The sequence below is a fragment of the Oryzias latipes genome, chromosome 5 (assembly GCF_053564925.1).
Source record: "Oryzias latipes strain Hd-rR chromosome 5, Olatipes_Hd-rR_3.1".
Classification (NCBI taxonomy): Eukaryota; Metazoa; Chordata; class Actinopteri; order Beloniformes; family Adrianichthyidae; genus Oryzias; species Oryzias latipes.
The window spans coordinates 4,892,256-4,953,713 of record NC_136241.1 but is presented as its reverse complement, the minus strand read 5'-3'; the positions used below and the strand labels follow the sequence as shown (position 1 = coordinate 4,953,713).

Here is a 61,458-nt window from a genome sequence, read left to right as displayed (position 1 = left end):
CCGCCGCGAGGCTTTTTTCTTCATTGGTTTTTTCTTTTGGCACAATATGAATTTTTTGGGTTATAGTGATTTGATTTCAACAAAATGTTAGTCTCTTTTTAACCCAACTTGTTTTTTATTTTTAACTCTGGAACTAGTGTGCATTTTTGATCCAAGTGGTAACAATTATACTGTTTCTGAGTAAGGGAGCAGGAAAAAATTGATTCTGTGAAATATGGTGATTTTCTTTTGGCAATACTGATATTGATTTTAAACATTGCTGAAATAATTTTTGATTTATTATTTCAAAGCAAACTTATAGTTCAGCGTCTTACCTTTGTGTTCCACTAGCTGGCAGTGCAGCACAAGCCTCTTTCAGCAGCTCTGCACCAAAACAAGAAGATCTCAGGAGAAGCATCTCCGGTTAGATGTTCACTCATTAGTCTCACGGTTGTTGTAGTTACAGAGCTCCACGACACATTTTCACCTCCGTAATAACAGGCAGATTATTGGAGATTGTTTAGTGTTTGTTTAGTCGTTTAATCCATCTTCTAAATTCATAAACTACTAAGCAGCAGTGTTTGAAATTCAGAACATTGTATTTTCTTACTAAAACTTGAAGGACTTTATTGGTTAAACCACATTTAGACTTGTTTTTTTTTAAATATACTGAAAATTATTTGGTTGAGAAAACAAAAGTTGAGTGTTGAAAAAATATTTCAAAGTTTATCAAAAGGAAAGCACTATGAATAAAAAATGAAAAGTTGTATGTGAGATACAGTGGCAGTTCTTATTGCTCTGATCAATAAATAATTGGTCATTTAAACTATTTTTTTCATGTGGAATGTGCGTTAGTATTGAGACAAAGATTTTTTCAAAGTCATCCTCCTTTGAATTAAATTATCTTGGATAAAGTCTTGGGATATTTTAGAATAGACATCGTATTGTGAGATGTGAGTCGTGGTACGTGTCGCATGGACAGCCCTAGTTCTGACTTTTGATGATTACGCCTTTCTGTTTTTCCAATGTGCGCAAACTTTCTTTTTATGTAAAGTACAAAACTAATTTAAGTATCATGTGTTGTAAGCTGTAGAACTGATTTTGATGCTTTTTGTGTGTTTCTTTGCTGCCACTTCTCACTGGTTGTGTAGAGCAAATAAACATTGTTTTAAAACTTGTGCTCATGCTAATACACTCAATATAAATGAGTTTATATTTAAAATTCTCCTTTTTTAGGAGCTTTTCACTGAGACTCATTTGGTTTCTCTCTTAAGTGATCCAGTATTGTTCCATAAGCCAAAATAACAGGAAAAGTTTGACAAATTCCTAAAACAGGACTTGTTTCAGCAACAGGAAACGGATGTCAGCGTTAATGAATGTTGGAGCAAGTTTGAACTTTCTTAATTCAAACACCCTTTTTCCCCTGTAGAACCCAAATTATCACAAGAATTCCAATGGACTCTTGTTTGTCACGTTCAATACAAAAAACAATCAGACTTACCGACTTACCCTCTGAGATCATTACCATCACAAATAAATCAGTTATATCTCTTGGAATCAGATGAGCCGGGTAAAATTACAGTTTAGGAACAAAAGGATGTGACAAAGATGGGAAAAATGTGTTTTAATTGGTCAACTAATAAAATAAATGGCATTCCCAACTTTTAGGTGCAGAGTCACGTTTACATTGTACAATATCTGATATTGGCATAGAAAAGAGTACTTACAGATACTTTTACTCTACTTTTGTTCAGTGATATTTTCTCTGTCCTTTTCGGCAACGTCTTTGTGATTAGTACACCCTTGGTCAGCTGCTTCTGCCTGTGCAGCTTCTGGAGGCACCGGCTTCTTGCGTCGCTTGTTCAGCAGAGGATTGTTGGACGTGTCCAAGTCTTTGATCTTCACCTGGTCGTAGTCCACACGCATGGTAGCCAAAGCGCTGGTCAATTCATCCTGGGAGAACAAATGAGTCAGTACCTCTGAGCTGGTACTCTCCCCCTATGGTCACGTAAGAAAGACAGGTTATGACCTCTACCTTGACATTGTCCCACAATTCTTTGTCCTCGGTCAAAACCCGCGAGGTGTGGAGAGGGGTTGATGGGACCACCATAGATTGCTGTTAAAGAAAATAACCACACAAATCAGCCTCAGCACTTGACATAGACACAGATGTTTGCAAGTGGAAAGTACGGTGGCCCTGAAGTGCAAATCACACCAAATCATTAGAGGCAAAAACATTTTGAAGATATCCTATTCCACGTTTCATTGTTACCATTTCATTTTGATTGCTGGAAATTATATTTGTCTTCTACAAAATTCCATTTTTATTTTGTGTAATTTCTTTGGAATTGTGTTTTGGTTTCTGGAATGGAATTTCTCAAATGTAATTTTGTTTTTTATTTTTTGTTTTGCTTTTTAACGTGTTGTTATGATCTTTAAAATATTTTTGGGGTTGAGTGATTTGTTGGTGTGATTCGCCCTTCAGGGCCACCATAGGAAAGCTTTGAAAGCGTGCACATACACTGATCCAGGGGTGGTTCATGAACTGTCCAATAGTCATCCTCTCACTGGGATTTGTCTTCAGCAACTGAATGATGAGCTGCTTTGCTGCACAGAAAATGTTTACTTCAGATAAAACATATGGAAAACTATTGTATTCCCCACACTACAGGGCACACTTATGTCACATATAAGTCGCCCCTAACTGTAGGGCGTATTATGCAGTAACTCTACATACGCTACATGTTAGCCACATCAGCGTGTTTAAAATACCTGTAAGTCCCAACATGGTTAGTAACACGTAAAAAATACAGTCTGACACTCCGACACGTTGGCTACTGTAGCATATTTACAATCATACCCAACCCTGCTTTTAAAAAACCAAACTGACTTTTGAACACAGCGCGGTGTAGCTCTCAAAATCGCTTCAACATCAAAAAGAACAACCTAGACCTGAAGCTGCGTTCACGTCGAATGGGATTCGTGCGGCAGAGGCAGCCAGTTTCAAAGTGAAGTCAATAGCACAGACGAGATTTGAGGTCCTGCGGCGTGATTTAAGCAACGGGCACGGTGTGAAGGTCCTGCACCAGCACGATTTCAGCTGCTTGCCGTGGCGGGCCACAGTTGAAGAATCGTAACTCTGAAGAGGTGGCTGCGTCGTGTTAACCAATCAGAGACACAACTTTCGACACGTAACGTTTTCAGTGTTTAGATGCAGATCCAATATGGTGAATTGATCTGATGGTTCTCGCCCTGATTGGGGAGGAAGCCTTATCGGGCCTCCTGAACTTTATCATATTTTCTTATATAAAATGTAAAAGTAAGCCTCCAAACTGAGCCACAGAGAGATGGAAACACAGCACAGCGGAAGCGGCCGACTTTCAGACACAGCAGCGGAAGTGGAGGTCACTGTACCGACAGAGTCTGAATGATCTCATGAACCAGACATGGAGACACCATGACTGATGCTCTTCAAAATCAAAAAACCTGATGTCTCAACATCCTCTGTGTCTTCCATGCTTTGTAAATTAGATAAACACAGACATTTGGCTCCAGACACACAATGCTCTATGTAGCGATTAGGCTATAAACATTTGCTGGTAGCTCCTCCTGGGGTGCCAAGCTTATGTACACCTTTTCGGACAGGCGCTGACGCAAATTTGTCGCGCGAATCGCGTTCGCACAGCTTAAGGCGCACTGTGTTTTTATTTATTTTTTTTTTTTTAATAATTCAGGCTTTTAGGTGTACCTAATAATGCCAAAAATATGGTGGTTAAAATGAAAGTAAAATAGTCTGACCTTCCTCTGAAACATCAACCCACTCAGGGTTAGGAAACTCATACTGGCCCAGCCTGATCCTCTGCTTCATGCCTGGGGAGATGGCCTGGCCTGTATTTGAGTAGAAGGGAGGAAACCCACACAGTCTGGTGGAAGGAGAAGAAAATGTGTCAGTGTGTCCTTTTCAGAGTGAAAAAAACCCACACGTCCCTTTTGTCAGTGTTTTAAAGAATATTGTCACAGAAATAGTTGGAACTTACAAGATGTATGTGATCACCCCCAGAGACCACATGTCACATGACTTGTCGTATTTCTCTGGTCCAAGCACTTCTGGTGCTGAATTTCACAACGATGCCCACACAGAAAAGCAGAAAAAAGTGAGTGTCTCAACTGAACCGCCACGAACTGATGAACACAGTCAGGAGGAACAGATCTGTGAAAGCAGAAGCTCTCACCGACGTAATACGGGGTATAGCAGGGGGTTTGCAGCGACTTGTGCAGTGAGGTCTCCTTAGCAAAGCCAAAGTCTGTCAGCTTCAGAGTGGCATTGCTCTCTCTGGTGGTGTAAAGAAGGTTTTCTGGCTGTGCGATACAAAGACAAATAAATCAAAAGGAAGAATATTCCAAGGCGTGCACTCATTTTTACATTCCTACCTTAACATCTCTGTGAGCGATGTCCATGCGGTGCAGGTATTCAATAGCTGAGCCAATGTCATGCATGATCTCTGACACTTCTGATGGACAAATATGAAAACAAACATGGTGAGAAAGGAAAGGAAAACCAAGAGTGTTGTGTGTGAATGGTGGCCCACCTCTCTCTGTGAAGGCCTGATCCCCTCTGGCCTGGATGCGGCTGAACAGCTCCCCCCCCTCCATGCTGGCACAAGGTCAACAAAGAGATAAGAACTAGGACAGTGAGGGGAATCCTGGCTAACAACCCCAGTTCTCCACTGTCACGGTTTTCTAACAAAGTGAATCATTGTGCTTCAATATTTAGTGTTCTGATTAGTCCAGTTTTTAGAGCAGAACTGGAATCAGAACCAAGTGAGGACATTTAGACCAAAAAAAAAAAATCCAAAATCCAAAAGGCTTCTCTCCAAGGACATAAATGTAAATCATGAGGAAAATATCTGAGAGATAAAAATAAAATAACTTTTATGCCAGATTCAAGTTGATATTTTACACTTTCTTATAAAAATCCAAATCATTTGTTTAAGTGTACATCTAATAAAGCAATCACTCTGTCTTTGCTCTCTGACACTAACTTTATAAATTTTAAAATATTTGTTGCACCTTAATTTTTGCAAAGACAAAAAAACATTTGGCAATTTTTTTGAACATCTTAACAACTGAATAAAGCTTTATTGAATTTCTTGTATACTGCACAGTCTCTGATTCATTCATTCATTCATTCATTCATTCATTCATTCATTCATTCATTCATTCATTCATTCATTCATTCATTCATTCATTCATTCATTCATTCATTCATTCATCTTATGGGCAAAGGCAGGGGACACCCTGGACAGGACGCCAGTCTGTTGCAGGGTCACAATCACACACCCATGCACACTCACACCTAGGGACAATTTAGAGTCTCCAATTGACCTATGAAGCATGTTTTTGGATGGTGGGAAGAAGCCGGAGAAAACCCACGCATGCACGGTGAGAACATGCAAACTCCACACAGAAAGGTCCCCCATTGATGTTCTGGTTCAGGTTCCCCCCGGGACTTCAACCGGGGGGCAAGAGCGCTAACCACTGCCCCACCGTGCAGCCAGTCTGTGATTCTTCAAATAAATTAGAGTAAATGAGTAAATGAGAAAAAAAACAACGTTCTTTGCTCCTAATAATGAGGAGAATTTCTGCCTGCTGTCTGATTTCTGAGTACAAGCTGTTTGGCTGAATTTGCAAATGTATTTGGAAAGATGATCATTGTTTAAAAGGATAAACGGTTTGATTTAGGAACAATATTATTAATACAGTGCAGGTGATGCTTACCATTCCATCACAATGAGCAAACACTTCTTCCCCTGGTACATGTTCTCATACAGGCTGAGTATCTGTACAATGTGGGGTCCTCCGGACACTCGCCAGTGCAGATCAACTTCTCGTCTGGCTTTAGGAGTATCATATAGAATCTGCTTAATCAGAACAAAAACAGGTTTAAATGTACTGTAAATTATATTTACATCGGTTAGTTTACACATGGCATGAATCTGGTTACGGAGAAAAGATTTTCAACTGGTTTCTGCATCTGAGGAATGTTCCTCGTGCAGTCAAAGTTCTGCACATGTAAAAAATCCAAAGTGAGCAAAGCAAGAGGATGGGTGGAAGGGGAGACCAAGAAGGTATGACTGTCCCTCAAAAAGCACGATGCTTCCACTCATCCATGGAGCTTATTGGTGTAAAAGTTAGAAAATTTCACAACACCCGATTAAAGTTGCCTCCAAAGAATTTCCAAAGAAAACAAAGTGATGTGGCGCATTTCCTCTTAGACTTTTTGCAGGTTTACTGCAACACCGGCCAGATGTGCAGATTTCACAGCACCGTGGAGTTTTGTGGATTTCTGTTTGTTTTATTTTGAAAGGGTGACAAACATAGATTTGATCGTTTTGCTGGAATTAAAGCTGCATGATTGCGTAATAGATTGACAGAGAGGGTCATTGTCCATCATTAGGCCAGACATCACATCACTGTCTGGGTAACTCAAGGCCAGCTTTGCCTTCAGATCACTTCCTCATCGGGGATTTACTTGTTGATTTAATCAGGCATAAAATAAGAGGGAAATGAGATTTCCAGTAAATGGAAGAACTACCCAAACTAAAGACTAAAATCAATCATTGATGTCAGCTCTGTGTCCTTTTTCACAACAGCCCTGTACCTCCGCAAAGCTCACGCACCTTCAGTGCACACTTTGCCCCCGTTTTCTTGCAGTAACACTCCAGCACTTTCCCATTGATGCCCAGGCCGAGAACTTGTGATGTGATCTTGTAGTCCTCTGTCACTGCGTGTCTCCTGAACTCCAGTTTGCAGTAAGCAGATTGCTGGAGGTCGCCGAGGCCGCTGCCCACACCGCCCCCCAGGCTGGTGGAGCCGCCGCAAAGCGCTGTCCCGAGCTGAGCTGCGCTCTGCGCCGCAGGCGCCTCATCCTCCTGCGCCCCGAGCATCGCGGACCAAAACAACAACAACAACAACAACAACAACAACAACAACCTGATCTACCAGCAGCCGCCTCTGTCATCCGACGCTCTCATTTTGAATCGGAGAATTATTAGACCCAGTCCTCCCAGTGTGACAAACAACGAGAATATCCAGTAAGAGCCCCTCAGTGAGCAGAAGGGCAGAATTGGAGAGTTTCCTCTGTTGGCACAAAGAAGTTCTGCTAAGGAGAAACAGAGCTGGGGAAAAAAAGTTAAAGGCGCACGGATGGACGTCGCACCCCCATCTGCACCTCGTCACTACTCTGCGCTTCACGGAGGGATCACCGACCCCTCCAGCCCCATGACGTCAGCGCGGACAGGCTCGAATTCATGCGCATTTTAGTTTCCCTTAAAGGAACAGGCACGCGCAAAGACGCGCGATTGAGGAATGGAGGAGCGACAGCGGATCAGAGGAAACATAAATTATGATGGATTCAAAACACTTTGACATTTTTTGAAAGTCTTATTCACCCAGAAACGGTTACAGACCAGTTTAAAATCTTCTGGTCATCAAACGGTCAGTTATATAAATGATTTTTTTGAGTTATTATATATTTTTTTTTAAATTTTGTTTGGATTTACTGACAAAACAACCTATATATTATTGAAATAGAATAGAAGAAATAGAATAGAACTTTAATTGATCACATGTCTGAGAAATTGTCCATGCCATGCCTGGCATGTCCAAAGTCCGGCCCGTGGGCCAACTACAGCCTGCATTCAAATTTCCACTAGCCTGCAGGCTCCTTTCATCGAATCAATAATTTGAGGCTACCAGCATTTTCTAAAACTGTGTTTGACTTCTTGTTGGGGATTGGCTTAATAACTTTATAAGTCGTTGTAAACCTGTGACAAAACTGTCATGGGACCCGTCTGGGACACTTTTAATTGTAAATTATAATGAAAGGAACAAATGGAAATTGCTAGATTGTTTCAGTAAACTGTCAGATAAGTGTCTGCGTAGTATGCTTAGATAGTGTTTTCAAAGAGTTCATTATCCAGAGGAACCACCAGGCAAATCTAAGAGGGAATGAACGGTGTGAAAAATGGACACACTGACAGTAATTCTGGTAAAAACATATTTAGATGTATTTGTTTTCCCTGTGAGAACATGAGAAGTATGCCGATGCAATAAAATTTCATTAGTACAAACAAATGTCAGGCCACATTGTTGGCCCTTAAACAGATTCCCCTCACCAATTTTGACTTTCTTTGCTGAGTGAGGACACCCCTAGTCTGATAGTTTGCCAAATGTTCTATTTTTTAAAGTATGCATCATGCAGTGTTCCTACTTATGATTTAGTGGCAAACAAAGGCCGTGCCCAAAGTAACTATCCATTTTTCTCCACTTTGTTATCTTTGTCTGCAGCACCATTTAAAGAAAGAGCTTGTGAAAAGTAAAGACTCCAGCAGACCGTTTTCCTGATCTATCAGATGAGTCAATTCCACGCCACCACCACATGGTCACTTTACATAATTATTTTTTATAATTTTTTTATTTTATAATTATGATTATAATTATGATCCAACAAATCCAATTTAATAAACATAAAAGAAAACAGTTGGATATTTTCTGCATGAGGTCAGTTTTATTGTCAGTACAAAGAAAAATGAAACGTGTTAAAGAGAAATATCGTTTTCTTAAACTGCCTTAAGGGCAGAACAGTCAAATCTTCCAGTTACTTATAACCAATGTGACTTTCCCTTTGTTTGAGTACCATTTAACACAGTGTCACTCTGTGAAGTGATATTACTTTAACCAAAGCTGAAGCGTAAATCAGCCCTGCAGGGCACGGTCCAGCACCTGCTCGTCCTGAACAGGAAAGGGCATGGTGACCTGCAGCTGCTTGTTCTCCTTCATGGTTCGCTGAATTGTTTCAAATGCATTCAGGTTTCCGGACCAGCATCGTCGAGCCACCTGGAAGATACAGAAACCCAGAGATCACTGTAAGCAGTTTTCTAGTCTGAGCAACGTGAAAAAACAACTCAAGGTATCAAACAGCTTCTTTTTTCACCCCATTGGACACGTCCCAGCTGAGCATCAGACTGGCACGATTTGCTGCATCCTCAGAGCCGTCAAGCACCAAACCGAAACCTCCGTTGATCACCTCGCCCCTGCAGTCATAACAACACAGACTTCAGCAAAGAAAAATCGACAAAATTCTGAGGTTTTAAAGCACAACCAGCCAACTTTACCATCCAACCCCTCCTCCATTATGCAGAGAGACCCATGTAGCACCTCTGAATGCATCACCAACAAAGTTCTGGACGGCCATGTCTGCAGAGGAGACGGTTTGTGACTTGCTCTGTTTACATGGAGGGGTTCTTCTAACAAAGGAGTTTTATGCAAATTCAAACACAATCCCTGTTATTTTCAAATTACTCCATGATCTACAGTTTTTATTTATATGACTTATTTATATGATTTATATTAACAGCTGAACTCTCCACAGCCCAGCTGGTTCTGCGCAGCTGCAGCCGAGCACACAGCTGCAGCCGAGCACACACCTGCACAGAAAGCAGAGCCGTCGTAAACGTTGGATGTTTCCCGGAAGGGGCTGTCAGTGCCGCTAACGTCGTGATGGTCTCTGCTTATAACCACAGGTGCCTGGAAAAGCAAAATTATAAAATATGTTACAAACTCCGACTCCACGAGAGGAATGATAAGATTCAGGAAAAAAAAACATATTTGAGTTCTGTCATACTGAAACTTTTCCATCTGCAATGGCCTGGTTGATGGCCAAAGCAATAGAGATTCTCCCTCTCTGGTCAGAATAGAGAATTCTGGCTTGAGATCCAACAACCTAAACAAAGGAGATAAACAGATAAGTTCAGTTTTGGGTGAATGTTCTTTCAGCATCATAGTGATTAGTTCAGAGAGACTGTAGAATTGTAACCATTTGGTGTTTTCCAGCTTCTCTGATCCAGCGAATGTTGTCATTGTACTGTTGTCTGATACGATCTGACACGTTCGCACAGATTTTCTCCAGAACAGAAGCAGCAAGGTCATCAGTCACAGCTAGATCCTTGGGATCTCCAGACGTGCACACCCAGCGAAACGGTCCAAACCCCAAAGAAAAGATGTCCCTGCAGGAAAACAGACTGACTGTTTAGCTCTCAATAGCTGTTCCACAACTATTTTACTTGTTGATAAGTTAAAATACAGTCTATAGGAGAAGAATAAACTAAATCTACTAGATCTAAATCAGGGCTGCTCATCCTAGTCTGAAAGATCTACCACCCTGCCTTTTCTTCAGCTCTCCCTGCACTTCTTGCCAATCTTGCAGCCTGAGCTGCTCCCAGAAAACCCATTAAAGATAGTTTTTATAGTCATGATTTTTGCCACCTAAAACTGACTCCAGCCCCTGAAATATATCTGAACCATGGAGCAATGACCTTTTTTACCTTCTACCCCTACGGTTAGGTAAATATGTGACGCATTATATTTCATAGATGCTGTTTTCTTTTGGTTTCTTGTCAACTGTTACACTGCAACGAGGACATTTCCCCCCCTGAGGGACCAACAAAGGTCATCTTATCTTATTATCTGGATCAGATGTGCTCAGTCTATAATAACATTGAAACAACTGAGTCAGCGAAGGAGAACGGGAACACTGGAAAACAGGCAGGATAGTAGATTCTAATGACCAGGGTTGAGCAGCCCTAATCTGGATTAAATAAGGAAGAAATGGTCTCACCCCATGATGTGCTGAACATAAGAAGGGTAACGGAACTCAGTTGCTCCTCCATCCCCCTTTTCAACCTCTGCACCTATAAAAACACACTCTTCTTCATCATCCTAACCTGATTGACCCAGATGTTCTGTGTGTTTGCTTTGTCCATTACCCACCAGCTCTTTTAGCCTCCAGGAGGAATGCGTTGCCATAGTCCCAGAAGAACATACCCGCATCAGCCAGTTTGTTTATTGCCCTTATTTGTCTTCTGAGGCTGTGGAGGCATCAAAACGTGTGTTTTTGTGTGTGAAGTAGTTAGCTAACTATTACAAATTAACTGCTGCTTTAGATGACAAACTCTCAACAAGCTCACCTTTCCTTCACAGAGCTGCGGAATCGAGCGGGGTCACTGGACATGAGCTGGTTGGCCTGATGGAAGCTGAGTGGGACGGGGTAGTACCCCCCATTGAAGGGGTTATGCAGCGAGGTCTGGTCTGAACCCAGGTCTACCAGAAGCTCCCCTGTTCTTTCAAACTCTAGAAGGAGTCTCTCCCTGTCAGAAGACAAAAACACATTTCAACCCCTTCTGCCCCTGCCACCATGATCAGAGCTGCATGGGATAAATTCATGAAGAAAACACTATTTTCTCAAACTCAAACTTTAATTATTTCTATAGCGCCTTTCATTTCAGTTAAAAACACAAGGCGCTTAACATGAAAGCAGATATAATAATCGTTAAAAATGAAAATTATTATTATTAAAAGCAGAAAACACAGGACAATCACACACAGATAGGACCCCTCCCTCACCAGATTACTCCCTCCACCCACCCAGTTCCCCCAGTAGAACCCTGAACAAACAAGAACTGCAGCTTAAATAAAAAAGGTCTGGTTTGGTTCTGCTGTGAGGAAAAGGTATCATGGAGATCCATTCACTCCAAGGCCCAGCCCGACCACAGGGGTCATTACCACAGCACCCGCCCAACACAGAGCAGCCTAGGGCCCACTCCATGGCTATTAGACCATAGAGCGGGACCCCAGCTAGCCCAATGAGAACGAGCACAGCAGCAACAGCACCCCCTACAGGTGAAGCCGGTAGTGCACCAAAACAATGGATCCCAAGAGGAAACACTGAAGTAAAAAACATCAGAATAAAATGATTATAAAATAACAACAAGAAAAATAAAATAAGATATAATAATATTAGTAATATATAAACAAAATACGTAAAATGATTAAAACATAACCGAAATACCATAAGTAAAATAACAAAAAAGAATAGCATTTTAAATACATAAAGATAATTATAATGACCTTAAAAAAGAAAAAAAATTAGATAAATTAATAAATAGATAAATAATAAAAGACATAAACAATTACCAAAGTCATGTAAAAGTCAGACTAAAAAGGTGGGTCTTGAGCTTCTTCTTAAAAACCTCTACAGACTCTGCAGCCCTGAGGCTCTCTGGCAGGCTGTTCCACAGGCGAGGACTGTAATGGCAGAACGAAGCCTTACCATAAGTTTTGGTCCTCACCTTAGGAACAACTAAGATATGGAAGCGATTCTGTAGCATCATAAAAATAAAAGTCAATACTAGAAATGCTTTTTCATTTTCAAAATGAAGCTGCATTTTTTGACTCAAAATTAAAATGAAATATCAATACTTCAAAATGCTTTTTCATTTTCTTCTTCAACACTTCTTATTCTGTCACTTAGTTAAAATGATAATGAAAATAGTATTTGACATTTCATTTTCAAAAAGTTCTCTGGTAAATGTGTAGCAAAATTCATTTAGAAATGTCTAATTTGACAATTAAAATGGATGAACAGAAATGTTTTTTTAATTTTCAAAATAAAACTGCATCAAATGACTCAAAATTAAAATGAAATATCAATACTTCAAAATCCTTTTTCATTTCTATTTAAAAACAGCTTATTCTGTGTCATAATTAAAACGAAAATGCAAAGAGGGGATTGCATTTTCATTTTCACATCCACCCTGTGAACATTGTCGCATTATTCAATTCAAATAAGCATTTCCTGCGGGGAGGCGGGACGATGATGTCACTGCTTTCTCCGTGTGTCCGGCTGCTAACAGACACATGCTAGGAGCAGTGGAGCTTTGTGTTAGCGGCAGAGAAGAGGGCTTTGTGGTGGTTGTGAACTTCTGATGATTTTACACAGCTTCTCTGTACTACGTAGCAGCATTTTCACCTTCCGCGGTCCTCCTTCGGACGCACCGCAGTTCGTCGAAACTTTCCCCGGGACTAGTAGCTTTGTCTTCAGACTGGCAGCCGCCTTCGCATAGCGGTGCGCGAAGGAGCCCCGCGATCCGAAGCTCCAGATCGCCGAAGGCGGAAGTGCTGCTACGCAGATTTGAGAAAGTCTAAACCATCATATGAATTTGTGTTTCCAGCAGTGGCGGCTACTAGTCTGTCAGAGAGGGGAAGCTCATTTTCGGCCTACATCATAAAATTGTCTATTTATTTAAAAGTAAAAAATCAAGCAATTTCGCCAAGCAAATATCAAAGAAATAGGTTGCAGCAGTTTTTATTTCGACTGAACTTGAGAAATCCGCTATGGGACTGAGCGCGAATGGCTTCAGTGATTCCTTATAGAACAGAATCGCTGTCAGTCAAAAGGAGATGCAGTCTTTCGACAGACCCTCCAATCATCATGCAGAAGCTTGGAGTCCAGGCCAGCCCACTCCCCATTCACCCCCAGAGACGCTGAGCATCTGTGGGCGGGACATAATCGCAGCGTTTATCCAATGACGTCTAGTTTCGAAGCCCTGAAAAAAAACGATCAAAGCAGCCCCATTGAAGTCAATGGATGCTGGGCTTCAACAGGGAAATGCACTGTGACGCTGCGGGAATGAATGAGAAGGAAATGGAGTCAGCCGACCTGCTACATGTAACTGATTCTGAACGAAATCGTCTTTGAGATGACCTTTTTCTAACGCATTTTTAGTTCACATGTTTGACCATTAATTTTGTGACATTATGAGGGAAGCCGAGCTTCCCTTGCAGTCTTAAAGAAATCGCCACTGGTTTCCAGTGGTGTCCAGAACAAAATAAAGGATGATGTAATTCCCACATATTTACATCCAAGATGCTCATTGCCCGCACAGAGTTTTAAGTACCTCCACGGCTAATGTTTTTAGCACATATTAGCATAATTCTAACCCGTCTTTCGGGTCATTGCAGCGAAGAAAAAAGCATTGACCGCACGGATTTAAAAAAAATATGATCGAGCAGGCCATTAATAATAATCATAACAGTAATAAAGCACATTTAGAAGAGAGTCTCCTGCAGCTTCACGTTGAGTGCGTGTTGGTCCATCCTGCAAACGTTTAGCATGGTAAAATCTGCTATAGCAGTTGATGGGACTCCAGCTGTCCTTGAAAAGCAAAACCAGCGCAAAGCTGCAGGAGACTCTTCTAAATGTGCTTTCAGGGGAGGGGGGGTCGTTTACCATGCCCAAAATTTGCCCAAAGTGTGTGGCGGGGGGGAATTTTCGCTCAAACGTTCAGTAGAAAAGAGTGTGCCTGCGGGACAGAAGGATTTCCCACATGTGCAAAAAGAAAAAGTGCAAATAGTTTGAGGACAGAACTTTCTGTCGCCAGAACTAGATTGAGATTTCCTGCCTGTTTGATTAAGTCAGTTTTTGGATATGAAAGGAAAAGGAGTAAAAGAAAGGGATGAAGTTTATTACTGGCACTTACCACAAGTCTACAATGTTGCCATGGTATCCCAGGCTGAGGGGGGTCTTGGAGCTCCTCACTTCTCTGTAAGACGTATTTAACGTAACGTAGTTAATGGACATGAGAGCAGAACTCAAGCAGAGCTTCTGGTGCTGTTCTTCGTTTGGAGGCCTGTGTTTGCTTGTTGAACATATTGCTCTCCTCTGGAGCCTCCAGAGATGATTTTTCAAACTGTGATAAACTTTTACTACATTTATCACCTGTACTGATTAAAATTGCGCCTCAATTTTAATATTTTGCTTTTAAATGAAACAGGATAATTGTTCTCGACTGCAATGTAAGCAAAAGATCTCTGAAATGCAAAAGTGAGCTGATGAATATGGAGACCTATACTGTTCATAATTAAATAAATAAATATTTAATTCAATAAATAAATATGACCCCATGCAAATACACAATCAACCAATAAATCTCTCATAAATATATAAAAAGATCATGAAATTGTGAAAAACCAGCACACTGATTTTAAATTAGCCATTGTATTATTCAATATATTTCATTTTGCTTTAAAAACATGTTCATTATTTTAAAACAGCATTTTAAAATATTCTTTTTTAATCATGTTGAATTTTACAATAATTCTGTCTTTTTTCAGAAGCTGATATTTCAAAAACGAATATTTTTCCAAAGTAGCTTTGTTTTTATTTCATGTTGCTGTTTTTCACAATGGCGTATTTATTTCATGAAGAGCTTTTTCAGCAGAATGAGTCTATCTGTCAATCAGTGAAAGTGGGCGGGATCTAAACGCTCATTGGCTGATCCATGGAAATCGACTCATATTCCTCGATACCCGCTCAGCGGTGTGCCAGTCAGAGAGATGACATATTTCAGCGATATCCGCGAGGCTTTGCTGACATTAGAGATCAAATAGAGACAAACTATCTGTCTGCTGCAGAAGATGCAAACATCCACAACTCTGTTTTTGTAGTTTGAGGGTTTGTGTGGACCAAACCACAAAAGGAGCTCCGGTCGTCAACATCTTCACACTCCTCATTCTTACGCCATTCACTCACAGCTCACATCGTGACATATGTCGGCTCGCAGGAGGATCGACAGAGTGAGACCAGGCAGCTGTGCAAAGCGGGACAAGCCTGCTCGGGCCTCCTGAACCTTATGATATTTTTCTATTTTCAATGAGACAATGATTATAATCAGGTCCTCTGGTTTTATTTTTCCCTCTCAAGAAAAATGTTGAACCTTTCCTGCGATGACGTTTCTGACATCTTAACACTCTCCATGTTCATTGTGCATCCATGCATTGTTACTGAGATAAGCACAAGCAACCGCTCCATGTGGCTATAAGGCTAAAAACATTAGCTTGTTGCCCCTCCCACACGCGGCATGGTGCGTTCATGGAAACTCCAGTTCATAGAAGCTTAGTGGAACTCCAACAACCACCCAGCCTAACTTAGACCACTACTATACGTTCATGAGAAGATAAAAATTGCCAAACCGACCACAAAATCACCTGAAGTATGCACACTCGCCCAAAGCCACTTTTATCCGCAAATTTAGAACCAAAACTGCCCAATTTCTTGTAACACTGTGGATGTGTTGAGGTGCATACTCCCCCTAGTGTTGAGGAGTGTGCATTGCGCCATCACGTTTGCCGAAGCATCTTCGATCGATATAGTCAGGGGAGTTAGGGTGCTGCTGCTCATGTCTGGGTAAAGGAATAGCCAATCACAAAAGTGTCTCCGCCTTGTCTAGTTTGATTGACAGACAGACCCATTCTCCTGAAAAAGCTCTTCATGAAATAAATCAGCCATTGTGAAAAACAGCAACATTAAATAAAAACAAAGCTACTTTGGAAAATATTGATTTTGAAATCCGAGGTTCTGAAAAAAGACGTAAAATTATAATATATTCCACATGATTAAAATGAATATTTTTAAAATGCTGTTTTAAAATAATGAACATGTTTTTAAAGCAAAATGAAATATATTGAATAATACAATGGTTAATTTAAAATCAGTGTGCAGGTTTTTCACAATTTCATGATCTTTTTATATATTTATGAGAGATTTATTGGTTGATTGTGTATTTGCATGGGGTCATATTTATTTATTGAATTAAATATTTATTTATTTTTATTTATGAACAGTATAGGACTCCATAGATGAACCCTAATACAATAATATATTCCTACCAAATTCAAGCTAGCCGAAGTGTGCACTTTACCTGATGCGTTTGATGCACTGGTCCAGGCTGCTGGTCACCTCCATAAGCCAGCCCTGCTTGTGGCGTTTTATCAGCGGAGCTTCATCCACCTATGAACAAACGCCTTAAATCACCAAAACAGTAGGTCTGTTGAGACCCGTCAGCAACAGCAGATGATTGGAAAGTTACCAACCTCAGCAATCACACCAACACAGCCGGCAATCACAGCAGCTTTAGCCTGAGCTCCGCTCATGCCCCCTAAGCCGGAGGTCACAAAGACACGGCCTCGCAGGTCGTCAGTCCCCAGGTACCTCCTGCCTGCATTCAGTACGGTCAGCTACTCGGAGAGCCACCAACAAACAGAGCGTGAATTAAAAGCCCTTTTTAAAAAATCCAATTAGACTTTATGTGCAAGTCTGTTTATTTCTCTTTACAAACCATTGTCCCGTGAACAATTCCTTGAGGACCAATGTAGCAATAACTGCCTGCTGTCATTTGACCATACCTGTGTGCAGACAGCACAAGTTACACCACAGCTCCCCTGTCTTTGCTTGCAACAACTCCACAGGGAGAAACTCACATTGATACGCCAAGAGCAAACATCTTCTCATACTGATCTCTGGAGGAATAATTTGGAATGACCTGGAAACGAAAAAGCAGTGAGTGTTTTGAGTATCTTTGCGTTGCTTTACTGCACCGGTGGTGCTGCTGTTACCATGCCGTTGGTGATGATGGCTCGAGGTGAGGATGGCAGACTGGGGAACAAACCCATCGGGTGTCCGCTGTACATCACCAGAGTCTGCTGCTCCGTCATCTGGCTCAGGTAGTGCATCACCAGACTGAACTGCACCCATGAAAAGGCAGAACTTTACCTGCCGAATAAAGTGTCAAAAACACATGAAAATGCAAGAGTAAGTCATACCTGGGCCCAGTTACTGAACACCTGCCCATTCCCTCCATATGTGACCAGCTCCTGAGGAAACTGCAGGTTGAGGAAACATTCAGTTGGTATAGACCAGAACAGCTCTGCCTTTCCTTCCCCAACAACATGAGGAGAAGTTTCACCTGAGCGACTGCTGGATCCAGATTGTTCATGATCATCAGCATGATAGCAGCGGCTTGTCTCGTGCGGCAGGGATACTGGTCTATGGGATAGGCTCTGAAGAAAAAGGGACGTATCCTTTAAATCAAAACCTGCTGTTGAGTTTTTCCCCCTCTGGTATTAATGGCAGGAAAGGAAATGTTGACCAAAAAAACAGAATTTCATCAAAGTGTTCCTCATGAGAACTTTAAAACTAGATATACAGTGGAGGAAATAAGTATTGGATTCTTTGATGTCTGTCATCCTAATGGTAGGTTCATTTGAACAGGTAAAATGAACACTGTTCAAATGAACTTCTTAAGCAAGGGACCCTGCAGACCCAGGCCGAAAGACACCATCAAAAGAAAAACTCACAGTTAAAACAATAAATTAGAAATAAAATACAATTAAAATGAACAGAACCACAATAATAAAAAGGTTAAATCATGAGTTATACAGTCAGGTCAAGAGTGACACGTGCATATTTCTTTTAAAAGTTAAAAAAGTATTGCTTTAATTCAATTCAGGGGAAAAAATGGACGCAGAGAGTTTTGAATATTATTGCAGGAAAGTGGAGCAGCAATAGAAAAGGTGAGTAAGTAAATAGTAAGTCAATTTTATTTGTATAGCACCTTTCACAGACAGAAGTCACAAGGTGCTTCACAGGCTAATATGTATAAACATGACAGATAAAAAGCATATACCATGTAAAACAATCATCTCAAGCCCAAATAAAAACAGTTAAAACAGTTTCAGTTAAAATGCTTTGCAAAAATAAAAAGTAAAAAAAAAAAAGGCTGTTTTTCTCAGTTCTGTGAGATATCTGGCAACGGAGAAAAGCACTCCGAATGAAGAGGGAGAATTATGTATGCCGGTAGCAGCATAAAATCTCCCCAATGTTTTTTTCTGTGAGATCATCAACCAACTCCTCCTGTTGTTTTTATTTCTCTCTGTTCTCTGGATCATGTTAACCCCACCAGGTCAAATCTGGTTTGGAGCCCCAGACCTAACGGTGGATCGATGATCCTTGTTCTTGTATTGTGGCATCAACAGGTGTTCTCTTAACCTCCAGCTTCTTGGTTTTGTCGTCCATTCTGGTCTCGTGCAGGTCTACAATCTTCTCCCTTAAATCCACTGAAAGCTCTTTAGTCTTTTCCATGATTCTGTGGACAGGTGTCTTTTTTCTACAGGTAGCAGGTTCTAAGAGGTGTCTTCAGTTAAGGTGAAAACTTTAGGAGAGTTTTAGGAGAGTTGGGCTGGTCTGTGTGAACCTCCCAATGGTTACTAGGGGATCAAATACTTATTTCCCTTCAATGAAATGCAAATACATGTCTATAAATTCTTTAAAGTGGATTTTGTGATTTTCTTTCTCTCACTGGTCAAATGAACAGACCATTAACATGACAGACTGTCAGTTTCTTTTAAAGTGGGCAAACCTACAAAATCAGCAATGGATCAAATACTTGTTTCCTAATGTAACTGATAGAAGCCCATTTTGGAGTCATGGTAAAAATGTAATCATAAAAGAGGATTTTTCCACCATCAGAGTTCCTCACCTCAAGGGAAATGAGGGGCAGAAGCGGTACATGTAAATGTGGCCGTACTGCTGCAGCTCTTGAGCAAATTCAGGTGCCAGCGTTGCATGGTGGGAGGGAGGAAAATAGCGCAGGGCGTTTCTCAGTGCCAACTAGGAGACAAAGTAAAAGAAAATCACTGGAGAAAAACTATCTGACAGACTGAGTAAATCCTTTACTCTCTTTACTTATGCAATGGGCAAAACGCTTTTAGTCCATCTCTTAATTATTGACCAGCTTGATGTGAGTTTGGACAGTCGCTTTGAACCTCTGAGAATAATCAGCTTTTGGGTAAACCAACTGTGGTGATGCAACAAGACAAAGTACACAAAAATAGGCGATGGCACAAAGTCAAATGTGTTCACAGTGTGGATGCATTTATGGTAAATGAATGGATAGAAAAAAAAACAGAATACATTTAGAGAAAGGCTTTGTGATGACCGTTTTCCCTCAGATAGCACGCTTTACTGCAGTTCTGCTTTTCCCAGTGCTATGGCGGGACTTTCTGTCTCACAGTAATTACACCACAAACAGCATTTGGATGTCAGAGCAATAAAGATGAGAATAATTAAAAATTGCATTGTCTGCTGTTAGAATTAGGCGATTATCAAAGTTAGTGTTTTGAAACAAAAGCCTAAAATAAAATTAAATAAACCACAGTTGTGTTACATATGAAAACACAAAGTTTCTTAAAACATTTGAAATGGTGAATAATCCTCACGACATCTACTCACTCGCTCCTCCTCAGCTGTGAGGTTGGGGGTCCGAATGGGTGCATGAGGCACACTGGGATCTCTTCCACGGTTGGGTGGTAGGGGGTTCAACGGTAGGCCGTTGCATATCTCCTTTAAAGAAGCCATACTGCTGTTTCACACACTTGTTCTGGATGTGGACACAAAGATCTGGTTGGACTCTGAAGGCAGCTCCAACCCTGACTCTGGAGGAAAGGCTGTGTTCTTGTGGACAGTTTGGGCTGATTACTACACCGTCCTGCCTCATTGGCTTTTTGACCGTCGTTGCCCTTAAGAATCGACCAATGGCACGCCACCGCCAGACTAGGGAGTTTGGTAATTATTGATCCCTGGCAGAGGTTAAAGTGGCACATGTTTCTGTGGACAAACACTGACACCAGCCTCCGTCCCAAGATGCTTCATCTCACAGCTAAATATTAAATTAGAGTGTCACAGAACCTGATCATGAGTGGAATTGTAATCATTTTATTCATCTGTTCTGTTTCTTTTAAGCCAAATTCAGTTTTCATGTGAATGCTTAGGTTGTCTTTTTTACCATAAATGAATACAATTTCAAATTAAAGCTGCAAGTGTTGTTGTTTGGCCTGAGGGTGCTACCTGCCCTCGCAGCCCCCTACTGACCTGCCCAGGGGCGGTTGCTACACGCCCCCTCTGCCCCTGCCACCCCGGTCAGAGCTGGACAAGACAAACACATGAAAAAAAACCAAGACTTTTTTTTCAATTGGTTGGTTTTATCTCCAAAGCAAAGATTTAATTTTTTTGGTCGTCTAGGGATGACGGACGTGTCTGCGTAATTTTTAGAAGAATTGGCAAAAGTAAATTTTGGGGTTTCCTTGGCAACAAAGGTTTTCTGCTAACCACGCCCACATTTGTAATATAGTTATGTCATTTCGTTTTATTCAGCTTTAGCCAACGATTCTAGTGTTACATTTTCACAATATTTTGGTGAGAAAACATGCTTTTGAACGCTAACGCCGTTCAAAATCAACAAACTTCACTTCCATATTTTTTTCCGAAATAGTTTCCAAACGATGGTGGAGTCAGGACGCAAGAGTTTAAATTTGGAGAAGGTTAAAGTGATTGTTTTGGAAAATTCAAGCTGGCGGCCTCTTCCTGAGCTAAAAGTTCAACGAAACTTTGTAGACTTAAGCAAGTGGCATGCGTGTAAAATTTTGTGAAAATTGCTCGAACAAAACTTCTCTCTCCCCATATTGTGTAAAAAATGGAAAATTTCACACTTTACTGCAAAATGGCCAAACCCGAAGTCCTGTGGCCATCCCATAATCATTTCCAAACTTCATTTGGATATCCGCAGCACATGTGTTTCAGTTTCATCAGTGGATTTTGAAATATGTAATTAGGCCCTAAAATGATTTTGTCAACGTTCATTTTTTTGACGATTTCTCCCGCTGTGATGTCATCGTTTTGGGAGAAGGGGTCCGTTCACTACATACAAAATTCTTTTGCACTGGATCATTAGTATGTGCAAATTGAGGTGAGTTTGTGGCGGGGGGCATATTTTTACTAAAAAGGCGCAGTAAGAAAGAAGAATTACGAAAAAAAGAAATCCCTGGTACTTGCGGTCCAGGACGGCTTTAGGACAGAATCATAGATGAAGGTTGCTGGTTTAAATCCCACTGTCCTATAGTCTGGCTGCATTGCTTCATCATTATTTTAAGGAAAAATGGTTAAAAAAATCTTCCATCTCCATCTCAAGTCATGATAAATATCATGAACCAGTTCAGTTTTGTTTTCTGCTGTGTTTTTGCTCACAACTGTCTCCTCTGACTGAGGGAGCTTGAGGGGCAGAACTGAGGCACAGCAGGGGGGCAGGGGCATCTGCGCTGACTTTTTCCTTTCTCTCTTGGAGCACAGACCCTTGACTTCACAACCTGTCTTTCTGGCATCTCTTGTGTTGCTGAAACAGATGACTGAGTGCTGCCCTGCAGATCTTCCCCTTCTCAACTCCTCCGTCACAAGTTAGTCTGTTATTCTATTTTCTAAGACAACTTTTTATGAACTGAGACTAAACGTTGGACTATACTTGGAATAAAATAACCAAAAGTAAACTTTAATCTGATGTAATCTGTGTTGACATACAGTCATTAGCCAGGCGTTGGAATCTTGATTCAACCATTTAACTTTTGTCTTTGAGCAAGCAGGAGATGTCCTCTCAGCGCCCCACCCGCCAATTTTAACTGCACCTTAGACATTTAGGGCCCCTTGGTGGGAGGGTGTTTGGACATCACTGTGAGTAATCAGATGTCCTCTCAGTGCCCTACCCGCCAATTTTAGCTGCACCCTTTATTACACACACCCCTTTCGCCTCAAAATATACACTCCAACACAACACAAGCAAACAACACATACTTTACACAAGGAAGGTGGGACCACTGATCTTCTGCCCCCTACCCCATCCCTGGTGGGGGGAACCACGCCCTCAGCAACAGGGGCCGGCTTTCCGGGCTGGGCGGCCCTTTCTCCACGTGGGGAGAGGGATCCCTGAGTTCTCGGGTGGACCACGAACCGGGGATCATAGTACATCTGAGCAGGGGGTGTCCGTGTCCCTGTGGTGCGGGTTTAGGTCTTTAATCTCGAGTGTTGGCCCCCTCCAAAAAAAGAGCCTGGTCGGGCTATGTTAATTACTCTCTTCAGGGACCTCCACTTCTCTTGGGTGTCCTCCTCATGAGCGCAGGTGGGCGGCCCTTGCCTTACTCTCTCCCGACCTCCTGGGTGGGGGGGTGGCTGCCTGGAGCGTGGGGCGGGTCTCCCGCGGGGGCCCTGGCTTGAGGAGGGGGGATGCCCGGAACTCCAGGTGGTGGTGGGCAGTTTGACTGGGGCTGGGGGCGCTGTCCGGGGATGGGGTCAAGTGCTGGGGCGGAGGATTGTCCCCCTGGCCGGGACGGGGCCAGCACCTTCCGTGCTCCTGCATATGTGTGTGTGAACTGTAGTTGAGTACATGTTAATGTGATTGTACATGAATATTTTTGGAGCCAACAGGAAGGTTTTTGACACTTGAGAATGTGTGTGGACAGGCCACGCCCCTTTTGACTAACATTTACACCAGACAGTAATGATGATCCTCCAGCATCTTGTTGCGTTAAGACTGTACCCCCCTCTGTAATCCTCCTCCTAACCGTCTTAGCTCCCCGTTTCCCCCTCTCTTCTGTGCCCTTACCTCCTGTCTCCAACATCCCTCCCTTCTTTCCTTTTTCTCTTTTCCGTCCGGTCCAACGAAAAAAGGATACAAATGTAATCAATATTAAAAATTTAAAAAAAAGGTTTAGCCTGAATTACAAAAGGTTTTTTTTTAAATACACACCTAGTGTGTCAGAAGATCCAGAACCCCCTGTTGGCCTTCAGCTCCTATCTGCGTGCTCAGCTGTTAAATTAAAAAAAACTTTTTTGTCTTTGGATAAAAAACAGGCGCTACAAAAGTTTTATGTAAAAGAGGATAAAAAGTATTTTTTGGAACAACTTTTGCTCACTTTTCAAGAAACACATAAATGCAATGAAATTGACAGAAGACGAGCCGAACGTGAGGGAATTCTACAGACTGGAATCTATATGAAATCCTCCAGACTGAAGGGGCTTAAAGTCAACTATCCTAACGTACCGTTAGTGAATCCTAAAGATGAGGACAGATCAGCATTAGAAGGTCAGGATGAAACGCACGCATGAACTGAAAAAGGGTAGCGACACGCCTCATTAGAAAACTTTCACAAGTATTTTTTATTCCCCCTCTTGCTGCACACAAACGACTCAGTCGAATTCTGTTCCAGAGAAAGCTTGAAGGTCAGTAAGGTCAGGTCCAGCTCCACAGAGCAACGGCTGAACACAGAGGAGTTCACACCAACGCGCTGCAGAATCTACAGACTGACGACTTCAGACACTTCAGCATCAGATTCATAAAAAATTCAAGTGTAACGGAAGGAAACGTAACGGGACAAAAACCTCAAACATGGAAATGGACAGAATTACAATTAACAGAAAATATATTCAACCAATTTTACTTTGAAGTTTCCAGCTTCTCTGGGGGAAAACAATTCTGATAAATACATAAGCCGTCTGCTAGTACATCAGGCTTGGTCATTTCTGCTCAGAACATTTAAGAACTTGGGATTTCAAACTTCCATTTGAAGTTTTTCCTTCACAACTCGGTCTATAAGTCTGAAGTTCCATAAAGATATGAAGAGCCTGAAAAAGTAAACCAAACTCTAACTTATCGGTACTTATAACTTTTTTGGTTTTATTTCCAGATTTCTTTTGTTTTCTTGGAGAGTTTTTTTTAGCCAACCAAATAAGTTATATATCTTTCCAATGATTTCTACATCATTCATACCCAAACACCTCATCAGGAGCTCTGGTAACTTTAAAAAACAAAACAAAACCGGTTTACATTTGATCCATACAGTATTACCTGCAACTGAAAGGTGGACATTGAGCTTTGTGGCTCACACACACACACACACACACACACACACATACTGGACTTCTATTAGCTCCCCGGTGAGCTTTCTGTGTTGGGATCTGAGGTATCAGAGTCCTGCTCTGGAGCAGGGCTTGAGTTGGCGGCCGAAGGCCCTTCAGCAGCAGAGTCTTTGGAGCTCTGTTTGGGTGAGGCTTCATCTTCTTGAGGGTACAGCTCTGGGTAGAGCTGCAGGCACTGCTGCATGGCTGTGAACTGCTCCATGCAGTCTGAACCCTTGATTTCCTCCTTGCTGTAGTGGAAGCAAGAGAAGGCATCCTTGAACTCTGTCCCGCAGGGACCGCTGGCCATCCCACCCAGACAGGGGCAGTTCCAGTTTATGTCACCGCTAGGAAGGATGAGACCTGCGGTGGAAGCAGCAGCGTTAAACCAAACTGTACTTTTTAAAGGTGAGATGCAAGCGTTCAGTTTTAGGTGGGTTTTCCCATACCCTGCTCCTCATAGGGGTCATTGGGATCTTCTTCTACAAGCTCAGCATTGCTGGGAGCTTCATGATCTTCTTTGGTGACAAAGATAATTTTGTCTTTTCCTGTTGAGGAAAAGATGTGTCAAAAAATATCTGAAGAAGAAGAATGACAAAAGCAGAGTTGCAGACATGTCTGGATCCCATTATACTGATAATGATTCCATGTTGATAATTAGTTGAATGGACAACACTGTCTTTGATGGTGTAGAACAGGAACATTTACATTTTAAAGAATTTTATGCACAGGGCCCCCGGTAATCAGAATAAACTAAACTCAAATTAAAACCCATAATGTCCTCGTGTTTCAAGAGGTTAAAGGCTGGATTTCTGGGGGATAAAAAAATCTGCATTTTTACCTTTAAAAATGGGAAATGAGTTTTACACCTTCATGAAATGTAGACATCACAGCTCAGTTAAGAAGAGACTCCAAATACATTCAAGTCCATGATTCAATTTACATGAATAATTCAATCAAACGTTCCGTCATTTATCACATTTCTAGGTTTAAAACAAACTGCTTACACGTATATGTTCAAATAAACTGAGAAAGACACAACCTTCACTTATAGAATCAAGATTTATCAAACCAAAATGTTGTGTTAGAATAACAAACACATTAGATAATAGAAAGGGGATAATACATGTAGAGTTTGGATTAACCAGCACTGCATTTTGTTAGTTGATGACCATAATAAATATCTGAGTTCAGGTCAATCAATGAAGCTGCAGCTCACAACAGGATGATCTGATGGACAGTTCAAGGACCTGGAAGTCACTGTTTTACAGCATGCTGCCTGACAAAAAGCGATGTGACTCACCAGACCAGTGAAAACAAGAAGAGTTACTTATCCTAAAAGTTTGATTAATTCGGCGGAGGACAACGCAGATAAAACTGAGTTAAATCTCAAGAATAGTCTACACATAAACACGCTAAAGATGTTAGGTGAGGTTACTTAAATCAACCTTCTTTACAGTTACTTTAACTACTGAAATATTAAAGGTTTTAACTCAAATGAATGACTGTTTTCATTAAGTTCGTCGTCAGTCTTTTAAACAAAGTTGACCGGCTAGCTTCCTTACCTTCTTGTCTAACCGAGCTCATTTCTTCAAGCCGGAACAGATCAGACACCTCTTTAGAATTCACTACGATAACTTAGAGTTCATCAAGGATTTCTACTCTACCGATACGAACAGAAAACGCCGCTCAAGCTCATTAATCTACGCATAGATCCTTCATCGCGTTTCACAACTATCCTTGCTGCTGCAGGACAAACTCTTCTTCTCTGTTTCTGTTTCCGGTGTTTCTAATGCTGCGGCGCGCACGCTTTCGCCCCCTACAGTAAAAGAGCGGCATAACAGGCTTTACCATGCGAATCCCAATGATTTCAGCCAAGCTCCCGGGAAGCAGTTCAGACAGCTGTGTGTTTCTGGATTGCAGCGTTCATACTGAGAATTTATTAATATATGTGTAGAGACTAAAAGCTCCAACAGCACTCAAGGAACGAATAAGCATATTTGGTATAAAAAAAAAGCACAGCACAGGACCATCTTTAACATCTAAATGTCTCAGTGTGTAAAACATTTGCCTTTAGGCGTTAAAAAAAGATAAATATTCAAGTCAACTACAAATAATTTAACTATGAACAGACATGAAATCAGAAAATGATCATATTATATTTAACTCTGTGGTTCTTAAAGAAAGAACCAAGATACTCATAACAATTTCAATGTATAAATCAATTTTGTAAAAATGTACAAAATATTATTTTATCTTGTTTTTTAAGTTATGATTAAAAGAAAACTTATCAAAGGCCAGGCAGCAATTTGATCCCTAAAAAAGTTCTAAAACCATAAAAAGTTTTAAATCTCCTTTACATTGTATTATGCTGCAATGTTTTAAGAGTAGTTCAAATAAAGAAACTTTGACTAAAACAAAGATGGAATCATAAAAGACTTGACCAGATGCCGTGTCTTCCAAAAGAAAATCTCAGCTGTTCACTTAGACACAAGGAAACATCATGAAATCTGCTTTAATCTGGATTTCTACCGGTACTGTGTGTTAAATTTAAGACCTTTTGAAAACCAAAGAATTTGAACAATTAAGACCAATATTTCAGCCTTTTTCACAGCCCTACTGACAAAGAAAAAATAAAATACTTGAATTTCAGAACAATAGTTTATTAAACAAACAAAACCATTGTACGTCAGAATGTGAAGTAAAATTAAACAATAAGTTAAAAAGTAACAACTAAAAACATAATTTACAGACAAAGTCAACTACTTAGCTCTACACTCTTGGCAGTAATCTCTTCATCTACTGGAAAAACTTCTCCTTATGGCGTCTTCTCTTGATGTTGGGTCTTCCCTTCAGCCTCCTCTGCCAGCCTCTCTGCATCCCTGACCAGAACCTCAGATACCTTTATAATCTTCTTTTCAGCCTTTTCCTGTCCCTCCATTTCAAGCTGGTCCTCCTTTCTCGTCCTGTTAGGAGCCTGAGCTTCTGCCTGCATCTTCTAAGTCCAAATGGACCCAATATCTGCTTACCAGTAGCTGTTTTAGCGCCTTGGACAAAGAGAATCAGAATCAGTAACAAAGTCCAAAAAAAATAAAAAAATCCACAAAGTTGGTCAACAGTATTATTGTAGTGTAGCCACCAGCCAGCAAGGCCAAGTGGGCCCCATGTGGTTTAAAAGTGGGCAGAAAATGTGGGCCCCACCTGTGTTTGCCCACATTGGCTTTAGTGGGCATTCAGCGCTTTCCACCAGGCAGCTGGCGAGCACGGCGAGTCAGCCCACTGAGTGTCCACTTAAGCCAATGTGGGCTAAGTCGAAGAAAGTCTAAGGGGCCATTCGATTGGCTGAAAGCGAGCACGCCTGCTTTGCTGATGAGTTTGATTGACAGATGGATTAGCCAATGGTGACATTAGTTGACCTGCAGCGTGAAGGGAGTCTCAATATTCACCATAGAGTAATCTCTTACAAATGTGTCGAGATTCACAAATGAGAGCGGGTTTGTGAATGCACATTCTAACATTTGCACGATCTGTGAATTCATATTACTAGTGTAGCTAAAAATGATGTTTGTGAAGCATCTATTGTGCATTTATGAAAATTTATTGGGAATTTCTGGAAAAATGTATTGTGTTTTTGTGAAACACAGCGTGCATATTTGTGAGAAACACTTAATGTACATGTGTCAAAAATTTCGTGTGCATTTGTGAAACACAATGTGTGTGTTTGTGAAACCCCACGTGTGCATTTCCAAATGTATATTGCACTTTTGCATAAAATTACAGTTGTGAATTAGAGCGTGTGTATTTGTAAAACCGGTTGTGTGCATTTGTGATTATCCCTTGTGCCATCCTAGGCACTTTAACATTGGGAGTTGGGTCATCTAGACCCACTAGACAGTGCTCTGAACCTTTTTTCTTCAATGATTTGTGATCTTCACTGGTGTCCATGGATTACATGAAATCTTTCCACCTTTATCCACCTTTGTCATGGTAGGGAGAACACGAAAATGTAAGGGTGGGGTCATCTAAGATAGCACAAGGGTTAATGAGACTGAATTAACTCCATACACCCCCTCACCCCCACCCCCCCAACACAAAATCCCCCAGCGGCCGTGTCGCAAATGAATACCGGTACAAGTAATAATTACAACGCACTATTCTTTATTAACAAATAACAGTAACAACTAACTATCTAACTAATGAACTAACTAAATAGGTGTTGTAGAATGAGTATGTGTGTGTGTCAGCGTGCGGTTTAAGCACATACACATCCTCGTTTTACAACACATGTTTCAATTTGGGCACATGCTGTTTATAGATAGATGCGGCTTATGTATGTACAAAATAGTTTATCCTTTAAAAATGTAATTAGGTGCACTCTATAGACATGTGTGAACTTGATTGTGGTGCAATGATCAAAGCTCTTGTAATTACAACCAATCAGTATTAATTTGCAATGTGCAATAATGATTACTAAAATGTTTGAATTACAATCAAAAGCTTTTGATTTTCTTTACTTGATCAGCAATGTTTAGCAATAATTACTGGTTTAATGTGATAATGTGTTCGAATAATCAATAATTACATAACAGTTACAGTTTAGTGAAATCATGAATGAATGTTTTCTGAAGATAATCAATCTTTACTAAACACTGGATTTTGTTACTTGAAAAGAATCTATTGGATCAGAAGTGGATGACAAAAACTATGTAAAACTATAAAATGAACTCAGTGGGGTGGGATTATTTTTAAGCAATAAATCAAGCTCTACTTAACTTCAGTTAATGATCACTGTATTTAATTAATCAAATGTGCTTTAAGTGTCTGTGTTGTTTTTTTATTTTCTGTCTTTTTAAACTATGCATTTCAACATTTTTGTAATGAGTTTGATAAATGTGTAAATTATTTATGGCTTTGAATACAATGCTTGAAATAAATCAACAAATCAAATCAAGCTTTAAGCCAGAATTAATCATCACCTTACTGCAGTGGTGGCACTACAATATTTTAGATGTCACAGTCCCATTCACCCATTCACACACTGACAGCGGCATTTTGTGAGAGAGCCGGAGCCAGCATTTTATGACAGGGGCGAAGCCATCTTTTTTGTAGAGGAAGGTGGAGCCACGATTTTCTAAAAGAAGGCAGAGCCAGCCTTTCACGATGGGAGGCGGAGCCAGCACTTTGTGAAGGCGGAGCTAGCATTTTTGTGAAGGAAGGCGAGGCCAGCCTTTTGTAGCAAAGGTGGAGAAACTGCTTTACTCTTATCCAATATTACCTTGATTCAAAAAAATAAAATAAAAAACAAAATGTGTTTACAATATAAGACTGCCAACAATCAGCTCAAAACATTATAAAATAAAAAAAATGGATACGTGGGTGAATATTCCCAAAAAAAATAGACTTAATTGAGAAAACATGGAGAACCACTTTCTCCATTAAAAATGTTTTAAACAAGTTTGTTCTGAAATGTGTTTATTAGAACAAGTTCTTTTTTTACACTTCGTACAAATTCAAAAGTTACTGGACGCCCGACATTTGAGCTGAAACTTAAAAAAAGAACGTCTAACAAATGTTCAGCTGACACTTTTGAAACTTAAAATATATAGTTTGGGGGTAACAAGTGAAAGGGATCAGAATATTAATACTGTAAATTCCTGGGAATGATGCACATTATGACATGGATGACACCCTGGGAAACAGCTCGGACTTTTCATCTTAAAGCTGGAGCCCAATATGAGCCCCTACTGAGACCCAGCCCACTTAATGCAGTGTCACAGGTGAGGATTACACACAGATCTGAGTCAGCATCTGGTCCACGTCCTCACCTGCAAGGCAGGAACTAGAGTACAGCTGGCAGTAAGACAGAAGAGACTAAGACAGGCAAACATACAGCAAGCAGTTGACTGGTATACAAATCAGGTACGCCTGCATACTGAAGCCCTCAGTCAATCTGAGAAGGTCCCACAGAAGCCTTTAGATTTCACAGGAAATTGGTCTTGAGATCTGGACTCGCATATAAAAGTTGCAGAACTGTTTTAAAGTATAGTTGTTTTTTTTGGAAAAGGATTGGAGGGATCAAGTTCCAGCAACTTTCCAAACCCCACTTAAACCAAGCTTTCTGAAGTTTTCCCAAATGTCCTAAAACTGCAGAGTCAGAGAGGCGGGGGGCTCTCAGCTTTATGAAATACGTTTGTATAAAAGTTAGCCGTGGCCGGGATGACGTCTAGAAGAACATCCCCCCTAAGCTGCCCATTTCACTCTGCTCTTTGACAAAGATTTCAAAGTATTGGTAGATGATGGTGACAGCCAGCAGGATCCCGGTGCCGGAGCCGATGGCTCCGAGGAAGTCTGCCATCACCGACAGACCACCGATGCACAGCCCACCAAAGGCAGCCGCGGTGGGGATGTACCTGCAATCACAACAAACAGTGTGGTCTTTAGCCATCATGAAAAACAAATGCTATACCCCAAATCATTAAAGCTGATGGGGAAGAAGATTCAGAGGTGAATTTTTAATGAACTCCTGCAAAACTAGGTCCCAGAAAACAACACAGGCTTTTGATTTGGGCTAAAAAAGCCACAATCAAACCTAAAAGACCACTTTAAAAATAGATAGAAGATGATCGGAGTGAGACTGAACGTAGACTAGAACAAGTATAAGCATAATACTGGATAATAATAAAATAATTGATATTTTATTTATGACTAGTTTGTAAATTGAGCATAAACCTGATAACAGCAGGTGCATGCCAGTTGTTTTTCATGTTACCTGTTGAGTTCATGAATCATTGAGGTTTCTCTGTGCCCCCTCATCACCATCTGCTGCTCCTTCAGCTGCTTTGCCACCTGGAACAGAGGAAAGAACAGCTTTAGGAGAAGGAGCAAAGAAGAGAAAGAAACAGAACCAAACCACCTGGTGGCAAAAGACTTTGACGTACATCTTTGGCCGACGATCCCGAGACTTCAATCCAAGTCTTGGAGAAGAAGGCACAGGAGCCGAGCATGAAGAAAATGTAGATGACTGCATGGATGGGGTCTTCCAGAACGGAGCCAAAAGACTCAGGGGGGGAGAAGTAGTAACAAAGCCCCCCAATGGGATAGGCACGGGCCGGGCCGCCTGATGTGGAGTCCTTCAGTCAAGAAAAGAGCAAGAAAACAAAAGTTACATTAAGTCAAAAAAATCAAAAAAGTGATTCAAGAAAATCTGTAGCAATACATGTATGTAAAAAAATAGATCACATTTTTCACTTTGCTTTTTAAAGGACATAACGGTATAAAACCAGTCATGACGCCAACAACACCTTACCAGAAGCACAGAGTCACACCTGTGTAATGTTACTCTGCACTTTGCAGCTACTGGTAGCAAGAAAGGCAGAACCCAACCAGTGTGAGAAGGTGAAAGGTCAGAGCCAGGCTAACTATCCAGATCTACCATCATCTAGTGTCATAAACTCAACATGTGACTAATGTTTTTCCAACGCTACATGATCTTGGTTCTAGTGTTTCTGCCCTAAAAGAAAAAAAAACAAAAGTATTGCGTTTTTTTAAAAATACCTTTTGATCAAGACAATTACAGAATTTCTCCCTTTTGTTAAAGATGCAGAAACTCCTGCATTCCAAAATCTAAATCTCTATGAGGACAAGCTTATTCCAAACACAATAACAGTATTAACCACCATGAGGTTTTTTTTTAAACATTATGACACTGAATTGGAAACATTTTTGACATGAGACCATACAAATCAGACGCAGACACATTTGTTTCCCCTAAAAACAACAAAAAAGGACAGTTTGTGTACTTACAGACCATGTTCCAAGAAGATTCACCAGAAAATTGCCACTGAAGCGTGTCGAAAGCATCTGAGAGATAACGTACAAGTTTGAAACCAAGGCAGACTGCAGGATGATGGGGATGTTGGAAGTGTAAAACAGCTTGATGGGGTAGGTGTTGTATTGGCCACGGTAGCGAGCCGACTTGATGGGCAAATCCACTCTGAATCCCTGTAAGGAGAACATTTTTCAGACAGTTAGCAATGCAAAGCAGAAATCTCAGACAATAGAAGATGAAGTCCGCCAATCTGCAGGGCAGCAACAGACCTGAAAGTATATCACTACGGCAAAGACAAAGATGGTGGCGATGAGGTTCATGAGGTTGGGCAGGTTCTGTCTGTAGAAGGCTTCCCTCAGAGCCCGCACTTTGTCGGACCTCGTGGCCAGCAAGTGGAAAAGAGCGATAATGGCTCCTTCAAACTCGGTGCCTGAAACATACAAAGCCACAAAATCATGAATCAGAACCTGGGGGGTGGGGGGATACACATTCATTAAAACACAGATCCAGTCTGTGGGCCCTCACCTCTTCCAGTATTGACTGTGGTCGGACTAAAAGCCTTCCAGACGATGGTTTCACAAATATTGGTGGCGATAAACAGCGAGATCCCTGATCCAAGCCCATAGCCCTTTTGGAGCAACTCATCCAGCAGCAGCACAATGAGCCCTGCCACAAAGAGCTACAGCAGAACACATGAAATGCTGGGTTACAGCAAATATTTAAGCTTTGCAAGAGTGTAAAGCCCCAAAATATCATTTAAAAAGCTTTATTGGTTAAAACAAACAGTATGGTGTAATTCCCTATTCAAAGTAGGAGTAATAGTTCATGGGAGTGAGAATTCTTTTGTATCCAAATTTTGAGAGTCCACACAAATCCCTCATAGAACGTTGCTGTCACCTGAATGATGATGAGCAGGCAGATCCCTGCACCCATCTCTGATGGATCTCCATACATGCCGGTCATCACATACACAATAGCCTGGCCAATGGTGATGATCATTCCGAACACTGAAAACATACAAGATTTGAGACCCAAACGTCTTACACCACTTGATGCTCCATGTGACCAGAACACGCTTACATTTTTGAGCTCCATTGAAGAGAGCCCGGTCTTTTGGGGTGTCTCCCACTTCAATGAGTTTAGCTCCAGCGAGCAGCTGCATTATCAGGCCAGAGGTCACAATCGGTGAGATACCCAGCTCCATCAGAGTTCCTGGGAGATAATGTTCTCATCAGTCCACATCAGCAAGGCAACCAAAGTGTTTTTAATCATCTATTCAAAGCTTGAGTGACCAATACCTCTGTTTGAGGCCAGGATGACTCTCATCCAGTAAAACGGATCTGCAGAATCTGAAGACATTATACCGAAGAGGGGAATCTGGAAGAACAGAATACAGGAGAGAAATTATTCCTCTGACTAATTTGGAAAAAGTAAATCTAGAAGCCGACTTCTTGGTACCGAAACAACTTCTCAGATATAAAAATTCAAAAAACAGTTGACATAAGTTCTGTACCGACATAAACAAAGTTTTGTTAGAGGCGAACAAACACTGAACCACAAACCTCAACTCTAAACATTTAACTATGGGAATTAAAAAATAACCAAAACTAAATTGTTTAAAATTTAAACCAAATTCTAACATCTACACACACAAATATTATTTACAGTGGTAAATAATAAAAAATAAAAATACATTTTTTTTAAAACAATAAATAGATGAAAGAGTGTCTAAAGGTTAAAAATGTCTGTTGCCTCGGCCAAATTATGTCTTCCTAAAAAAACGGCACTTTTTTGTGTTGCTGATTGTTTTTACATAATAATTTAAGTAATTCATCTTTGTCATGTGCTTTATTGATACTTAATGATTCTTAATTCTGTCTGATAAAAGTTAGGAACCGGATAATGATAAATCATGTAATAAAATGGTTACAGTATAACGGGGTGGGATTATATAAATTCCCTTCCTTCCACTCCCTTTCAAGCAATATTTATTAATATGTCTAATTATCCTAAGTTTGATGTATGAATGTATAACTGATGACTGTATTGTTGTTGTTGTGTATTATTCTTATTTGATTGCTTGAAATAAACCATTTCAAATAAAAAAAACACACACCAACACTTACCTGACAGCACACTAAGAAGATGAAGAGAGTTATTGCAGTCCATAATACTTTTTCTCTGAACTGGATCTGTTGGCGAAACGCATGTTAAACAGTTTTATTAGAGGCAGATAAATGTCTGTAAATATCATCTTATTTAAAAATACTTCACATTTCTACAATAAAATTAAAGATTAAGATGATAGATAAATTAAATAAATAAATATATAAATGATGAACCTTTCTCTCCGGCTTTTGGATCTCTGGCAGGATTGCACAGAACGGCTTGATCACTTCCAAGAATTTAACTGAAAACAAACAGAGGAGGGTTTTTCACTGGACTGTCCTTCATTCATCAGGACGTGGCAGTGATTGTGTGTGCGGTGGTGGTGGGGGGTACACGGAACTAGCAAATTTCCGTGTAAAATATGTATTTAATCTAATCAGCGCATTGAAAACCGCCGCATTTGGGGTTTTATTTAACGTAAAACATGCCTGTGTGCTCGGATATTTGCCGAGAACGCTGTAGCATCAAAGCAGCCCGTGCTAACGGCGGATGGGTTATGCGTCGTCATCACTACTGTCGGTGTCTTTGAATGAGAGGCTAACGACTACTTTTCAACAGGTCACGGTACGCAACTTTTACGTACCTTTTCCACATATACGTGATTTAAAAAGTACAACAAATCGAATACTTTAACAAGAAAAAAAAAGTAATTTACCATTTACCGCTCAAGTTACAGAAACCTAGCAACTTCCTCTGGGTTAGCATTGCTGTACTAGTGAGCTAACCAAGTTCTTAAAAACAAATTTAAAGCTCGATTGAAGTTTGTTCTCATAAAACACTGGTGGAGGCATAGAAAGGATCGAGTGAAAGAGTAATACTTACTGCCCATGATGGCCCAGCTCCGGTAGATATGCTTCTTTACGGTGTAAATGAAACCTCGGTAAATCTTACGGACTGGCAACGGAAGAGGAAACCAGACCGTGGAGACACGTCACAACTACGTCACTGGGAGGGATTTAAAGAGACAGCGTCCCTTTTACTCTTACGCACACGTGCATTTCCGCATTACTGTTTTTTTTTATGCAGGTCTACTTCCAGCGACATTTTAAGGGGTTAAGACTTATGACTATTTATGAGCCAGGAAAGTTCTGGATTCATGTAAGGAGATCTGATGGATGGATTTTTCTAAAATAGAACAGAATAAAATATAATTTAATTTTGTTGTCATTGCACATGTCTCAAATACACAGCCACAAAATGCAATTTGCATCTGTCCAGATTGCTTTAGCCATGTAAATATATATACAAATGTACAGTACATTATAGGATAAATAGTAATGGCAGGTAGCAACAAGTATTTACAGTGTGCATATACTGACGGTTTAAAATTTGACAGTGAAGGTGGTATAAGAGCTGATTCAGTACATGTGTTATCTTTGTGTGTGTGAGAATACAGTCCTTTATCGATGTTGACAGTGGTTTGTGTATTCTGTCCAGGGGTAATGTGGCGTTCAGGTGTCAGGAGGCAGAGTTCAGAAGTTGGACAGCTGTGGAGAAGAAGCTGTTTTGAAACCCTGGTGGTTTTGAGAGTCTGTGTGCTGGGTGATCTCACCAGGGAGGAAGTGGGTTTAGAGCAGTGCTTCTCAAATAGAGGGGCGCTCCCCCCCCCTGGCAGTGGTTTTAGGCACAGGTAATAGGGCCAATTGCCCGGGGCGCAAATGTAACCGAGGGGGGGTGATAGTGGCTCAGTGCTTGGAAAAATATCTGTGTCACCATCGCAAGCCATTTTAACATTTAAAATTAAGTCTGACTATCCGGAATTAACATTTTAGATATTACCAATAGTTATCTCAAATTTCAGATATCTCTAATCAAATTTCATTTGAAGATATCTGTAACTTCATTATAGATATCTACAGTTAAATTATGACTATCCCTAGCTCCAGTTTGAGTATATCTACAATGCCATTTTGACTAGTCAAAACTTCACTTAAGATATCTGAAAAGGAACATGTAGTTTTGACTAGTCAGAATTAAATTGTAGATATCTGAAACTGGAATTACAGATATCTACAATTCAGAACAGATATCCGTAATTCATAAAGTGGATATCTGCAACTGAATAGTAGATATCTGTAATTATAAACCCCATACAAATGAATGGTGAAATTGATGTCATTTGTCCTAGGAATAATATCTTTGAGGATATCTGAAATTACAATTATGGATAGGAAGAATGTAGTTGTGGATATCTGAAATGTTCTTTTTGACTAGGCAAAACTGAAATACAGATATCTGCAACACACATCCAGTCTAGCTTTTAAATGTTAAAATGGCTTTCCATACAACACCAGGATCATTGAGCTCCTTTAGATGACTCAGCTCATGCTAACAATGTCATTCTTTATGAACTAATGTAGACATTTTGATGACGTGTCTTTGTTTTCCATAAATGTAGTCTTTGTCTGCCTGTCGTTTAGTTGGTGTCAGTATTTGACATACAGACAGCATGTAATGCAGGAAAACTGCTGCACTTTATGAGATCATAAATAAACAATCCATCATTTAGAAAAACAATCAGAACAATGTTTTTATCTATTTCTTCAGACTAAAATCGTTAAATCTATTGGTGCTGCTGTGTTAAGGTTTCAGATCAATTTACATGTAATATTGTTTATTGATTAAATTATTTTTCTCAGCATCAAATGGTTCAGTTGGTCAAAATGTTTCCAGTTTAAATGAGGACCAACAGATTTTTTATTTCAGGCACTTGAAGCTTCTTTTCTGTTTTAGACTATAACAGGGTTTCTGTGGCAAAATAAAGTCAATATTTGTTGAAAGTGGATTTATATTGCTGTTTTCTTTTGGTAATGTTAGAAGATACAATATCAGGTATACTTTCACATTTTTTATAGATAGTAACCTATATATACTATATTCATGTATATTCATGGCTGGTATTCATACTGTCAATTTAATTTTAATTTGGTAAATTGCATAGAAGAAGTCTACTTTTCTCTCTCCGCATATTTAGCATAAATGTAATGTGTTTAAATGGGAAGAAAGTCCCAAATAAAGTATTTGAATTATGGGTGATTTGACAGGAAAAATATACATTTTTAACCCATTTTGAGCGTTGGGTTCATACCTGTTGGCCATGCCTGATTCTTTACAATCTGATTGTAGTTAAAAACGACAAACAAAATGAAAAAAACTAATGTGGTTTTGTCCATATTAAAAATGACGCTAAGGTGCAAATGAATAAAACTGCTTTAACGTTAAATGTACAAGCATATCGTAAACGTCATGAGGACATTTTAGACAAGAATTCTGGTATTATTTGCTTTTCTTCCATCAGTGTTCCTCCACTGGGGAGCAGCAGTGACCAGCTATTGTTGGTCAGAGGTAAGAACAGTGAATCAAGCAGACTCTCACCCTCTCTAAACCCATTCAAATATCCATGTCAATCTAGACCAAGTTAATATTTTAAGATGACATGACAAAGACAGCTAAATAATCAACTGAAAGCTAGAATACAAAGGACGGGTTAGCCATCTGTGTATCAGCAGCATTTAACCTTGACGGCAGAGCATCAGTCAGCATGATTTTGGCTGAAGCCATTCTCACACAGCTGGAAGAAGAGAAAAACACACACAAACTTTCAGGGAACATTCAGGTTTCTGAGAACTTCCTGGCTATTTGGTGGTGGGAAATACAGCAAAAGTGTCAAAACAGACCTGAATCTTTAAGAACTGAAAATACATTCACAGCCACTGAAACAATCCCATCATTCTTGAACAATTACATTAAACTAATATTCAAAACTTTGAAAAAATAGATTTCTGTTAGGTTAAAAAATCAAACATTGACAGCAAAGTAATACAAAAAAGACTGTTTTTGTTTTTTTTACATTCACGCACATTTTGTTTTTAGCCAACTATCCTTGATTGAAGACGTGCGGTGCTTTATTAATATTTTGTGCTCAAGTTAAAGTAGCCCTATAGTTTCTGTGTTGCTCATTTTAACTCCTAAGTCATATTTAAAAATGTTTATACCATGCACATGTGGAGTTATTTTGTGCCAAATCTTTTAAGCAGAATGGAATAATAACTCAACCGGCACATTGGGTTTCTCAGCAGTTTTCAGTCACTAAGAGCACTGTGATTTATTAGTCATCAATTCTTACAATAAAACTGATTGGCTTTCTTTTCTACACTTAAAACGCTTGAGTTATTTCTTCAATCCAATTCTAGGGTTATTCATGTTGGGATATATTTTTTGGAGTATAGTGATTTTGTTTTAACCCCTTTTTCCCTGAGGTTTCCCTGAGGTTTCCCTGAGGCTGATTTGTTTAACTATTTATGTTTTCATATTCCTAAATGTCTCGTAACCCTTGTGCTATCCTAGGCACTTTAACATTGGGAGTTGGGTCATCTAGACCCACTAGACAGTGCTCTGAACCTTTTTTCTTCAATGATTTGTGATCTTCACTGGTGTCCATGGATTACATGAAATCCTCTCCATCTTTATCCACCTTTGTCATGGTAGGGAGAAATTGTCAATGTAAGGGTGGGGTCATCTAAGATAGCACAAGGGTTAAACGTTTTTATGTGATATTTCACATAGCTGAGGGATTTTTTGCTGCTTTGGGAGTTTTGAGAGAGAAAGATATAGTTAGCAAGTCCAAAAAGGGAGAAGCCATTCTCCAGTCTTGTTTCTGTAGCACTCATATCTAGTAATGCATTTGGCATTAAACTGTTGCAAATATAAAAAAATTAGTTAAAAGTGAAAGAAAAAAAAACATGTAACAAGCTAAATTATATTTCTTTTCTATTTTTCTATTTCTTAAAAGTTAGATATTGGGAAAAAAAAGCTTCTTTATGTTCGATAACAAAAAGACAAAATGAGCAGAAACAAAACAGACGACACTGCAGTTTACGGGATTTGAGCAACTGTGTCAGAGGGCAATCCAGGCAGGGGTGCCTTTGAGCACAGAACACCTGTTTTTCCTTCACAGAGCAGGAGGAAGAGCAAAAACAAGATTACTTTTAGCTGTTTTTTGTTCCAATCCCTGATCTCTCCTAAAGAGGTGTGCTGTGACAAGGTGTACATTACCTACTGTATAAAAACAATTGCTTCCTTATACACAGGCCCTATTGCCTCAAATGAAACTTAATTTAAAAAAACATGAACATTTGTGTTGAAATATCGGATGTTAGCCTTATATTTAAGGCTATATATATATATATATATATATATATATATATATACTGCAAGACTGCAAGTCACGACACACCAACCTGTGCACAGACTGGATTGATTACAAGAAGGCCTATGACTCAATGCCACACATGTGCATCACTGAATGCTTGGAGCAGTACAACATAAACAGGACTCTAAGAGCCTTCATATGATTTAAAGAAGCTGTGGAAAACCATCCTTGAAGCCAATGGCAAGCCACTTACACAAGTGCCCATCAAATGTGGGATATACCAAGGTGATGCTCTGTCCCCACTGCTGAATATAAGAAAAATTTCATAAGATTTATGATACCTAGGTTTGCTGCTTTGCCATACGATTCACAGGACAAAGCTCCTGTGCTAGCTCCGCTGCGGAGCTCTTTTGCTTGTCATGCCGGCATTTGGGCAGCTGGCTGGCCGGTAGACAGACAGCCAGCTGATATTGTAGTTTAGGGTCGAATATAGGAATAATAAAATTCAGGACTTGTCTTTTATTAACATACTCTTTAGCAGTGGCTTTACATTCGAAGGCTAGCAGGCTACATGCTAACTAACTAGCCGATCATTTATCCGGTTATTCACGCCATAGATTTACAGCTGATACCTTCACATTTCTGTCTGTGCGTGTCTCATTAAATTGCATTGAAGACGCGGAGGATGTTTTGAGATCAGATTTATTTATTTTAAAAAGCACAAAAGCATCGATCTGTAATCACGTTCATTCCCATCATCCTCTGGTACGCTCTCCGTCCATCTCGCTGTAAAAGCCGCTTTCTGCCGCTACTTCTGTGTCTCTGTGAGCATTCAATAGGGGTAAAAGTAAAAGCAAGAATGATCGATCTATTATTGTCTCGATGAAAATCTGAAAAATATAATAAGATTAGGATGGCTGCTTCGCCTACTGAAGAGCATATCCGTGTTTATGAATGAGTTATCACGTGAATAATTATTGCGTTTGAACGAATTTATTATTGCGTTCGCACGAATTAATCATTTCGAGGGAACAAAATAGTATTTCGAGGGAACGGAATAGTATCTTGTGGGAACTGAATAGTATTTCGTGCGAACAAGATATTAATCTGTGGGAACGAGATATATTTTATTTTTTTAATGTCAGGACACGGGCTCTGTGGAAAACTGCCAATAGAGTCAGAAAAATGGTCTTGCCATTTTTTTGAAGAAAAAATGGTCGTTACTTAGACAGGATTTCTCAAACTAAGAATATTTTACATTGAAAAACGTTTTTAATAAGATTATTTTTCTTGGAAGACAGAAAATCATACTTTTTTTTAAATCAAGGGACTTTTTACTTTCTTTAGATTCAGGTTTTGCAGTGTAGTGCTTAAGTCTTTACAGTCAGGACTATTCCTCCATTAGTGGTGGTCAAATAGCCTCCATTCTCTGATTAAAGCTGTTTCTTTGTTTTTAAGTTTCTTTATGTTTGTAGTTTGCTGACGATCAAACTATTCAAACACACAGATTGAAGTCTTGGGGTGAGAAATCCTGAGCAATCGGTTATTGGGGCTTTCTAAAGGCCACTTTTCCCATGTTTACACTCCCACCATTAAGCTATGTTTTCTCACATCCTGCTCTCCTTTAGTTGGACATGAGGTTCTGGAAAGGGTGAGCGTGAGAGTGGAAGTGCATAACTATGTGTCGGCGAGAGCAAAGAGTCACACTATCAGCATGAGGAGTTGCAGGGCAAGAGTATCTCCTGTCCCATTTTTATCGCTGTCTCAGAATAGCCGTGCCGTATGATGGTCAGGTTATTTGAGGCCAGTCTTTGTCTGAGCCTCCACTGCTTTCTAAAATGGTCCACAGGTCTTTTTTAAAACTGTGTACATGAGGCTTCGGCTGAGTTTCCATCACATCTCAGAAACAACTATGCTGGTCACATGAGTTTTTAGCGTGAAATGTAGTTGTCTCTGTAAAGGCACCAGAAGAACAGCTTGTTCTGAACTCAAAGCCTCAAGTAACATATGCATCAATAGATCAAGGAGGCAGACTGTTTTTCATACAGCATTAGAGGGTTTATGAATGATCAATTCAACTTTAGGGCATGATCAATGATTAGGTTTAACGTGCTGGCTGTGTCAGTTTGGATTCATGGATATGTTTTCCTGTAGATTGTATGGAATATGGAGTAAAATTTTAAGGCTATGTACTGCTTTTACTTTCATTTTTAACACCAGTCTCTTTGAGTACCAGGCTTCCCTTGTTTGATTTCTAAACAAATGAAGGTATTTAGAAATTCAAAACCAGCAGCAGCAGCAGCAAGTCCTGCCAGCAGCTCCATACTGAACACACAGTGGTGCTTTGACTTGAATTTCAAAGCTCTGAAATTGTTGGTTTTGTTTGTCACATTAAAGTCAAGTGGAAAACCTCAATATGATCAATTCTTAGAACAATGCTTTTCAATTTTTTTGAGAATTTGCTGTCAGATGTTGGGACTTAAGCCTAATGAACTATTGAACAACTGAAGCCATTGAAAGCTGAATGCTTTGGAGGTGAACGTGGAAGAAGAGAGGCAGAATTTTTCATGTCTTAAAGCTTTGTGAATAACACCACCTTTAAAACTCAGAGCAGGAAGGGACTTGGTTGCCCTGTTAATCTCTTTGTAACGGCTGTGGTAAGTTCAGCCTCGGTGTCTTATGTAACCCGAGCCAAGGTTACCTGATTCCTCAGGTTCTAACATAAACATCAGGCTAAGCTGCAATCTGAACCTAGTGAAGACATGGGGTTTCTTTTTCTGAATAAAAAAAAAAAAAGAGTCAAAAACTGTTCAAAAGGGGAGGCTGTTTAGATATTGGAAAATGCTTCTGAGCCGATGCATAAACTGTTTTACAAACACTCTCACAAAATAGTGACTTAAAGGAGGAACGTTAGACTAACACTGGAGGAGGGTCGACATCATAAACCATTTTCTGAATTAATGGTGTGTGTTGGTCAGTGACGGTCAGCTCTGTTGCCTCACAGCAAGAAGGCTCTGGTTCAAACCCCAGCTGGATTCTTTTCTGTGTGGAGTTTGCATGTTCTCTTTGTGCATTTGTGGGTTTTCTCTATCTTCCTTCTCCTGTCCAAGATGTGTTCATAGGTTTGAAAATGGTTTCTTAGAAGTGAGTGTGTGTCTGCGTGTGGCCCTGTGATGGCCTGGTGGACTGTCAGGATTTACTCCGCCTCTGCCCTGATGAAGCTGGGACAGGCTCCAGCAACATCCCTGGCCCTATGCTGGGTAAAATGATGCAAGGCTGTTCTGAATTACGGTCATTAAAAGTGACATCATTGTGACCAAAAGTGCATATTGATGCGAGCTAATGACTGTAATCTAAGAATCAGCCCTCTATTAAGTGTAGACAGAGAAAAACTGATGTTCAAGCAGGTAGGAAATAATCTGTGATTAATGCAGGGTCAAGTCTTACACACCCACTCCAAGGAAAATGGTGCTTTCAGTGCTTTAATGTGTTTTCTGATGGTGGAGGACATATATGAAGAAAATTAAGATAAACATTTCTGAGTTTTTATTTATTCAAATCATTGTGAATCAGGAGGTGATGAAAAATGCCATTTGAAAAAGCTTGTAGCTGTGACGTAGGTGCTACAGCCTGCAGGCCGTAAGCTCCCTGCTCCGCTCCATTCTGATGCATCCACTTGCAGACAAACAGATCCATGAACGTCTTTGTTGTACTCGTCCGATCTGGAATCTTCAGCTCAAACCTGTGGGCTGGATAGCTTTTTTTATCGTTGCACCGGTGATGTTCGGTTTAGGGCGTGGGCAGTGACGTGCGGTGAGGTTAATGGCTGGTGAGGCACTGACGTCATCAGTCAGATTTACAAACATATGAACCATACTGAGTAACTTATTCACTATTTAATTGACAACAGTTAACGTGTTTTGTTTAAAATATCATTTCAACATGTTTTTTTTCATATACAAACTGCAGCATAGAATAAAGCACAAACCTTATTATCATCTTTTCTTTACTTGTAAATAAAGTCCATACGCCGCTCCTTCTGAAGAAAATGACTTGCCGCTTGCTATCACTTATTCTATTGTTTTTCAGCGTCATAATCTCAGGGCTCACCGGCGCCCCCTAACATGAGGCACGAGAATGTCTGGCCTCACCCAGCGGCTTTTTTGCCGGCGTTTAGCGCTCAGCACAAGAAACACGTCCCTCACATACAGTTATCTATAAAAACAAACACTGTACATCATATATATCTGCTAAATTATGCAAACTCAGCTCATATAGTACAAGTGATTGAACCGACATACAGAGAGACAGCAGTACCGTCTGACTGCATAGGTATTGCGCAATCCAAGGTGAGGCTCAGCGGGCTGGTGCCTCATTGCACGTCACTTTTTAGTATCTGAACGGCAAATGCGGAAATTCGGCGATTTTGAAAAGAAAAAAACACCCCAAAATGGTACATTTAAATGGAAAATGACTGCAAAGCACAAATTACAGATTAAATATAATAATTGAATTTATTGTTTCTCTTTTCTTCCCATAATGACAGGTGAGGCACAGCCTCACCTGCCTCTCCTGACTGCACGTCACTGGGTGTGAGGGGCTGTAAGCTAGTGGAGAATGTGTAAACAGATTGGTGATGGAAAGTAGGGCCGGGCTAATTCCAAGCCAACAGTCTCACCCACAATTTAGAGATCAAATTCTAATGAACTCCTGCCATCCTGCAGAAACTATGTTGTGGAAAACAACACAATATTTTGATTTCGGCTAAAAACAGCACAATCCTAATTAAAAGACCATTCAGATCGCTTTGAAAATAGATCAAGGGATGATTGGAGAGGGACAACAATTATTTTTACAGAGGAACGTTGAGAACCAGTATGTAATCAGAACCGTCTTAACTGCAGTCATCAAGCATAATCCAGATTAGTCTAGACAAGTCACTGTGCACTAGTTACTTTCCTTGCCTCTTTTAGCCTGTCTGGGTTATTTTTGGATCCTAAAGACCTTCTTTTGGGGGTTGTTTTGGCTAAAGGTAAAGTTGGTGCACTTGTGCCATTGTCTTTGTTACCAACGGCTGTACCTGAGAAGAAATGCTCATGTTGCAACACATTCACTCCATTCTGCATAACGAATACAGACATTTATACAGTAGCTGTCATCATATTCAAAGGATCGGCCTTGAAGGTATTTAGAACAGACAGACTTACAGTATCTCTTATGTGATCTAAGAAGAGTCCCTATTTATGGAGGTAATATCATTACATTTATATGTGTGTACGTGTTTAAAAAGATCACTTCAACCTTTGAAATGAAACTGGAAGAAAAGAAAAAGATCCTTTAGATAGGCTTCACAGAAGAGGGTTTCAGTGTTGCTAGGTCCAGTATTTGCATGTTCATTTAAAGTTTTACAGTTGTCCATTCATCGTTAGCTGGAAGTGCACAGAAACTACAAGAGGCTCTCAGTGACACCACGGTTGTGTCCGAATTCCTTCCTATATAGTTTTTTAGTAGTTATGGAGTAGGGTGGAAAATAGCACACAGCCCACTACGCAGTCACACAACACCAATCAAACTTCCATCCATTCTTAAAATGATTATGTAGTTTTGAATTTTGTCATTGAAAGGTTTTTTAACAAAAAAACTTCTATCCATCTTTCTTTTTTCTGGGACTTTGTGAGGAAGTCAGAGAAAACACACTGAGAAAGGACCCAGTTAGATTTGAACCAGGACCTTCTCACCGAGAGGCAATAGTGCTAACCACTACAACACTGTATTATTTTCATTCTTATCAGGCTTAACATGATTAACAATCAGATAGTTTTAGGCTAACCAGCAGAGATAAAGCTGTCAGATAGCAGTGTACTCTAAGATAGCAAACATGTTAAATTACGGACAATGTTGTTCCTCTTGCAGGGTGATTTACCTCTCAGGTGTTCGTGCATGGTTGTATAATAGTCTGTGACGTCATGACACCTGCATGCATGGAAATGATTTGACTCGCTCGTCTGTCACACCTTCTATCTTTCAGTGAAAAACATAAAGGTGATAAGATAACACCTTTATGGTCCCACAGAGAGGACATTTGGAAACTATATGACACTAACTATTACTAACAGGGAAGCTATTTCTTTTCATTCCAAAGTTAAACTTTGAACCATCACACTCTCTAGAAATTCTTACCTTCTTACCAGGTTGTTAGCAGGTTGAATTGGACCTCACTGACCATGTAACACGACAATGGGTGTCCAATCCACATCCTTACTATGATTACTCTTTATATATTTGACTGATTCCATCCTGAAAAAAAGAGACTTGGGCTATTTTTAGTGGGATATGTAACATCAGCGGTGTCCACAAATGGTTCCACGTTGCTGTTTTATCTTGTTCATGTGCAAGTTTTCATTTGTAAAAGTTATTGAAACCTTTAAATCACCTTTTAGAAAAATTCAAATTTTTAAGAATTGATTTTTGCTTTGCTTGACAGAGAAGTCAAATAACCTGAGAACAGGTGGGTTGAAACAAATAATGAAAAAGAAGTAAAACTGAGAGTGTAAACAGGGAACGGAAAGCAAACATAGACAGAAAAAGATAAAGAGAAAAAGACTAAACACCAGGAGGAAACATGAATGAAACAAGGATGTGAGGATGTAAAGCCAAAGAAAAAAAAAAGTAATTAAATTTTCTTTTTAAAAAAGGCCCTCATTTTAGTAAACCTTTTAGCGATGTTCCTTCTTGGGTTGGGTTAATGTTTTGGATGGGAACCGTAACCTCTCATAGTTTGCGGTTCAAACATGTTAAAAATATCAGGCATATTGCCATAGCAATGTACTGCTGTTGCAAAAGCAGGCTCAGTCATTAACTAGATGTGGGCTCTAAACACTAACGTGAGTGATAGAAAACGTCAAACCAAAATCTCTGGCAACAAACTCGACACAAAACCCCCCAACCAGCTGCTGCTGTGTCCTTCTGTTGGGATTTTTCAATTGAAGGAAACCCTTTGTGTTCTTTTTACTCGTTTTGCATCTTGAACGTCACAAAGTTGGAACTTTTCCCCACTTCGTGGCTTTCAAAGGTTTTTCTTCTGCTTCAAATCCCTCCACCCTCCATTTTGGAAACAGGTGTGCAAGTGGACTGGAAAGAGTTGGAAACGTTTAACTCAGCAGCCTTTCTGTAAAGTGAGCGTTTGTCTGAACACCAAAACATTTCTGACAGACAACAGTTTCAACAACATCAAGTTTAGGTTTTTGTACCTGCATGTAAACCTACGTTTTTAACAATTTCTGTTTATTTAAAGTCTCAGGATTCGTGAGACCTTCTAAAACTTCCTGCTTAACACTTTGGAACTACGAAGGATTTTCCAGTTCCAATCTGAAACTGTACTCTGCTCTAATCCAGATCAGTCACCGATGTCACAGCTGAACAGGAACTGAGCCAAAGCTCCCATTAAACCCCTTAATATTGAACTTTGTAACCATGCTGACGCGTGGTACAGGGTGAGGTTTCCACTTTGTCTCTCTTCAGTAGACTTGTGAAAGCACAGAGAAAGCCTTTTGGAGTGGATTTGGTGTTTCTTGTGCTGCAGAAGTTTGCATTCAGGGGTGGTCCGCCGATTGATTTGCTAAGTCATAATTGCAAATGAGAATTTGTTCTCAACTCCTCGTTCTGGTAAAATAAAGGTTAAAAAAATATCAATCTGTGACCCGTACAGTGTGTAGCAGGTGTCTTGTGTCATGGCCCTGGTCCATATTTTCCATCCTGAATGCTGGTCTGTGTGTTTTACCTGCTGAATTTATCTCTGGGTTGTGACATCCACCTTAACAGAGGATGGTGTGAAACAGGGCAGCTCCAGTTTATCACACCCTTTCTTTAAGGTTTTGCTGTGTAAATATGACCCAATCAGAACAAAGTAGTCCTAAAGCTGCAGCAGCCTTCTTTGTCTTTGTTTCGAATATGGCTTTTCTTTGTCTTGAATACGAAATTTCCCCTGTTAACACTAAAATACATTACGGGGTAACAGAAATACATCCAGTCCCGAAACAAACTAAAAATATGCAAATTGAAGTCTTTTTTTAATTAAAACAAAATGAAAAAGACATTTTTTGAATGTTATTGATCCCATAACTATCTTGATGGCCATAGCTCTGTTAAAAATAGAATAAAATAGATCGTAATACCGCGATCGTTGGTGCCGGGCGACAGCAGCTGATCGTGTAAATAATGCACCAGCGAATTGTTTCAGACCCAGAAGTGATGAAAAACCGCCCAGAAAGCCATGGCAGACATCTCATTCGTTAAATGTAAAAAAAACAAACAAAAAACAAAGATAAAACAAAAACAGCTAAGCTAACTCTGAGCTAAAGTAGGCAAACGGGCAGCCGACCGTTGCTGCGGTAAAGAAAAGAATACCCGTCTTTCTTTTTAAATATCGCTACAGTTAGCTACCGGTTAGCCTACTTTAGCTCAGTTACTTTAGCTCAGTTTCCATCCATTTTCTTAATCCACTATTCCGCTCGGTGTCAGGGTACTGCCAGAGCCAGTCACCGGCTTCCGTTTGGCGAAAGCGGGGTACATCTGGAGCGAGCACGACCGCGTGCCTGTCCCGGGTAAAAAAAAAAACTGGCTAGTGAAGCAGAGTTGCCCTGCCTGGGCAACAGCAGAGCTACGGTATCAAGGTAATTTCCCTTTTAGGGGATCATTAACATTAAGTCAAATTCAGTTTTAGTTGAATAAATGAGGCTGAAATGCGCATGCTCACTCGGTTGAATCAATGGGACTCGGTTCGTGCCCGTGACCCCGTTACGTATTTTTGACGGCGAGTTGAGAGGGGAAATTTCATGTTCAAGACAAGCAAGAGTCGTATTCAAAACAGACACGTACAACGTAAAACTAAATGTTTTCACATTTTTACTTTAAGTTGTGCACAAAGTATTAATTTGTGCACCCGTTTCTTATTGACAGTTATCTTACCCCATCTCTATTGCTTTGGTTTGTGTTAGTGGTGTAATGATTCATCAATGAATCTGTTTATATTCCTACGATCCAACCAGATCCATCTTTCTGAGGAAATCAAATCGAATCTAATGAAATAAATTAATGTAATGCATAAAAAAAATACAACTTGGATTGAGGCACAACAGGTTTATTTTTACTAAAACGTAAAAATGGCCAAGGGCATCACAGCGGAAAACACACTTTACAAACACAGATATTTTAAGTAGTTTAAAAGTTTCCCCTTATTACAGGGATACTTCCACTATGGTAGCCAAAAAAATGTGTAAAAGTAGGCCAGACCAGATTATCAGATAATCTGCTGGAAAATGGCTGCATGTGAGCTTTCTCACTGTTGCTTTATCACTTCACTTCTACTATGCCTAGAGAAAAAAGACATTAAGATTAAAAAAAACAAGTAGGAGTTTTTATGATAGATATTAGCTTAATCAAAAAACTGCTGCAATTTTGAATTAATAAATTCCAAAACTCCTATGACTCATAAATAAGCAAAAGAAAAACAACTATTTAAACCACAGACTGCTTTCACTTTTTCTGTGGTTTCAATACAAAAGAAGTGAAAGCATTTTGCAAGAAAACCCTCAGAGCATTTGGTTCTCATCTCAGCTGCGTAAAATGTTACTGCAAATTAAAAATGAACACAGGAAATGCGCTTTATCACAATCAATGTCTTTATTTCAAGACACCAATAACAAACAGCAATAAAGAAAAGCTTTGTAAAAACAAAACAGGACAAAACATTTTTAAGTGGTAAAATGGAATGTGCTTGTTCTGATTTCCGAACAGTCCTCTTCAATAAATACGTCTTTGCTACTAGTGTTCTTAACTATTCAATTTTCTAAGTCAATTTTCTGGAATGGAGAAAAATCAGATAATAAAAAGTGACTAAATAAAAAAAGAAACGAAGAAAGAATCCTTTGTAATTCCAAATCCATTTTATATTTGAGAAGAACAGGTGGAAATAAAACAATAAAAGTCGAATCCCTTCTTCTGAAATGACATCATTTTCTTCCCCCACTTCAAATCTAAGTGCTTGGTGTTTAGGAAGACAATAACCGATGAAAGACACAACACGAACAAAAAACCAACTGTACTTATGCTGCTGAAAGGCTGCTGACCCAGCCAGCCAAGGTCGTCTTGTTCAGCCCCCAGTAATTGTTCTGTGCTGATGGACACAGGCAGCCCAGAGTTCTTCAGAAACACATCACAGGTAAAGAAAGCACCACCACAACCTGCCGGCCCGTTTCCTCCGCCGCTCCCTTTTCTCTCTCAGAGAGAACGTGGCAAAAAAAAGATAATAGTCTGTTGCAAAGGGGAGCAGGGGAAAGGAGGGTGGCGCCACACCAGTCCCTGTCTTTACCAAGAGACGCCCGTCTCATGCAACATTTCCTCCAGTCTCCTTTCACGAATATCATAGAAATGTCCTGATTTCACAAAGAGAAAAGTGCAAGGGAGTGCACAAGCAGCCGTCTCTTCTATCAGGCGAGTCGGAGTGCAGAACCAACTGCACCCTCTGCCCAAACCAAGAGGGGTTCGGCCAAGCAACCTCTTTTTTCAGGCTCAAGGCCCTAAAGAGGGTATGGCAGATCAAGGAGCTCCTCCTTTGCTCTAAAGTTAAACTACGGCGGCTCCTCCGCAGCCTCAGTCGGTGCTGTGATCCTCCAGCTGGGAAATGATTGTGATCAGGTTCTGAAGGCCGAAGATGAAGCCGCTGTCCTGGCCTTCGTGCACCACGCTGTCCTCCCCATAATGCCGGCAGGTGGTGTGGGCAAAGTCAATCATGCGCACGTCCACCTCAGGGGCGCTGGGCTCTCCGGCACCGTGGGATGTACGGCTGCCGCCAAAAGCCCCTTCTTCCTCTTCTTCATCAGACGGTTCATCTTCGTCGCCATCTTCGCCCCCTCGGTGTCTCGGTCTGGCAGGAGTTCTGGGGGGGTTTCCATCGTAGATGATGAGCAGGGAGCTGGAGTAGAAGCGGTAGGACTCGCAGGCCTCCAGAGCAGCTTGCATTTCCCGGAGACTGCGCAGGACCGGAGACAGGAGCTCGTGGCGCAGGCGGCGCCCGTTGTGGAAGAACTGATACAGTGCCTCCTTGAAGCCGGCAAGGGCTAGCTTACGGCCATGGTACTTGTTCATGAACATCAGCTGGCCAGTGTCTGACTGGTAAACCTGCAGGTAACGCACAGCAGCATGGGGGTTTAGCTCCACAGACTCAAAAACCCCTGATGACTCTTAATGATGAGCGGTTGGAGCTAGACTCACCTGCATGCCGCAGAGTCGCACTCCAATCGACGCAGATGTGCTCTGTTGACACTTGCGTATCTGGTTGGCCTTCTTCTCTTCTGATGCGTCGTCACCATGTTGGCGTGTTCCCATCTTCAAGTCTAACACACATGGTACGGTGTAACGCCACGTCAGGTTTTCCAACAGAATAAATTCTGTGAAAGGAGGGGGTCAAGGACCAAACACCGGAGGAAACGCATCTGCACAGATTCATGAGTAACCATTGGTGTGAATGGGGCTCGATGGCAGTGAAAGGATACTGTATTGGTTCCGGTGCTTAGCATTCTCCTTCATCCTCTGCAACTGCTGTTGGTGGCATTTCAGGCTCCAGGGGTTGTGTTTGATCTGTGACACCACGTTGCCTTTCTCCAAGCTGAAGTACACGACCTCAGCCTGCTGCTGAGACACCTCGTCGCGGTTGTAACTGCAACAGCACAGACAAACATGAGCTCTGGCTTATCGTGGCCTCTCCTCTCCTTCGAGAAGTGTCGAGGCGCTAAGGAGGCATCCTCACCTCATGATCTTCTCCTCTTTTCGGCCGTGCCGCGCTCGCTCTTTGCTGTACTTGTCATTCTCCAGGAGCAAAGGGGACTGCTTTTTGTTGGTCCACTTCACCATCTTGCTCTTGGGTTCGCAGTCTGTTGACGGGTCCTTGTTTTCAAGATCCCCCGATTCGCTGTGGAGGGGGTAGGCGATGAGACACAGGTTCCCCTCCTCGTCCTCTTCAAAACTCACGGACACAACACCTGAGGACACAAAACCATCACATGCATTTATTTACAATAGTTGAATCATGTTCTTGTCAAACACGACTTGACACATGGACACATCAGAAACACAGGAAAAAAACAATAGTGAACAACATGAATAACTCCAGTTCTGGTCAGGTCAATAACGGTTCTATATAGGGATGGAAAGATTCACTTTCCTCACAATTCAGTTTAACCTTCATTATTTGGGTCACGGTTTTGTTCCGATTTAATATATGATTTGTGTATTACCAAAACTACAACATAACAGTTCCGAAAACCCCTTTTTTATATTTGCTAATAAGCTTGTCTATATGAATACATTTGGCACAATTGTTTAAACTTTCAATTTAAACATACTGGAACACAGTATGAATGTAACAATTCACTTTCCCCGCAATTCAGTTTAATGGTTGTACATTCGGTTTAGATTCAAACAAAGAATTATAGCATTTAAACATACCAAACACTTGACATCATTAAAAACTATTCATGACAAAGAGACTGAAGATTTAAACCACTTGACCGTATTGAGCTTCACTTTGACTGGTTTTCTGGATCTAAATCACGTGCTTTCAGTGGTTGAAACGCTCAATTCCAAGAGTGTGGAGCTACAAATGTGTGACGCTGCCAGCAAACAAGAGCCAAAGCAGCCCTCCACCTCACCATCCCCTAATAAAACTCCCTACAAGGACTTGTGTACTGCAGGCCCCAATGCCGAGCGAAGGAGGTGCACTGAGAATCAACAGACCAGCTGCAGCGGTGAACCCTGATGAAGGTGTTTACACCCAAAAGGGGAGGCAGCTCTGAAGGAAAACGCTGCATGTTTTTGTCTTCAAAGCTGCGCTTCAGAATGGACGATTCACATTTCTTCTTCTGTAATGAGGCAAACAGCTAACGTCATGTGCACTGACGTCATGGTGATCTTCCTGCAGGACACTCCCCCTTTCTTGCTGGGCTCGTCCTGCCTCAGCGTCACCCCTCTCACCCCCACCACCACACAGTGTGGGAACTACTGACTCATTCTTGGGTCATCTGATAAAGTGCTTCACATGTTGGTTGAATGAAGGAAAGGTTTTTCTGAATCCCGTGGAAAAGGAGGTTTGGGACAATGGGCTGAGTCCCGAAGGACCTTGACACCAATATTCAGTTTTCCAAGTCCTCCCCTTTTCTTCACACAATAAATGTTCCCAAAAAGGGAGGATGTTCTGAGCCTTAAAGTTCTGTGGGATCAACGGTGCAAACAACAAAGTTCTGTTGAGGGAATAAACCCCCCACCTCATCGGGGATCTTTTAATAGTTCCAAACCGCATAACTGGGTGTCAGATGACGTCCATGAGTCTGAGTCCAGTTCAACAGCCTTCAGCAGGACAGGCCTGAAGAAGAGGGACATTCACAGTGTGTTGTTTGTGTGCGTTCGCCTGATGAGGAGAAGAAACCAGACCTGAAGCCTGCTGAGAAGATTTGTGAGCTATGCCACACTTTAGGTGATGTGCTCCAGTTATTTCTGAGCCTGAAACCCGAACGCGGCTGGGAGTGGGAGCCATCCCTCTCCACTGCCAGCATCCCCCCCCCCCCCCCCTGCAGCCACATAACACCGGAATGTCAACGTGCACGCCATGTTCTCTGCAGGGCCTCATTAAAAATCTCCTTTTTCCCCCCTGATCATCATCAGGCCATCAGGACCACACCTGTTCAGGTCTCACCTTTGTACTGCGGGGTGAACTTCCTCATCTCCGGGGGCAGGTTCTTGTAGAACTGGTGCTCTCTGGGGATGAGCGGCTTGCAGATGGTCTGTTCCCCAAAGCGGAGCACGCAGGAGTGGCCTCCCACCTGGTGCACGAAGGGCTCAAGCATCACCCCTTTCCCCGCGTAAGGTGTCCCGTCCGCCTGCATGAGGGCTTCCAGAGCGGGACTCATCCTCACTCCGCATCGGACAGCTGGGCTGAGGGGACCCACGTCGCGACGGAGGCGGACTGCTCGAAGGCTCGCTGGGCTCCCTATCCTCTTTCCTACAGGGGGCGATATTGCTCTCCGGCTCGGTTGGACCAAAGAGAAACAAAGAGAGCTGGATGGCAGGAAGGAAGGAAGGCTGAAAAAAATATCCGCGATCCGTTCGCTTCTCGTCTCCGCTCGAAAAATCGGATTGTCCGATCGGGTTAGTGATCTTCAACAAAATGTCCCGAATTCAGCCACGAAGCTGAAACACCGAGTTCCGCCCGCGGAGAACAGCGTCCAACCGCCCGTCGTCTGACTGCTACCGAGACTGACGACAGCGCTCCCTTCCCAGCAGAAAATGCAGGAAGCAGCAGCAAATCTCCTCCCACTTTGGCATCGACCAATCACAGAGCAGGAGCTGTCGCTGGGAGGAGTCAAGGAGAGGATCAAGCAGACAAAAGGCGAAGAACCGAAACGGAGGCTGGGGGAGGGGGGAACAGGAAAAACCTAGTCATGTTGGGTCACAGAAAACCACTAAAACAAAAGCTATTCCTGAAACGTTTCCAGTATTTCTATCTGCATCCTCCATAAAATTACTGAAAGTAAATTGATTTTTTTGTGTTGGGGTTAGTAACCAGGAAAATAAATGCTAAAAATGACAAAAGGTCATATGTTTATACTTTTGTTTATAACCCTCATCTCTCAGCCTGACCTGCAAACAAATACTTCCTCAAAACCAGTGCTTCTCATTTTTTTGCCAGGCCCCCCCTAGAAAAAAGACAATGTTTCTTGCCCCCCTAACCCCCCCCCCCCCCCCCATAACCCCCCATACTCACTCACGTGGTGATAATATATTAGGTAAGTATCTATAGAAATTGTATAATTATACTTAAAATTTTATCTTTTAGTATTAACAAAAGAAAAAAAGCAATATAAATCCACTTTCAACAAAAATTACATTTATTTTGCCACAGAATAGTTTAAAACAGAAAAGAAGCTTAAAGTGCCTAAAATAAAAAAAATCTGTCATTCCTTATTTAAACTAGAAACGTTTTGACCAACTGAACCATTTGATGCTGAGAAAAATAATTCAATAATAATAAATAATATTAAATGTAAATTGATCTGAAACATTAACAGCAGCACCAATAGATTTAACGATTTTAGTCTGAAAAAATAGATAAAAACATTGTCCTGATTTTTTTTCTAAATGATGGATTGTTTATTTATGATCTCAAAAAAATCGGAATTGGGTCGTTTTAGCCTGCAGTGTGAACGTAGCCTAAAACGCGAGTTCTTGTACGTTTAGCCCTCATCTCTGAGGAAACATGGGCAGCCATATGAAGGAATCCAGTCATTTATTGTATTTTCAGTCACTATTGATGAAAGCACCAACATCAAAGATATGTACAGCTGAGCATATTTATTAGAGGTGATGAAGAGACGTCACAGTGGAGTTTCTTGAATTAATGGACACAACAACAACTGATGAGCTCAGCTCTCTAGTTACTGTGCTAGACGATGTTGAATTGAACTGGTCACATGAAGTAATTTTGGTCACTGATGGCGCGCCATCAAAGGTCAGGAAGAAGGCAGGTGTTGCCACAAAATTCAGGTAGAAACCAGGAAAAGATTCTTATAATAATGAATGATAATAATAATGGACATTTCATTGTGTTTTGCACACTTGAATGACAGTAAATGTGTTTCTGCACAGGATTTGAATCCTGATATTGATGGTCTTGTGAAGATTCAGGAGAGAAAGGAAGTTAACTCCAAACTCTTATGTTCACAAATGTTTGCAGGTTTAATTTAGTGTAATTTTGTCATCGTTTGGACGTTTACATTTTAGGAAGATGTTTCATTTTTTTCCGTAGCCCCTCTTGAATTTGTTATCAGGACTGCTTCAGTGTCAGATTTAAAATATTCAGCTGTATAAAATTGAATAAACCAATATTTTTTAAAGTGAAATTAATTTTATTTAAGATCCATTGGCCTCTGTGAATGTGTAATAAGAAATGATTAGGCTACCATGTTGGTTGAGGCATGTTTTCCAATTGGGTAAAAAAACAAGAATAAAGCTGTTGTTTTGCCTTTACTCTACTGGTCCGGCCCAGTTGAGATCAGACGGGTTGAATGTGGCCCCCGAACGCAAATGAGTTCGACACCCCTGGTTTAGCCCATGGTGTTCAGTTCACACTGGGCAAGCAGGGATGGGCCTCTTCTTCTTTGTCCAGATCTAAATTGCTTTCCTACCCCTCTGGCTCCTCCTTATTTCTCCAATTGTGGGGGCATTTGAAGCTGTAGTGGTATCCAAAAGTGTTTTTTTAAAAGGGAACTTTAGCGACTTAGGGCTGGCTATCCCTCAGCCATCGTGCTATAGATGACGAAACACACGTGAGTGGGCTTTGAAGCACAGAAGTTTATACTTAAATGAAAACATTGACTTTTTGTTTAGCATGACCTTTTTAGAGTTATAAAACCAATGTTGCTATGTATATTCCTAACACTGGCAGCCACGCGCTAATGTAAATGATTATTGATGATGTCATCAAGCAGTAGTAACGTCCTATTTGGAGACACCAGTTTTCCATATCTCTCCACTTGGATGGATAAATGAAGAGGTACGGAGAAGCCGAAAGGAGTAAGGAATCAATTCAGATTCTGCCTGTGTCTTTTTCTATTGTTTACTAGCACGTCTGCCACCTCTAGTCCGAAGTGGCTTGTTGTGAAATGTTGATGTGGTGCAAATCTTTTCTTTTGCAGCTCTATTCTATGAGGTCAGAACAGTCTCATAATTCAGAATTGCACACACTCCGAGTAGCAAATGCACACACTTCGATTCACAAATGTCATTTTATGCAAACGTTCTAAATAAATTTGGAAATGCACACAATGTGTTTCACAAATGCACACCCTGTGTTTCACAAACACACACATTGTGTTTCACACATGCACACTGAATGTTTTACAAATATATTTTTCACGTTTGCATAAAATGACATTTGTGAATCGGAGCGTGTGCATTTGTAAAACAGGTTGTGTGCATTTCTGATTATTGAGACTGAATTAACTCCATACTATTCTGACTTATGAAAAACTTGGTGTCATATAATTCTGCCCTGCTACAAATCGCCTTCTAAAGTTTTTTCCTTCATTATCATTTTTCAAATAGGTGGCCCTTCTGTGAATTAAAAGGGACACCATCCATTCATCACTACTAAATCTGAGTCCCTGCTAAATTTGACCTGGTTTAAACTGCAACGAGTGTTCAAGGGCCACGTGTTTTGTCCAAAGAGCCAGAAAACGATCGCATTCATTTGTGAAGCTACACATGAACGCAAGCAGGAAGCCCGATAGACTTTTCAATGGAAATGCCCGCTTGAACGTGCGTTGCCGATGGCGATGTGCATGTAGCTCTATAAGTGTTCCTGGGCCAGTTATCTCACTGTTGGTCACCACAGCCAATTTGTACATTTTTCACAAATTTTTGCTATTCACATTGATTCTAACCCCTACATGAAGCCACTTTAAGAGTAAATGCAGTGCTTTCTTAATGCAGAGCTAGAACACCCCATCAGTCGAAGAAAAACACAGTATTTGTTTTGCTGACTGAACACCAAAAGCATTTTTTTTTAGCATGGTTCAGTGCACATGCGCTTAACAGCTTTATCCCTTAGCTGCACATGTAGCAATAAAATAGAGGTGCTGTGAAATCTTAACATTATTCTTGAGAGTCTCTTTGAAAGCTTAGAAAATGAAACCATTTTCAGTTCTGTTTTGAGACGAAACCTCTTGTGTTGGTGCCCAAAGACGTTTAGTATGGTCTAAGCAAACGCAAACTGTAAAGTTAATTTACATTTTTTTATTGTATTAAAAACGATCAAATTAAAGTGTCTTTATAGAAGGTAATTTTAGGCTTGAATTCTTTTGAAATACCAGCAACATCTTCTGACAGTGTCCTAACTGCTGTCTTAAAACAGACCAAGCTGAGATAGTTCAAGCACGGTCAAAGAGTGGTTGTAACCTAATTATGCACTAATCTCTGATGTTCCAGTTCTACACTAGGATTACACTTGGGGAAAAAACATCCCAGTTTCAGGCTGGGAAGGGATTAAAAAGATCAGCACATGAAGTGAGCTTTCTTAGTCTCAGAGGTATGAGAACTCCCTGGTGGTCTGGTTTAATCAGGAAGAAGGCACCCAAGAAGAATGTCACTATACATTTACCTTCCCATGCTTTTTTTTTTTTTTTAACTATGGAACATTACAGAAAAGGACAGTTTTGATCATGCTTTAGTAATGTTATGGCATGTCTTCACACCATGCATTTAGTTACATAAACGGTGGTGTGAAGAGTGGACTTCAGTTCTGGAGAACATTCTCAGCACATTGCTGCCAAACCGTTGATAGTGAGAGCTGAAACTGATGTATTACAATGGGATCCCAAGCAGGCTTAGACTTGGTACTGAACACACCAAAATGAGGAGACAATGACAGATCCTGTTTGAAAATGTATTTTTAAAACATATCTCAGGTTCAGACATTATCACTGGCCTAATCTCAGTTGTACAACACAGGAGGGAAATTTGTTCTTAGTGGAAAATAGGAACCTGGAAAAAATGTTTGGTTCCAAGTTTAAATGAGTAATAAACCTCATAGAAAGAACTAACAAAATGAATAAAGCAAATAGTTTGACCTTATCAATGAAAAAAACTAATTTATTCCAGCACAACAGTATAAACGTACTCAAACGGGACAATATGATCACTATTTGTTTATTGATTGATGTGAAGTAGAAAAAGTAGATTTGCTAGCTTAGCACCACGGTTTGCAAACTGGGCCCAGAGTTCTGCACCATTTAACAAAAACTGTTTATCTCAGCTGCTGTTACTTTATCTCACTGATGTCTATCTTGTCCTGCAGACACATTTGGGTTTCAGCAGCAATGCATCTATTTGTCTGTCTTTCTTTCAGCCACATTTCTTTGTGAAAATCACAAACATGTTATTTTACATTTTACTTTTACCCCAATAGACCCAAAAAAAATTCGGTGTCATGGTTTTTTAGCCTTAATTCAATTCAATTTCAATATATTTATTTAGCCCAATAGTACAACAATAGTCGTCTGAATGGGCTTCATGCTGGTAACTGTATAGTAAACATGAAATCATAAAGAACATGAAGTCATAGAATTGAAAAGGTAATGGCTAAACTAAACTGAACTAAAGTAAACCGAATTAAACTAAACTAAAGTAAACCGAATTAAACTAAACTAAACTAAACTAAACTAAACTAAACTAAACTAAACTAAACTAAACTAAACTAAACTAAACTAAACTAAACTAAACTAAACTAAACAGACTAAGCTAAACTGGGCATTCCTGCCCTTACTTAAAGTTTTTTCTTATTATTTTATGGTAGTATCCAAAATAATGACTAAATGATTGTTTTAACTGTGTGTTTGATCTGTTACCCCTCAGTTTGAGGAGCTTCTGTCCAACAGAAGCTCCATTTGTCTGGCAGCAGATGCCTTCCTCGCTCCTCATTAAAGGCAACTGGATCCAAAACAAAATTATAGATAGATTAAGAAAATCCTGCAGCAATTAGATGACTTTAATAGTTAAAATCCATTAAAATGGGACATCCACTGACTTTACGTAATAAGAGACACAGGATTAAAATCCTGAGCATTTCTGGACGCTCCATGAAAAGGTTGCCCCGCTGGAATGATCACAGCGTGTCTGAAATTCTGCCTGATTTGTCTGAAAAATCCTTCTCAGTCGTCGTTTGTTACAAACTTTACAGACGTACGGTTTTTGAGCGGAGCACGAGATCTGTTCTGGCTTTACCAGAAATACCTTGAAGTGCTGCGACGAGGAATTCCCAACAGTGTTTTTTCTTTTTCCAACTTGGCTGGATAGCAACTTTAAATGATACCCCCCCCCCCCCAACCCCACCCCCCACGCCACCCCAAACACGTGAGCCGTATAACGTGTGGATACGAGAGATTTCCACAAGATAAGCTTTCATCTCATTCCATTTAGGTTTTGGCTGATCTAGAGACTATATTATGATGAGTGCAGCAGTTGCCCAGCGGAAATTCAAGGACAGCCTTGTTTACTGCAACGCTCCCCTGACTCCTGACAAACACTTAACGCCCTTCCCCGTCTCTGGTGGCAAAAAGGCAGATCACGAGACTCCAGCTGCTGCTAGAGAAAATGCGGTCAGCACATCTGTTTATTATCTCCTTCACATCTGCCCTCGTCATGAAACCCAATAATTCACTTTAATACATTCAACTGAAAGTCAATCAAACATTTTTTTCACTTAATTCTGAATCCCTAGTTTCTAGATTATCTTTATTAGTTAATTAAACAAAATTTATTGAAACTACCAAACTACCGGAAATTAGTTATTTTAAATTTTTACTTTGGGTAGTAAAAACCCCCCAAAAAACTACAAACGTTTTTCTACTGGGGCTTGGAATTTCCTTGACTGCTTATGTACACCGTGATGTGACAATGAATTCTTGTAGCTAAAATGATAGAAATGTAGGCACAAGTCCAGCTGTGCCACTGCTTTCACAAGCAAAGCAGTAAAAACAAACGGAAACGTAGAAACTTTGGCTTAATTCTAGTCCCTCTGGAACTTATTAGGGAAATAACTTTATTTTAAAAAAGCATCTGCTGCCCGAAATTCTCAGAGAGGGTCCAAATCTTTTTAGTTAAAAAGCTGCATTAGTTTTTAGCAAAAACACAAAAACCGAACAACAACAAAGGAAACAAAGCAGCTTCTGTCATCAGAGTTCTTCGATGACGTGGAAACATTCTTCGAGTGCATTCCTAAAGCTGCTCAGTCTCGGTCACATAGCAAAGGTATATGCGGCAGAGCTACGGCCAGAAAAAAAACAAGCAACATCTATTGACTAGCCTGGGCCTACAAAGCAAATCCTAATTACAGCCTGCAGCAGAATGGGGACTGCTTTTGTGAGTTATTCAGAATGCACGCAGAAAAATGGTCTGGAAAACCTTGGGACTGTTCTACAATGGGAGTCTAATACCTAAAGGGTTTTCCTGCAGAAAAACATTCTGTCCTGTTGGAACGGAGTACAGGTTGTTGAAAGTGGGAGGTCATGTCAAACTGCCACCATGAGCTGCGTTAGCGGCGCTGAGCGGTGTCCGAAAGGGTTTTTTTAAGTTATGGAAATCAAAGCAAGGTTGGCTGGAAATTATTACACCAGGCTGCAGCTACAGTTTCAACAGTAGCTATGAAGCTGCTGCTGCTACAGATTCAGTTACATTATCAGCAGGACAGTTATAGCCTGGGAGTTCATAAACGGCTTGAACCTGACCCTGTCAGTAGAAAACACGCGACTGCTTCCTGTGTGTCTTGGGTAGGTTTGGTGTGATGCCTGACCGAGCTGCAGGGAGACTCGTGTAAACAAACACGCCACACTGCAACACAAGGCAGAGAGAATGAATGAAGAGAGCTGACTGGGTGGGAGGACAAACACATCACCAGGAGTGTTGGAGGTTTGTTTCTGCCCATTCTGTTAGCTGTCAGACTAAAAAAAGAGTCAGGTTTAACTGCCTTGGAGCTGTGGCCCAGTTTACATTAGATCAATGTGATGTCTGCGCATATCACATCTCAATGGGAACAGATTGGAGAGGACAGTCTGTGTGCAAATACTACTGAAGCAGGTTACAAGATGAATTTTAAAAGTAATTGTTACTTTTGTGGAAGCGTTACAAATCTAACATTGCATGTCTAATTCTAATATGATCTAAACAAATGACAGTTCCTGCCATGCAGCTATTGAGACTTCTGTTCCATGATCCTATTCTGCTTTGATGAAAGTGCCAAACTGGATTTGCCTGATGTATAACAGGAAACTC

General features: G+C 40.6%; 5 protein-coding genes across 5 annotated transcripts in view; all 5 read right to left on the bottom strand.

Annotated features, from left to right (window-relative positions):
• Positions 1-1,588: 1,588 nt before the first annotated feature.
• LOC101156158 (MAP kinase-activated protein kinase 2) lies at positions 1,589-7,263 on the bottom strand. Its single transcript, XM_023954730.2, has 10 exons — positions 6,660-7,263; positions 5,758-5,897; positions 4,569-4,633; positions 4,411-4,490; positions 4,212-4,338; positions 4,017-4,092; positions 3,778-3,902; positions 2,501-2,586; positions 2,015-2,095; positions 1,589-1,932 (listed from the first exon to the last, which is right to left on the bottom strand). Exons 1-10 carry the CDS (start codon positions 6,924-6,926, stop codon positions 1,720-1,722), a joined length of 1,260 nt encoding a protein of 419 aa, XP_023810498.1. The 5' UTR covers positions 6,927-7,263; the 3' UTR covers positions 1,589-1,719.
• Positions 7,264-8,526: 1,263 nt separating this feature from the next.
• On the bottom strand, positions 8,527-20,203 carry uroc1 (urocanate hydratase 1). The gene is made up of 19 exons (XM_004068486.4): positions 19,946-20,203; positions 19,194-19,324; positions 17,622-17,715; positions 17,479-17,538; positions 17,272-17,400; positions 17,137-17,198; positions 16,995-17,061; positions 16,750-16,893; positions 16,578-16,666; positions 14,358-14,420; positions 11,007-11,186; positions 10,810-10,907; positions 10,658-10,730; positions 9,857-10,046; positions 9,665-9,763; positions 9,468-9,567; positions 9,156-9,237; positions 8,975-9,074; positions 8,527-8,877 (listed from the first exon to the last, which is right to left on the bottom strand). Exons 1-19 carry the CDS (start codon positions 20,069-20,071, stop codon positions 8,737-8,739), a joined length of 2,028 nt encoding a protein of 675 aa, XP_004068534.1. The 5' UTR covers positions 20,072-20,203; the 3' UTR covers positions 8,527-8,736.
• A 3,468-nt stretch (positions 20,204-23,671) lies between these two features.
• On the bottom strand, positions 23,672-26,225 carry chchd4b (coiled-coil-helix-coiled-coil-helix domain containing 4b). The gene is made up of 3 exons (XM_023954729.2): positions 25,999-26,225; positions 24,883-24,981; positions 23,672-24,796 (listed from the first exon to the last, which is right to left on the bottom strand). The coding sequence occupies exons 1-3, from the start codon at positions 26,018-26,020 to the stop codon at positions 24,462-24,464; spliced, it is 456 nt and encodes a 151-aa protein (XP_023810497.1). The 5' UTR covers positions 26,021-26,225; the 3' UTR covers positions 23,672-24,461.
• Positions 26,226-29,888: 3,663 nt separating this feature from the next.
• On the bottom strand, positions 29,889-35,392 carry sec61a1a (SEC61 translocon subunit alpha 1a). Its single transcript, XM_004068490.3, has 12 exons — positions 35,253-35,392; positions 34,604-34,671; positions 34,388-34,453; positions 33,560-33,638; positions 33,342-33,473; positions 33,159-33,268; positions 32,787-32,940; positions 32,531-32,691; positions 32,237-32,434; positions 31,372-31,563; positions 31,203-31,279; positions 29,889-30,843 (listed from the first exon to the last, which is right to left on the bottom strand). Exons 1-12 carry the CDS (start codon positions 35,257-35,259, stop codon positions 30,657-30,659), a joined length of 1,431 nt encoding a protein of 476 aa, XP_004068538.1. The 5' UTR covers positions 35,260-35,392; the 3' UTR covers positions 29,889-30,656.
• A 13,852-nt stretch (positions 35,393-49,244) lies between these two features.
• ip6k2b (inositol hexakisphosphate kinase 2b) overlaps positions 49,245-61,458 on the bottom strand; it is a 23,506-nt gene continuing 11,292 nt past the window's right edge. The window contains exons 3-7 of the mRNA XM_004068495.5: positions 53,330-54,042; positions 51,389-51,620; positions 51,135-51,298; positions 50,854-51,029; positions 49,245-50,760 (exon numbers count right to left, since the gene is read on the bottom strand). Of these exons, the coding sequence (XP_004068543.1) occupies positions 50,233-50,760; positions 50,854-51,029; positions 51,135-51,298; positions 51,389-51,620; positions 53,330-53,543 (1,314 nt within the window). The 5' untranslated portion in view covers positions 53,544-54,042 and the 3' untranslated portion in view covers positions 49,245-50,232. The remainder of the gene's footprint in view (positions 50,761-50,853; positions 51,030-51,134; positions 51,299-51,388; positions 51,621-53,329; positions 54,043-61,458) is intronic.

Excerpts from the sequence above, each read along its gene's own strand:
- LOC101156158 (XM_023954730.2), bottom strand. The coding sequence starts at position 6,926 with ATGCTCGGGGCGCAGGAGGATGAGGCGCCTGCGGCGCAGAGCGCAGCT. Across the intron at positions 5,898-6,659 it reads GGGCAAAGTGTGCACTGAAG|ATTCTATATGATACTCCTAA; the intron begins GTGCGTGAGCTT and ends CTGATTAAGCAG. Across the intron at positions 1,933-2,014 it reads AATTGTGGGACAATGTCAAG|GATGAATTGACCAGCGCTTT; the intron begins GTAGAGGTCATA and ends TTGTTCTCCCAG.
- uroc1 (XM_004068486.4), bottom strand. The coding sequence starts at position 20,071 with ATGGCTTCTTTAAAGGAGATATGCAACGGCCTACCGTTGAACCCCCTA. Across the intron at positions 9,568-9,664 it reads TTGCAGATGGAAAAGTTTCA|GCACCTGTGGTTATAAGCAG; the intron begins GTATGACAGAAC and ends TTGCTTTTCCAG. Across the intron at positions 9,075-9,155 it reads AATGGAGGAGGGGTTGGATG|GGGCGAGGTGATCAACGGAG; the intron begins GTAAAGTTGGCT and ends TTATGACTGCAG.
- chchd4b (XM_023954729.2), bottom strand. The coding sequence starts at position 26,020 with ATGAGCTCGGTTAGACAAGAAG. Across the intron at positions 24,982-25,998 it reads GAGCTCGGTTAGACAAGAAG|GAAAAGACAAAATTATCTTT; the intron begins GTAAGGAAGCTA and ends TTTCCTCAACAG. Across the intron at positions 24,797-24,882 it reads TGACCCCTATGAGGAGCAGG|GTCTCATCCTTCCTAGCGGT; the intron begins GTATGGGAAAAC and ends CTTCCACCGCAG.
- sec61a1a (XM_004068490.3), bottom strand. Across the intron at positions 33,474-33,559 it reads CATCCTGGCCTCAAACAGAG|GAACTCTGATGGAGCTGGGT; the intron begins GTATTGGTCACT and ends ATTATCTCCCAG. Across the intron at positions 33,269-33,341 it reads CTTCAATGGAGCTCAAAAAT|TGTTCGGAATGATCATCACC; the intron begins GTAAGCGTGTTC and ends GTATGTTTTCAG.